At 51.9% G+C, this 61,631-nt stretch overlaps 12 non-coding genes across 12 annotated transcripts; all 12 read left to right on the top strand.

The window, feature by feature from the left end:
* The first annotated feature begins 6,647 nt into the window (after positions 1–6,647).
* Positions 6,648–6,721, top strand: trnat-ugu (transfer RNA threonine (anticodon UGU)). Its single transcript has one exon. It is a non-coding gene; the product is annotated as a tRNA-Thr (tRNA).
* An 811-nt stretch (positions 6,722–7,532) lies between these two features.
* trnat-ugu (transfer RNA threonine (anticodon UGU)) lies at positions 7,533–7,605 on the top strand. Its single transcript has one exon. It is a non-coding gene; the product is annotated as a tRNA-Thr (tRNA).
* Positions 7,606–9,177: 1,572 nt separating this feature from the next.
* trnat-ugu (transfer RNA threonine (anticodon UGU)) lies at positions 9,178–9,250 on the top strand. Its single transcript has one exon. It is a non-coding gene; the product is annotated as a tRNA-Thr (tRNA).
* Positions 9,251–13,509: 4,259 nt separating this feature from the next.
* trnat-ugu (transfer RNA threonine (anticodon UGU)) lies at positions 13,510–13,582 on the top strand. The gene has a single exon. It is a non-coding gene; the product is annotated as a tRNA-Thr (tRNA).
* Positions 13,583–17,660: 4,078 nt separating this feature from the next.
* Positions 17,661–17,733, top strand: trnat-ugu (transfer RNA threonine (anticodon UGU)). The gene has a single exon. It is a non-coding gene; the product is annotated as a tRNA-Thr (tRNA).
* A 2,936-nt stretch (positions 17,734–20,669) lies between these two features.
* On the top strand, positions 20,670–20,742 carry trnat-ugu (transfer RNA threonine (anticodon UGU)). Its single transcript has one exon. It is a non-coding gene; the product is annotated as a tRNA-Thr (tRNA).
* Positions 20,743–23,955: 3,213 nt separating this feature from the next.
* Positions 23,956–24,028, top strand: trnat-ugu (transfer RNA threonine (anticodon UGU)). The gene has a single exon. It is a non-coding gene; the product is annotated as a tRNA-Thr (tRNA).
* A 6,798-nt stretch (positions 24,029–30,826) lies between these two features.
* Positions 30,827–30,899, top strand: trnat-ggu (transfer RNA threonine (anticodon GGU)). Its single transcript has one exon. It is a non-coding gene; the product is annotated as a tRNA-Thr (tRNA).
* Positions 30,900–35,458: 4,559 nt separating this feature from the next.
* Positions 35,459–35,530, top strand: trnat-agu (transfer RNA threonine (anticodon AGU)). The gene has a single exon. It is a non-coding gene; the product is annotated as a tRNA-Thr (tRNA).
* A 7,692-nt stretch (positions 35,531–43,222) lies between these two features.
* trnat-agu (transfer RNA threonine (anticodon AGU)) lies at positions 43,223–43,295 on the top strand. Its single transcript has one exon. It is a non-coding gene; the product is annotated as a tRNA-Thr (tRNA).
* A 1,959-nt stretch (positions 43,296–45,254) lies between these two features.
* trnai-aau (transfer RNA isoleucine (anticodon AAU)) lies at positions 45,255–45,327 on the top strand. Its single transcript has one exon. It is a non-coding gene; the product is annotated as a tRNA-Ile (tRNA).
* Positions 45,328–59,230: 13,903 nt separating this feature from the next.
* On the top strand, positions 59,231–59,303 carry trnat-cgu (transfer RNA threonine (anticodon CGU)). The gene has a single exon. It is a non-coding gene; the product is annotated as a tRNA-Thr (tRNA).
* Positions 59,304–61,631: the final 2,328 nt, after the last annotated feature.

Here is a 61,631-nt window from a genome sequence, read left to right as displayed (position 1 = left end):
GTACCATATATGATGCGAGAGAAAGTGAAAATTGAGCTGGACAGGATGCAGTGAGAAGACATCATTGCGCCGGTAGAGTTCAATGAGTGGGCCAGCCCTATTGTTCTGGTTCTCAAAGGCGACGGCACGGTCAGAATTTGTGGGACTAGAAAGTAACGATTGACTGTTTTTTGCTACAGGACCAGTACCCGCTACCCAAGGCAGATGACCTATTTTGTGACTCTGGCTGGAGGAAAGAAGTTCACCAGGTTGGACCTGACCATGGCCTACATGACGCAGGAGCTGGTGGAATCTTCGAAAGGCCTCACCTGCATCAACACGCACAAAGGTCTGTTCATCTACAATAGGTGCCCGTTTGAGATTCGATCGGCCGCGGCAATTTTCCAAAGGAACATGGAAAGTGTGCTGCAGTTGGTTCCACGCATCGTGGTTTTCCAGGACGACGTACTGGTCACAGGTCGGGACACCATCGAACACTTGCAGAACATGAAAGAGGTTCTAAGTCGGCTAGATCATGTGGGACTCCGGTTGAAATGCGCAGTGTATTTTCCTGGCACCAGAGGTCGAGTTCTTAGGGAGAAGAATTACGGCAGATGGCATCAGACCAACCGACGCCAAGATGGAGGCCATCAAGAATGCGACAAGACCACAGAACATGACAGAGCTGCCGTCATTCTGGGGACTCCTCAACTATTTCGGTAATTTCCTACCTGGGTTAAGCACCTTGCTAGAACCTCTACATGTGCTATGCAAGGGAGATGACTGGGTATGGGGTAAATCACAAGAGGCTGCTTTTGAGAAAGCCAGAAATCTGTTATGTTCCAACAAACTGCTTGTCTTGTATAACCCATGTAAACGCTTAGTGCTAGCTTGCAATGCATCTTCATACGGGATCGGGTGTGTGTTACAACAAGCTAACAAATCGGGAACATTGCAACCGGTCGCCTATGCATCCAAGAGTTTGTCCAAGGCCAAAAGGGTCTATAGCATGATTGAACAAGAAGCTCTGGCATGCATTTATGGGGTGATAAAAATGCACCAGTATCTGTTTGGTCTCATGTTTGAGCTGGAAACTGACCATAAACCGCTCATATCGCTATTCTCAGAGAGCAAAGGGATTAATACCAATGCCTCTGCCCGCATCCAAACATGGGCACTCATGCAGGCTGCATACAACTATGTAATCCACCACAGACCAGGCAGAGAAATGCGCTGATGCTCTCAGTCAGCTACTATTGCCCACCACCGGGGTGGAAATGGCAAAGCCTGCAACTTGCTCTTGGTGATGGATGCATTTGAAAATGAAAAGTCACCCGTTACCGCCTGCCAGATCAGGACCTGGACCAGCCAGGATCCTTTACTGTCCCTTGTAAAAAACAGTGTCCTCCATGGGAGCTGGTCCAGCATCCCAGCGGAGATGCATGAAGAGATCAAGCCATTCCAGCGGTGCAACGACCAAATGTCCATACAGGCGGACTCTCTTTTGTGGGTTAATCGTGTGGTTTTGCCTAAGAAAGGCAGGGAAATGTTCATACACGACCTACACAGTACCCACCCAGGCATAGTAATGATGAAAGCTATAGCCAGATCCCATGTGTGGTGGCCCAGCATCGACGCAGACTTAGAGTCATGCATGCGCCAATGCAACACTTGCTCTCAACTGAGCAATACACCCAGAGAGGCACCGCTAAGTTTGTGGTCATGGCCCTCCAAACCATGGTCGAGGTCCACAATGACTTTGCAGGCCCGTTCCTCGGCAAAATGTTTTTGGTTGTTGTGGATGCTTAAAAATGGATTGAATCTGTAATATTGTCTGTAAGCACATCCACTGCCACCATTGAAAGCCTTCAAGCCATATTTGCCACACACAGTCTGCCCGATGTCCTTGTCAGCGACAATGGGTCATACATCACCAGTGCTGAATTCAAGGAATTCATGACCCGCAATGGGATCAAGCACTTCACATCTGCCCCGTTCAAGCCCACATCCAACGGTCAGGCAGAACGGGCAGTGCAGACCATCAAGCAAAGCTTGAAATGCTTATCGGATGGCTCCCTGCAGACCCGCCTGTCCCAAGTCCTGCTCAGCTACAGCACCAGACCCCCCTCACTCACGGGGGTTCCCCCAGCCAAACTGCTCATGAAAAGGGCGCTCAAAACAAGGCTCTCTCTTGTCCACCCTGATCTCCATGATCACATCGAGGACAGGTGGCATCAATGAAGCAGGTACCATGATCATGCAGACTTATCACGTGATATTGACGTCAATTACCCTGTATAAGTACGCAATTGTGGAAATGGTCCCAAATGGTTTGCTGGCACTGTCATAGCCAAAGCAGGGAGTCAGGTGTTTCAGGTCAAACTTGCCAATGGACTAATGTGCAGAAATCATTTGGACCAAACCAAACTGCGATTCACAAACAGCCTCGAGCAACCTGATGAGGACACCACCAACTTCGACCCTCCAACATATACACAAGCGACAACCGACATCACGGTTGACCACGAAACTGAACTCACCATCCCCAGCAGCCCGGCAAGGGCAGCTGTCCAGCAGCCCAGCGAAGAACCAACCAACTCACCCACAACTGCATTTGTACCGAGACGATCGACAAGTGAGTGAAAAGCCCCAAATCGTCTCACCCTGTAAATAAGAGTACTATTGACTTTGGGAGGGAGTGATGTCATGTATGCAACCCCAGGCAACCTGTATAATACTGCCACCAGAGGGCTTACCTGTTGGATCCCAGCATCCCTTGGGAGCACTGCATATAAGCAGGCCTCCCACACTGTACCAACACTTTGGAGTCTGAATAAAGGAGCTCAGGTCACACTTACTCATTGTCTACAGTACTCAGTTGCATTACTTTATTATGAGCATAACACCACCGATCTCTGAGCTCTCTTCCTGTTGATTCCCAGGGCAATCAATCACCACTCGCCAACATTATGCTGCCAGATTAAGTTGATGGGCTCAGAGGAGGTAATAAATTGAGGCCGTGAATCTGAGTTAAGAAATAAAATTAGAGAAGCATGAATAAATGAACGAGTAGAGGCAACATAAACTAAAGGGTACAATCCTAAAGGGGGTGCATGAACAGTGAGCGGGTTTACGCACACAAATCGCTGAAGGTGGCAGGACAGGTTGAGAAAGCAGTTAAAAAATTTACAGGATCCTGTGCATCACAGAGGCATGGCGTACAAAAGCAAGGAGGTTATGATGAACCTTTGTAAAACATTAGTTCAGCCTCAACTGGAGCATTGTGTCCAATTCTGGGCACCGCACATTAGGATGTGAAGGTCTTAGAGAGGGTGCAGAAAAGATTGACAAAAATGATTCATGAGATGAGGGACTTCAGTTACGTGGATACACTGGAGAAGCTGGGGTTGTTCTTCTTTGAGCAGAGTTGATAGAGGTGTTCCAAATCATGAGTGGTCCAGACAGATTAGATAGAGAGATACTGTTCCCGCTGGCAGAAGGGTTGAGAACCAGAGGAGACAGATTTATGGTGATTGGCAGAAGATCATCATCATCATAGGCAGTCCCTCGAATCGAGGATGACTTGCTTCCATGTTAAAAAGTTCACACGTGTTTCAATGAAGCACCTAAAATTCCAGGTCCAAACTAAATCTTGAAGGGTGGAAGATGCCTGTGCGTGGAATTTTTAACGTGTGGTGACCATTGCATGCCAGCCACCACAGCCTTGACAGAGCTAGGTCTTGGTCCAGTGGCAAGGATTAATCAAGACGACTGGAGACCAGCTCTGCTGCACGGACCTAGTGCGCACACAAATCGCAGTGTGGGCTGGTCCATGCTGCACCTGGGTCCTCACCTCTTCTAGGCCCTGAACTCGCGCCTCTCCTGGGCCCCGATCACGTCCCTCTACAATCTCTCGCCGCTCCTTCACCCCGACCTCGCCGCTCCTGCTGTACCTGCCCACGCTCCAATCACTGCCCTGGACCTTGGTGACGGCCCTTTTCACTGCCATTGCTCACCTGCTGCAGCACATTCTGCTCCCTGGAGTGGTACGCCGCCACGCTGCTACTTCCACTCCCCGGCTTGCTTCAATGGTGGTCGCAGGCCGGGGGCCACTCAGACTGCTGGTCTAGGCCACCACGCTGCTGCGTCCGCTCGCTGGCCTGCTCCGATGGTGCTCGCAGGCCGGGGGCCGCTCAGTCTGCTGGGCTAGGCTGCCATGCTTCTCTTTCTGCTCCCCGGCCTGCTCCAATGGTGGTCGCAGGCTAGGGTCCGCAAAGACTGCTGGGCCAGGCCGCCATGCTGCTCCTTCTGCTCCCTGGCCTGCTCCGATGGTGCACTCTTTGGTAGACTGCGGGTAAGACACACAAAGAAACTACACACAGGACAGTTGAACAGCTTCTCCCCAGTGTGAATTCGCTCGTGTACCAGTATGTGGAATGAACGAGACACACACACACACCCGAGTGAGAGTGTTCCAGTGCACTGCCTGTGAAAATAGGTTTAACCAATTACACAGCCTGAAAAAACATCACACCATTCACAGTGGGGAGAAACCGTACACATGTTCTGTGTGTGGATCAGGCTTCAACTGATCGTCCAACCTGGAGAGATACAAGGACACCCGCACCACGGAGAAACCGTGAAAATGTGGGGATTGTGGGAAGGGATTCAATTGCCCCTCTGCACTGGAAACTCATCGACGGCGTGACAATGGAGAGAGGCCGTTCAACTGCCCTGTGTATATGAAGGGATTCACTCGTTCATCCAATCTGCTGGTACATGAGCGAATTGGCAGAAGAGCCAAAGGTGATGTAAGAAAAATCTATTTTATGCAGCAAGTGGTTACGATTTGGAATGCACGGCCTGAAAAAGGTGGTGGAGGCAGACTCAATCACTGCTTTCAAAAGGGAGTTGTATAATTATCTGAAAGAAAACATTTGCAGGGCGGGGCAGTGGGACTAGCTGGGAGCCAGCAAGGGCTGGATGGGCTGAATGGCCTTCCGTGCAGTAACCATTCTCTGATTGTGTGAGCAGAACACATAAGTCTGGTCCCTGACTCAATCTAAAGCCTTCCTGATTGTGAGCAACTCTGTTAAACCTGCCCTGCACCTTCACTGCTCCAAGGAGAAACACCCCAGATGCTGCAGCCATCATCTTATTGAATGGTGGCAGGCTCGAGGGACCAAATGCCGACTCATCTCCTATTTCTGATGTTCTCATGTATTCATGTCACTGGTCCCCAGCCTGCACCTGATGGCCTCCCTGCAGTAAGATGGCCACCGCGCATGCTCCCTGCCCTGCAGCGGGACAATGGGAAGCATTGTGACGTCGAGGAAGCCCCGCCCCTGTCGCTCCCCGCGGCGGTCGGTCCCGTGCTGCCCAAAGATGGCGGCCGAATTCCCCGCAACCCCCGACAGTAACAAAGGCCCGTCCCCGCCCGAAGGTGTCCCGCAGCCGCCATCCGCCAACCAAATCTCGCCGCCCGCGCATGTCCGTGAGAATGTGAGTCCGTAGGGACGCCGGGCGCGCTCCTCCATCCTCCGCGACGGCGGCGGCGAAGCATCGTCCGTCCGCGGCCAATAGGCTGGCCCACGCCGGCGCACAACCCCTCTGTCCGCTCACCACTCCTTCCCCCTCTCTCCTTGCCTCTCTCACTCCATCCACTCTCTCCCTCCCTTCCACACACTCTCTCCCCTTCCTCCCTCTTTCCTCTCCCCCACTGTCTCTCCCCTTCCCCTCTCTCTTTCCCCCCTGTCTCCCCTTCCCCCTCTCTCTCACTCCTTCCCCTCCCTCTCACTCATTCAACTCTCTCTTTTCCCTTCCTGTCTCTTTCCTGCTCCTTCCTCTATCTTTCACAGAGCGGGTAGCTCCATAGCTCAGGGGTTAGAGCACTGGTCTTATCAACCATGGGTCGTGAGATCAAATCTCTCTGGGGTTTTGTCAAAATTAGTTTAGTATTTAAATACACTGTCAATTAACAAGGGGTTTAATTATGAATATTAAACAGCTCCGAGACCGAACCTTGAACAGAAGATTCTCCTTTCCCTTTCCCCGCACTACACATTCTGCCTCTTTTTACTCTCTCTCGCTTTCCCCGTTTCTCTTTATCACTCATTCCCCTCTCCCCTTCCCTACTCTCTCCCCTTCCCCACTCTCTCCCCTTCCCCACTCTCTCCCTTCCCCACTCTCTCCACTTCCCCTCTCTCTCCCCTTACCCACTCTCTCCCTTTCCCCTCTCTCTCCCCTTCCCCTCTCTCTCCCCTTCCCCACTCTCTCCCTTTCCCCTCTCTCTCCCCTTCCCCTCTCTCTCCCCTTCCCCACTCTCGCCCCTTCCCCTCTCTCTCCCCTTCCCCACTCTCTCCCCTTCCCCACTCTCTGCCCTGACCCTCTCTCTTCCTCACTGTCTCCCCATCCCCTTCCCCTCCCACTCTCTCCTCTCCCTCTCTCTCTCCCACTCCTTCCCCACTCTCTTCCCTTCCCCTCTCTCGCCCATTCCACACTCTCCCTCTCTCCATCTCCACCCTCACTTGCCCCACCTCCCTCTCTTCCCCACTCTCTCCCTTTTCCCTCCCTCTCTCTCGCCTTCCCCCTCTCTCTCAATCATTACACTCTCTCTTTTCCCTTCCACTCTCTTTCCTGCTCCTTTTCCTGTCTTTACCAGGGCTGGTGGCTCCATAGCTCAGGGGGTCAGAGCACTGGTTTTGTAAACCAGGAGTCGTGGGTTCAAATCTCACTGGGGCCGACTCAAAATTAGTGTCAGTATTTAAATACACTATCAATTAACAGGGGCTTTAATTATGAATATTAAACAGCTCCGAGACCGAACCTTGAACAGAAGATTCGCCTTTCCCTTTCCCCATCACTACACATTCTGCCTCTTTTTACTCTTTCCCGCTCTCTCGCTTTCCCCGTTTCTCTTTATCACTCATTCCCCTCTCCCCTTCCTCACTCTCTCCCCTTCCCCATTCTCTCCCTTCCCCACTCTCTCCCCTTCCCCTCTCTCTCCCCATCCCCACTCTCTCCCCTTCCCCATTCTCTCCCTCATTCCCCACTCTCTCCCTTTCCCCTCTCTCTCCCATTCCCCACTCTCTCCCCTTCCCCTCTCTCTCCCCTTCCCCACTCTCGCCCCTTCCCCTCTCTCTCCCCTTCCCCACTCGCTCCCTCATTCCCCACTCTCGCCCCTTCCCCTCTCTCTCCCCTTCACCACTCTCGCCCCTTCCCCTCTCTCTCCCCTTCCCCACTCTCTCCCCTTCCCCACTCTCTCCCCTGACCCTCTCTCTTCCTCACTGTCTCCCCATCCCCTTCCCCTCCCACTCTCTCCTCTCCCTCTCTCTCTCCCACTCCTTCCCCACTCTCTTCCCTTCCCCTCTCTCGCCCCTTCCACACTCTCCCTCTCTCCATCCCCTCCTCACTTGCCCCACCTCCCTCTCTTCCCCACTCTCTCCCTTCCCCCTCCCTCTCTCTCGCCTTCCCCCTCTCTCTCACTCCTTCCACTCTCTCTTTTCCCTTCCACTCTCTTTCCTGCTCCTTCCCCTGTCTTTCCTAGGGCGGGTGGCTCAATAGCTCAGGGGTCAGAGCACTGGTCTTGTAAACCAGGAGTCGTGGGTTCAAACCTCACTGGGGTCTACTCAAAATTAGTGTCAGTATTTAAATTCACAGTCAATTAACAGGGGCTTTAATAATAAATATTAAACATCTCTGAGACCGACCCTGGAACAACAGGCATGTCGTCTCTCTTACACGCTCTCCCCTTCCGAATCTCTCTATCCCTTCCCCATCACGACCTGTTCTACATCATTTTCCTCCTCTACATCATTTTTCTCCACTCTCCCTTTCCAACTATCTCGCTTTCCCCGTCTCTGACTCATTCCCCTCTCCCCCCGTCCCCATCCCTCGCCTCACCCTCTCTCACCCCTTCCTCTCTCTTGCTCTCTCCTTCCCTCTCTACTTTCATTCGCTCCCCACTCCTTCCCCTCTCTCTCCTTCCTCATCTATCTTACTTCTCTCCCCAACCCCTCTGTCCGCTAACCACTCCTTCCCCCTCTCTCCTTGCCTCTCTCACTCCATCCACTCTCTCCCTCCCTTCCACACACTCTCTCCCCTTCCTCCCTCTTTCCTCTCCCCCTCTGTCTCTCCCCTTCCCCTCTCTCTTCCCCCTTGTCTCCCCTTCCCCTCTCTCTCACTCCTTCCCCTCCCTCTCCCCTTCCCCCTCCCTCTCACTCATTCAACTCTCTCTTTTCCCTTCCTGTCTCTTTCCTGCTCCTTCCTCTATCTTTCACAGAGCAAGTAGCTCCATAGCTCAGGAGTTAGAGCACTGGTCTTATCAACCAGTGGTCGTGAGGTCAAATCTCTCTGGGGCTTTGTCAAAATTAGTTTAGTATTTAAATACACTGTCAATTAACAAGGGTTTTAATTATGAATATTAAACAGCTCCGAGACCGAAACTTGAACAGAAGATTCTCCTTTCCCTTTCCCCGTCAGTACACATTCTGCCTCTTTTTACTCTCTCTCGCTTTCCCCGTTTCTCTTTATCACTCATTCCCCTCTCCCCTTCCCCACTCTCTCCCCTTCCCCACTCTCTCCCATTCCCCACTCTCTCCCCTCCCCACTCTCTCCACTTCCCCTCTTTCTCCCCATCCACACTCTCTCCCCTTCCCCTCTCTCTCCCCTTACCCACTCTCTCCCTCATTCCCCACTCTCTCCCTTTCCCCTCTCTCTCCCCTTCCCCAATCTCGCCCCTTCCCCTCACTCTCCCCTTCCCCATTCTCTCCCTCATTCCCCACTCTCTCCCCTTCCCCTCTCTCTCCCCTTCCCCACTCTCGCCCCTTCCCCTCTCTCTCCCCTTCCCCACTCTCGCCCCTTCCCCTCTCTCTCCCCTTCCCCACTCTCTCCCCTTCCCCACTCTCTGCCCTGACCCTCTCTCTTCCTCACTGTCTCCCCATCCCCTTCCCCTCCCACTCTCTCCTCTCCCTCTCTCTCTCCCCCACTCCTTCCCCACTCTCTTCCCTTCCCCTCTCTCGCCCCTTCCACACTCTCCCTCTCTCCATCCCCTCCCTCACTTGCCCCACCTCCCTCTCTTCCCCACTCTCTCACTTTCCCCTCCCTCTCTCTCGCCTTCCCCCTCTCTCTCACTCCTTCCACTCTCTCTTTTCCCTTCCACTCTCTTTCCTGCTCCTTCCCGTCTTTTCCAGCGCAGGTGGCTCCGTAGCTCAGGGGTTAGAGCACTGGTCTTGTTAACCAGGAGTCGTGGGTTCAAACCTCACTGGGGTCTACTCAAAATTAGTGTCAGTGTTTAAATTCACAGTCAATTAATAGGGGCTTTAATTATAAATATTAAACATCTCTGAGACCGACCCTGGAACAACATGCATGTCGTCTCTCTGACACGCTCTCCCCTTCCAAAACTCTCTATCCCTTCCCCATCACGACCTGTTCTACATCATTTTCCTCCTCTACATCATTTTCCTCCTCTCTCCCTTTCCAACTATCTCGCTTTCCCCGTCTCTGACTCATTCCCCTCTCCCCCCGTCCCCATCCCTCGCCTCACCCTCTCTCACCCCTTCCCCTCTCTTGCTCTCCCCTTCCCTCTCTACTTTCATTCGCTCCCCACTCCTTCCCCTCTCTCTCCTTCCTCGTCGATCTTACTTCTCTCCCCAACCCGTCTGTCCACTAACCTCTCCTTCCCCCTCTCTCCTTGCCTCTCTCACTCCATCCACTCTCTCCCTCCCTTCCACACACTCTCTCCCCTTCCTCCCTCTTTCCTCTCTCCCTCTGTCTCTCCCCTTCCCCTCTCTCTTCCCCCCTGTCTCACCTTCCCCCTCTCTCTCACTCCTTCCACTCTCTCTTTTCCCTTCCACTCTCTTTCCTGCTCCTTCCCGTCTTTCCCAGCGCAGGTGGCTCCATAGCTCAGGGGTTAGAGCACTGGTCTTGTCAACCATGGGTCGTGAGATCAAATCTCTCTGGGGCTTTGTCAAAATTAGTTTAGTATTTAAATACACTGTCAATTAACAAGGGGTTTAATTATGAATATTAAACAGCTCCGAGACCGAACCTTGAACAGAAGATTCTCCTTTCCCTTTCCCCGTCACTACACATTCTGCCTCTTTTTACTCTCTCTCGCTTTCCCCATTTCTCTTTATCACTCATTTCCCTCTCCCCTTGCCCACTCTCTCCCTTCCCCACTCTCTCCACTTCCCCTCTCTCTCCCCATCCCCACTCTCTCCCTTTCCCCTCTCTCTCCCCTTCCCCACTCTCTCCCCTTCCCCTCTCTCTCCCCTTCCCCACTCTCGCCCCTTCCCCTCTCTCTCCCCTTCCCCACTCTTGCCCCTTCCCCTCTCTCTCCCCTTCCCCACTCTCTCCCCTTCTCCACTCTCTCCCCTGACCCTCTCTCTTCCTCACTGTCTCCCCATCCCCTTCCCCTCCCACTCTCTCCTCTCCCTCTCTCTCTCCCTTTCCCCTCCCTCTCTCTCGCCTCCCCCCTCTCTCTCACTCCTTCCACTCTCTCTTTTCCCTTCCACTCTCTTTCCTGCTCCTTCCCGTCTTTCCCAACGCAGGTGGCTTCATAGCTCAGGGGTTAGAGCACTGGTCTTGTCAACCCGGAGTCGTGTGTTCAAACCTCACTGGGGTCGACTCAAAATTAGTGTCAGTATTTAAATTCACAGTCAATTAACAGCGGCTTTAATTATAAATATCAAACATCTCTGAGACTGACCCTGGAATAACAGGCATGTCGTCTCTCTTACACGCTCTACCCTTCCAAATCTCTCTATCACGACCTGTTCGACATCATTTTCCTCCTCTGCATCATTTTCCTCCTCTCTCCCTTTCCAACTATCTCGCTTTCCCCGTCTCTGACGCATTCCCCTCTCCCCCCCGTCCCCATCCCTCGCCTCACCCTCTCTCACCCCTTCCCCTCTCTTGCTCTCCCCTTCCCTCTCTACTTTTATTCGCTACCCACTCCTTCCCCTCTCTCTCCTTCCGCATCTATCTTACTTCTCTCCCCAACCCCTCTGTCCGCTAACCACTCCTTTCCCCTCTCTCCTTGCCTCTCTCACTCCATCCACTCTCTCCCTCTATTCCACACACTCTCTCCCCTTCCTCCCTCTTTCCTCTCCCCCTCTGTCTCCCCTTCGCCTCTCTCTCACTCCTTCCCCTCCCTCTCCCCTTCCCCCTGCCTCTCACTCATTCAACGCTCTCTCTTTTCCCTTCCTGTCTCTTTCCTGCTCCTTCCTCTATCTTTCACAGAGCAGGTAGCTCCATAGCTCAGAGGTTAGAGCACTGGTCTTGTCAACCATGGGTCGTGAGATCAAGTCTCTCTGGGGCTTTGTCAAAATTAGTTTAGTATTTAAATACACTGTCAATTAACAAGGGGTTTAATTATGAATATTAAACAGCTCCGAGACCGAAACTTGAACAGAAGATTCTCCTTTCCCTTTCCCCGTCACGACACATTCTGCCTCTTTTTACTCTCTCTCGCTTTCCCCGTTTCTCTTTATCACTCCTTTCCCTCTCCCCTTCCCCACTCTCTCCCCTTCCCCACTCTCTCCCCTTCCCCACTCTCTCCCCTTCCCCACTTTCTCACTTCCCCACTCTCTCCCCTTCCCCTCTCTCTCCCCATCCCCACTCTCTCCCCTTCCCCTCTCTCTCCCCTTCCCCACTCTCTCCCTCATTCCCCACTCTCTCCCTTTCCCCTCTCTCTCCCCTTCCCCACTCTCTCTCCTTCCCCTCTCTCTCCCCTTCCCCACTCGCTCCCTCATTCACCACTCTCTTCCCTTCCCCACTCTCGCCCCTTCCCCTCTCTCTCTCCTTCCCCACTCACTTCCTCATTCCCCTCTCTCTCCCCTTCCCCACTCTCTCCCCTTCCCCACTCTCTCCCCTGACCCTCTCGCTTCCTCACTGTCTCCCCATCCCCTTCCCCTCCCACTCTCTCCTCTCCCTCTCTCTCTCCCACTCCTTACCCACTCTCTTCCCTTCCCCTCTCTCGCCCATTCCACACTCTCCCTCTCTCCATCTCCTCCCTCACTTGCCCCACCTCCCTCTCTCCCTCTCTCTCTCCGTTTCCCCTCCCTCTCTCTCGCCTTCCCCCTCTCTCTCACTCCTTCCACTCTCTCTTTTCCCTTCCACTCTCTTTCCTGCTCCTTCCCGTCTTTCCAACGCAGGTGGCTCCATAGCTCAGGGGTTAGAGCACTGGTCTTGTCAACCCGGAGTCGTGTGTTCAAACCTCACTGGGGTCTACTCAAAATTAGTGTCAGTTTTTAAATTCACAGTCAATTAACAGGGGCTTTAATTATAAATATCAAACATCTCTGAGACCGACCCTGGAACAATAGGCATGTCGTCTCTCTTGCACGCTCTCCCCTTCCAAATATCTCTATCCCTTCCCCATCACGACATGTTCGACATCATTTTCCTCCTCTACATCATTTTTCTCCTCTCTCCCTTTCCAACTATCTCGCTTTCCCCGTCTCTGACTCATTCCCCTCTCCCCCCGTCCCCATCCCTCACCTCACCCTCTCTCACACCTTCCCCTCTCTTGCTCTCCCCTTCCCTCTCTACTTTCATTCGCTCCCCACTCCTTCCCCTCTCTCTCCTTCCGCATCTATCTTACTTCTCTCCCCAACCCCTCTGTCCGCTAACCACTCCTTTCCCCTCTCTCCTTGCCTCTCTCACTCCATCCACTCTCTCCCTCTATTCCACACACTCTCTCCCCTTCCTCCCTCTTTCCTCTCCCCCTCTGTCTCTCCCCTTCCCCTCTCTCTTCCCCCCTGTCTCCCCTTCCCCTCTCTCTCACTCCTTCCCCTCCCTCTCCCCTTCCCCCTGCCTCTCACTCATTCAACGCTCTCTCTTTTCCCTTCCTGTCTCTTTCCTGCTCCTTCCTCTATCTTTCACAGAGCAGGTAGCTCCATAGCTCAGAGGTTAGAGCACTGGTCTTATCAACCATGGGTCGTGAGATCAAGTCTCTCTGGCGCTTTGTCAAAATTAGTTTAGTATTTAAATACACTGTCAATTAACAAGGGGTTTAATTATGAATATTAAACAGCTCCGAGACTGAACCTTGAACAGAAGATTCTCCTTTCCCTTTCCCCGCACTACACATTCTGCCTCTTTTTACTCTCTCTCGCTTTCCCCGTTTCTCTTTATCACTCATTCCCCTCTCCCCTTCCCTACTCTCTCCCCTTCCCCACTCTCTCCCCTTCCCCACTCTCTCCCTTCCCCACTCTCTCCACTTCCCCTCTCTCTCCCCTGACCCTCTCTCTTCCTCACTGTCTCCCCATCCCCTTCCCCTCCCACTCTCTCCTCTCCCTCTCTCTCTCCCACTCCTTACCCACTCTCTTCCCTTCCCCTCTCTCGCCCATTCCACACTCTCCCTCTCTCCATCCCCTCCCTCACTTGCCACACCTCCCTCTCTTCCCCACCTTCTCCCTTTCCCCTCCCTCTCTCTCGCCTTCCCCCTCTCTCTCACTCCTTCCACTCTCTCTTTTCCCTTCCACTCTCTTTCCTGCTCCTTCCCCTGTCTTTCCCAGGGCGGGTGGCTCCATAGCTCAGGGGTCAGAGCACTGGTCTTGTAAACCAGGAGTCGTGGGTTCAAACCTCACTGGGGTCCATTCAAAATTAGTTTCAGTATTTAAATTTACAGTCAATTAACAGGGGCTTTAATTATAAATAATAAACATCTCTGAGACCGACCCTGGAACAACAGGCATGTCGTCTCTCTTGCACGCTCTCCCCTTCCAAATCTCTCTCTCCCTTCCCTATCACGACCTGTTCTGCATTTTTTTCCTCCTCTCTCCCTTTCCAACTATCTCGCTTTCCCCGTCTCTGACTCATTCCCCTCTCCCCCCGTCCCCATCCCTCACCTCACCCTCTCTCACACCTTCCCCTCTCTTGCTCTCCCCTTCCCTCTCTACTTTCATTCGCTCCCCACTCCTTCCCCTCTCTCTCCTTCCGCATCTATCTTACTTCTCTCCCCAACCCCTCTGTCCGCTAACCACTCCTTTCCCCTCTCTCCTTGCCTCTCTCACTCCATCCACTCTCTCCCTCTATTCCACACACTCTCTCCCCTTCCTCCCTCTTTCCTCTCCCCCTCTGTCTCTCCCCTTCCCCTCTCTCTTCCCCCCTGTCTCCCCTTCCCCTCTCTCTCACTCCTTCCCCTCCCTCTCCCCTTCCCCCTGCCTCTCACTCATTCAACGCTCTCTCTTTTCCCTTCCTGTCTCTTTCCTGCTCCTTCCTCTATCTTTCACAGAGCAGGTAGCTCCATAGCTCAGAGGTTAGAGCACTGGTCTTATCAACCATGGGTCGTGAGATCAAGTCTCTCTGGGGCTTTGTCAAAATTAGTTTAGTATTTAAATACACTGTCAATTAACAAGGGGTTTAATTATGAATATTAAACAGCTCCGAGACCGAACCTTGAACAGAAGATTCTCCTTTCCCTTTCCCCGTCACGACACATTCTGCCTCTTTTTACTCTCTCTCGCTTTCCCCGTTTCTCTTTATCACTCCTTTCCCTCTCCCCTTCCCCACTCTCTCCCCTTCTCCACTCTCTCCCCTTCCCCACTCTCTCCCCTTCCCCACTTTCTCACTTCCCACTCTCTCCCCTTCCCCTCTCTCTCCCCATCCCCACTCTCTCCCCTTCCCCTCTCTCTCCCCTTCCCCACTCTCTCCCTCATTCCCCACTCTCTCCCTTTCCCCTCTCTCTCCCCTTCCCCACTCTCTCTCCTTCCCCTCTCTCTCCCCTTCCCCACTCGCTCCCTCATTCACCACTCTCTTCCCTTCCCCACTCTCGCCCCTTCCCCTCTCTCTCCCCTTCCCCACTCACTTCCTCATTCCCCTCTCTCTCCCCTTCCCTACTCTCTCCCCTTCCCCACTCTCTCCCCTGACCCTCTCTCTTCCTCACTGTCTCCCCATCCCCTTCCCCTCCCACTCTCTCCTCTCCCTCTCTCTCTCCCACTCCTTACCCACTCTCTTCCCTTCCCCTCTCTCGCCAATTCCACACTCTCCCTCTCTCCATCCCCTCCCTCACTTGCCCCACCTCCCTCTCTCCCTCTCTCTCTCCGTTTCCCCTCCCTCTCTCTCGCCTTCCCCCTCTCTCTCACTCCTTCCACTCTCTCTTTTCCCTTCCACTCTCTTTCCTGCTCCTTCCCGTCTTTCCCAACGCAGGTGGCTCCATAGCTCAGGGGTTAGAGCACTGGTCTTGTCAACCCGGAGTCGTGTGTTCAAACCTCACTGGGGTCTACTCAAAATAAGTGTCAGTTTTTAAATTCACAGTCAATTAACAGGGGCTTTAATAATAAATATCAAACATATCTGAGACCGACCCTGGAACAACAGGCATGTCGTCTCTCTTGCACGCTCTCCCCTTCCAAATCTCTCTATCCCTTCCCCATCACGACCTGTTCGACATCATTTTCCTCCTCTACATCATTTTCCTCCTCTCTCCCTTTCCAACTATCTCGCTTTCCCCGTCTCTGACTCATTCCCCTCTCCCCCCGTCCCCATCCCTCGCCTCACCCTCTTTCACCCCTTCCCCTCTCTTGCTCTCCCCTTCCCTCTCTACTTTCATTCGCTCCCCACTCCTTCCCCTCTCTCTCCTTCTTCATCTATCTTACTTCTCTCCCCAAACCCTCTGTCCGCTAACCACTCCTTTCCCCTCTCTCCTTGCCTCTCTCACTCCATCCACTCTCTCCCTCTATTCCACACACTCTCTCCCCTTCCTCCCTCTTTCCTCTCCCCCTCTGTCTCTCCCCTTCCCCTCTCTCTTCCCCCCTGTCTCCCCTTCCCCTCTCTCTCACTCCTTCCCCTCCCTCTCCCCTTCCCCCTGCCTCTCACTCATTCAACGCTCTCTCTTTTCCCTTCCTGTCTCTTTCCTGCTCCTTCCTCTATCTTTCACAGAGCAGGTAGCTCCATAGCTCAGAGGTTAGAGCACTGGTCTTATCAACCATGGGTCGTGAGATCAAGTCTCTCTGGGGCTTTGTCAAAATTAGTTTAGTATTTAAATACACTGTCAATTAACAAGGGGTTTAATTATGAATATTAAACAGCTCCGAGACCGAACCTTGAACAGAAGATTCTCCTTTCCCTTTCCCCGTCACTACACATTCTGCCTCTTTTTACTCTCTCTCGCTTTCCCCGTTTCTCTTTATCACTCCTTTCCCTCTCCCCTTCCCCACTCTCTCCCCTTCCCCACTCTCTCCCCTTCCCCACTCTCTCCCCTTCCCCACTCTCTCCCCTTCCCCACTTTCTCACTTCCCCACTCTCTCCCCTTCCCCTCTCTCTCCCCTTCCCCACTCTCTCCCCTTCCCCACTCTCTCCCCTTCCCCTCTCTCCCCTGCCCCTCTCTCTCCGCTTCCCCACTCTCTCCCCTTCCCCTCTCTCTCCCCTTCCCCACACTCTCCCCTTTCCCACTCTCTCCCCTTCTCCACTCTCTCCCATTCCCCACTCTCCCCTTCCCCTCTCTCTCCACTTCCCCACTCTCTCCCCTTCCCCTCTCTCTCTCCCCTTCCCCACTCTCTCCCTTTCCCCTCTCTCACCCCTTCCCCTCTCTTGCTCTCCCCTTCCCTCTCTACTTTCATTCGGTCCCCAATCCTTCCCCTCTCTCTCCTTCCTCGTCTATGTTACTTCTCTCCCCAACTCCTCAGTCCGCTAACCACTCCTTCCCCCTCTCTCCTTGCCTCTCTCACTCCATCCACTCTCTCCCTCCCTTCCACACACTCTCTCCCCTTCCTCCCTCTTTCCTCTCCCCCTCTGTCTCTCCCCTTCCCCTCTCTCTTCCCCCCTGTCTCCCCTTCCCCCTCTCTCTCACTCCTTCCCTTCTCTCTCCCCTTCCCCCTCTCTCTCACTCATTCAACTCTCTCTTTTCCCTTCCCGTCTCTTTCCTGCTCCTTCCCCTGTCTTTCCTGGAGCAGGTGGCTCCATAGCCCAGGGGTTAGAGCACTGGTCTCGTTAAACCAGGGATCGTGAGTTGAAGTCTCCCTTGTCAAAATTCGCTCAGTATTTATATACAATGTCAATTAACGAGGAGTTTAATTCTAAATATTAAACAGCTCCGAATCCAAACCTGCAACAAAAGACTCTTCTGTTCTCCTTTTGCCCCCTGACCCGTCCTTTACCCTTCTCTCTCTCTCCCGACCTTTCCCATCACTACACATTCTGCCTCTTTTTACTCTTCCCCTCCCTCTCCCATTCCCCACTCTCTCCCCTTGCCCACTCTCTCCCGTTCCCCTCTCTCTCACTCCTTCCCCACTCTCTCCCCTTCCCCACTCTCTCCCCTTCGCCTCTCTCTCTCCCTTCCCCACTCTCTCCCCTTCCCCACTCTCTCCCCTTCCCCTCGCTCACCCCTTCCCCTCTCTTGCTCTCCCCTTCCCTCTCTACTTTCATTCACTCCCCACTCCTTCGCCTCTCTCTCCTTCCTCGTCTATCTTACTTCTCTCACCAACCCCTCTGTCCGCTAACCACTCCTTCCCCCTCTCTCCTTGCCTCTCTCACTCCATCCACTCTCTCCCTCCCTTCCACACACTCTCTCCCCTTCCTCCCTCTTTCCTCTCTCCCTCTGTCTCTCCCCTTCCCCTCTCTCTTCCCCCCTCTTCCCCTCTCTCTCCCCTTCCCCCTCCCTCTCACTCATTCAACTCTCTCTTTTCCCTTCCTGTCTTTTTCCTGCTACTTCCTCTATCTTTCACAGCGCAGGTAGCTCCATAGCTCAGGGGTTAGAGCACTGGTCTTGTCAACCAGGGGTCGTGAGATCAAATCTCCCTGGGGCTTTGTCAAAATTAGCTCAGTGTTTAAATACACTGTCAATTAACAATGGGTTTAATTATAAATATTAAACAGCTCCGAGACCGAATCTTGAACAGAAGATCCTGCTTTACACATTCTGCCTCTTTTTACTCTTTCCCGCTCTCTCGCTTTCCCCATTTCTCTTTATCACTCATTCCCCTCTCCCCTTCCCCACTCTCTCCCCTTCCCCTCTCTCTACCCTTACCCACTCTCGCCCCTTCCCCTCTCTCTCCCCTTCCCCACTCTCTCCCTCATTCCCCACTCTCTCCTCTTCCCCACTCACTCCCCTTCCCCACTCTCGCCCCTTCCCCTCTCTCTCCCCTTCCCCACTCTCTCCCTCATTCCCCACTCTCTCCCCTTCCCCACTCTCTCCCCTTCCCCTCTCTCTCCCCTTCCCCTCTCTCTCCCCTTCCCCACTCTCTCCCCTCCCCCTCTCTCTCCCGTTCCCCTCTCTCTCCCGTTCCCCACTCTCTCCCCTTCCCCTCTCTCTCCCCTTCCCCACTCTCTCCCTTCCCCACTCTCTCCCCTTCCCCTCTCTCCCCTTCCCCTCTCTCTCCGCTTCCCCACTCTCTCCCCTTCCCCTCTCTCTCCCCTTCCCCACTCTCTCCCCTTTCCCACTCTCTCCCCTTCTCCACTCTCTCCCATTCCCCACTCTCCCCTTCCCCTCTCTCTCCACTTCCCCACTCTCTCCCCTTCCCCCTCTCTCTCACTCCTTCCCTTCTCTCTCCCCTTCCCCCTCTCTCTCACTGATTCAACTCTCTCTTTTCCCTTCCCGTCTCTTTCCTGCTCCTTCCCCTGTCTTTCCTAGAGCAGGTGGCTCCATAGCCCAGGGTTTAGAGCACTGGTCGCGTTAAACCAGGGATCGTGAGTTGAAGTCTCCTTTGTCAAAATTCGCTCAGTATTTATATACAATGTCAATTAACGAGGAGTTTAATTATAAATATTAAACAGCTCCGAGACCAAACCTGCAACAAAAGACTCTTCTGTTCTCCTTTTGCCCCCTGACCCGTCCTTTACCCTTCTCTCTCTCTCCCGACCTTCCCCATCACTACACATTCTGTCCATTTTTACTCTTCCCCTCCCTCTCCCATTCCCCACTCTCTCCCCTTGCCCACTCTCTCCCGTTCCCCTCTCTCTCACTCCTTCCCCAATCTCTACCCTTCCCCACTCTCTCCCGTTCCCCTCTCTCTCCCCTTCCCCACTCTCTCCCGTTCCCCACTCTCTCACTCCTTCCCCTCTCACACTCCTCCCCCGCTCTCTCCCCTTCCCCACTCTCTCCCGTTTCCCTCTCTCTCCCCTTCACCTCTCTCTCCTGTACCCATTTCCTCCGCTCTCTCTCCCCTTCCCCTCTCAGCCCTCCCTCTCTCTCTCATTCCTTCCCCATCTCTCCCCTTAACTTCTCTTGCCCCTTCCTTCCTCTCTCTCCCCTGCCCCTGCTAGTCTCCTCTTCCCCCTCTCTCTCACTTCTTCCCCACTCTCTCTCTCCCCTTCCCTCTCTCTCTCACTCCTTCCACTCTCTCTTTTCCCTTCCCCTCTCTTTCCTGCTCCTTCCAGTGTCTTTCCCAAAACCGGTGACTCCATAGCTCAGGGGTTAGAGCACTAGTCTTGCAAACCAAGGGTCGTGAGTTCAGAATTCGCGGGGGTTGACTCAAAATTCACTGTCAATTAGGAAAAGCTTCGATTATAAATATTAACAAGGGTTTTAATTATAAATATTAAACACCTCCAGGACCGACCCTGCAACAACAGGCTTTTGTCTCTCTTACACTTTCTATCCATCCAAATCTCTCTCTTCCTTTTCCCATTTGACATCTTTTTACCCTGCTCTCCCTTAACGCTATCTTGCTCTCCCCGTCTTTCACTCATTCCCCCCTCGCCACACCCTCTCTCCGCTCACTTTCAATCTTTTCCTGTCTCTCTCTCTCTCCCCTTCCCTCTCTCACTCCTTCCCCTCACTCTCTCCATCCCCTCCCCGCCCCTCCCATCCCCTTTCCCCTGTCTATCACTTCTTCCTAAATTCTACCCCACGTAAACTAGAGGTGATCTAAAACTCGGCTGCCCCCGTGTCCTAACTCGCACCGAGTCACGCTCACCCATCATCCCCTGTGCTCACTGCCCCGTGTCCTAACTCGCACCCAGTCCCGCTCACCCATCACCCCCTGTGCTCGCCGACCAACATTGGCTCCCGGTTAACCAACGCCTCGATTTCAAAATTCTCATCCTTGTTTACAAATCCCTCCTTGGCCCTCGCCCCTCCCTATCTCTGTAACTTCCACTAGCCCCTACACCCTCCCTATCTCGGTAACTTTCTCCAGCACTACACCCCTCCCTATCTCTGTAACCTCCACCAGCCCCAACACACCTCCCTATCTCTGTAACCTCCTCCAGGCCCTACACTCCTCCCTATCTCTGTAACCTTCTCCAGCCCGACACCCCTCCCTATCTCTGTAACCACATCCAGCCCCTGTACCCCTCCCTATCTCTGTACCCTCCTCCTGCCATTATACCCCTCCCTATCTCTGTAACCTCCCCCAGCCCCAACACCCCTCCCTATCTTTGTAATCTCCTCCTGCCCCAACACCCCTCCCTATCTCTGTAACCTTCTCCAGCCCTACACCCCTTCCTATCTCTGTAATCTCCCTTAGCCCCACAACCCCCCGAGATGTCTGCGCTCCTCTAATTCTGCCCTCCTGAGCATCCCTGATTATAATCGCTCCACCATCGGTGGCCGTGCCTTCTGTTGCTTGGGCCCCAAGCTCTGGAACTCCCTCCCTAAACCTCTCCGCCTCTCTACCTCTCTTTCCCCTCTCACTCCCCTTCCCCCCTCTCTCTCCCCTTCCCCCACTCTCTCACTCCTTCCACTCTCTCTTTTCCCTTCCCCTCTCTTTCCTACTCCTTCCCCTGTTTTTCCTAGAGCAGGTGGCTCCATAGCTCAGGGGTTCGAGCACTGGTCTTGTCAACCAGTGGTCGTGAGTTTGAATCTCATTGGAGCCAAATCAAAATTTGCTGAGTAGTTAAATTCACTGTCAATTAACAAGGGCTTTAATTATAAATATTAAACAGCTCTGAGATTGACCCTGGAATGACAGCTCCCCTCTCCTCTTCTCGTCCTGGTTTACTCTCTCTCCCATATTAAAAATCTCTCTTTCCCTTCCCCATCATGACTCATTCTACATCTTTTCTCACTCATTCTCCTTTCTTATCCTCTCTCCTTCCCGTCTCTCCCTCCTTCCCCTCCCCGTTCTCACCACCCCTCTCTCTCCTTCCCCTCCCTCTCTTTCCCCTTTCCCTCTCTCTCTTTCCCTTTCCTCGCTCTCCCCTTCCCCTTCCTCGCTCTCCTCTTCCCCTCTCGCTCTCTCTCCTCTCTCCCCTTCCCTCTCGACTTTTATTCTCTCCCCACTCCTTCCCCTCTCTCTCCCCTTCCCTCTCTACTTTCATTCTCTCCCCACTTCTTCCCCTTCTCTCCCCTTCCCCTTTCTCTTCTTCCCCCTCGAGAGACACACAGAGAGAAAGTGAGAGTCTGTGAGAGAGACAGAGAGAGTGAGAAAGTGTTGTTTGTGCAATAACTCAACAGATGGAATACTGTAAACTCCGAACAGGTACAAACCTGGCTCTACTTTATTAGGACCCAAAGTGATTACATTACAAGATGGCTGGCCTTTTATACCTGGGCCGCACACACGTGTGCACAGCCCAATGACCTCCAACAGTGGCCCCACCTGGTGGCTAGTAACCCCAAGCACACATACATGACAGAAAGAGAGAGACAGGGAGACTGAGAGATTGGGACAGAGTGTGACTGAGTTGCCTTGGGATGTTTTACTACGTGAAAGACCCGATATATCGATGTTGAGAGGCGAATATTGAAGAGACGGAGGCAGGAGTCTGAGGGATGAGACACAATCTGAGCGTTTCACTGACCCCTCCTTATTCTTCAAGCACACATCACTAACTGGGGAATGACCCACAGCCCAGCGCAGGTGGCTCCATAGCTCAGGGGTTGGAGCACTGGTCTAATAAATCAGGGGTCGTGGGTTCAAATCTCACTTGGGCCTGCTCAAACTTAACTCAGTATTTAAATTCACCGTCAATTAACAAGTGATTTAATTATGAATATTAAACAGCTCAGAGACCGACCCTGAAACAACAGGCTCCCTGCGTACCATTCCCCCTCTCTTACACTCTCTCCTCCCTTCCCATTATAACCCATTCAACATCTTTTTCCCAGTCTCTCACTCATTCCCCTCTCTCACCCTCTCCCCTACCCACTCTCTGTGTCTCTTCTCCCTTTCTTTTCAGATTCTCCGATAAAAATATACGAACATAAGAAATAGGAGCAGGAGTAGGCCATATGGCCCCTCGAGCCTGCTCCGCCATTTAATACGATCATGGCTGATCCGATCATGGACTCAGGTCCACTTCCCCGCCCGCCCCCTTATCCCCTTATCGTTTAAGAAACTGTCTATTTCTGTCTGAAATTTATTGAATGTCCCAGCTTCCACAGCTCTCTGAGGCAGTGAATTCCACAGATTTACAACCCTCTGAGAGAAGAAATTTCTTCTCATCTCAGTTTTGAATGGGCGGCCCCTTATTCTAAGACCAATGTCCCTAGTTCTATTCTCCCCCATCAGTGGAAACATCCTCTCTGCATCCACCTTGTCAAGCCCCCTCATAATCCTATACATTTCGATAAGATCACCTCTCATTCTTCTGAATTCCAATGAGTAGAGGCCCAACCTACTCAAACTTTCCTCAAAGTCAACCCCCTCATCCCCGGAATCAACCGAGTGAACCTTCTCTGAACTGTCTCCAAAGCAAGTATATCCTTTCGTAAATACGGAGACCAAAACTGCACGCAGTATTCCAGGTGTGGCCTCACCAATATCCTGTATAACTGAAGCAAGACTTCCCTGCTTTTATACTCCATGCCCTTTGCAATAAAGGCCAAGATTCCATTGGCCTTCCTGATCACTTGCTGTACCTGCGTACTATCCTTTTGCATTTCATGCACAATACCCCAAGGTCCCGCTGTGCTGCAGCACTTTGCAATCGTTCTCCATTTAAATAAAAACTTGCTCTTTGATTTTTTTGCTGTCAAAGTGCATGACCTCACACTTTCCAACATTATACTCCATCTGCCAAATTTTTGCCCACTCACCTAGCCTGTCTATGTCTTTTTGCAGATTTTTTGTGTCCTCCTCACACATTGGTTTTCCTCCCATCTTTGTATCGTCAGCAAACTTGGCTACGTTACACTCAGTCCCTTCTTCCAAGTCATTAATCTCGATTGTAAATAGTTGGTGTCCCAGCACTGATCCCTGCGGCACCCCACTAGTTACTGGTTGCTAACCAGAGAATGAACCTCTTGTGTTCCTAACACAGATGAGACTGCACACAGGGAGGTTAAAGTAACAGTGACCTCAGTCTTTATTAAGACACTCCAGAGTGAAGAACAGGCCTTAGGGGCCGGCTTATATACAGTGCTCCCAAGGGATGCTGGGATCCATTGGGACTTCAGGGGATGTGCTCCCTGGTGGTGGAAGATGGGAGTGCATGCTTTACAGATACACAACAGAACCATCTATTCTTCTGTCTCCCCTTCCCTCTCTCAGTCCTTCCCCTCTCTCTCCCATCCCCCTTAACTCTCTCTTCGTCCCCACTCTTTCCCCCTCCCCCTCTCTCTCTCCCCTTCCCCTCCCACATTACCATTCCCCTCGCTCACTCCCCTTCCCCTCTCGCTCTCTCTCTCCCCTTTCCTCTCGACTGTCATTCTCCCCCCACTCCTTCCCCTCTCTCTCCTTCCTCCTCTAGCTTGCCTCTCTCTCCCCTCTCCCTCTCTCCCCCTCTCTCCCCTTCCCCCTCTGCTTTTTCACTCTCCCCATCACTCTCCCTCTCCCCTTCCACTCTCTTCCCTCCCCTCCCTCCACTCTCTCTCTTTACCCTTTCTTTTCAGATTCTCCCCTTCTCCCTCTCTCTCCCCTTCCTTTCTCTCTCCCCTGCCTCCTCCCTCTCTCGTCTTCCCATCTCTCTCCCCTTCCCGTCTATCCACTCCCTCTCTCCTTCTCTGACACTCCCCTCTCTCTCACTCTGTCTCCCTCTCTCTCCCATCCCTCTCTTATCCCTTCCCCCTCTCTCTCACTCCTTCCACTCTCGCTTTTCCCTTCTCCTCTCTTTCCTGTTCCTTCCCCTGTAACTGCAAAAGCAGGTGGCTCCATAGCTCAGGGGTTAGAGCACTGGTCTTGTAAACCAGCGGTCATGTGTTCAAATCTCACTGGGGCCTACTGAAAGTTAAATCAATATTTAAATTAACAACGGTATTGAACAGTTTTGAGACTGACCCTGGAGCAACAATCTCCTTCTGTCTCCAGTAATATCACTATCCCTTCCTATTCTGCATCTTTTTCCCGCTATCGAGCTTTCCCCATCCCTCACAGGCTCCCCTCTCCCCCTCTCCCCCACCCTTTCACCATCTCTCTCTCTTTCCCCTCTCCCCTTCCCCGCTCTCTTTCCCCTTCACGTCTCTTTCCCACTCCTCCACTCTCGCATTCCCCTTCCCACCTCCCTCTAACCCTTCCCTTTTCTCGCTCTCCACTTCCCCTCTCTCCCCTTCTCTCTCACTTTCATTCACCGTGCACTCCTTCCCTCTCTCTCCTTCCTCCCCTATCTTCCCTCTCCCTCCCCTCCCCCTCATTCCCCTACCCCCTCTCTCCCCTTCCCCTCTGCCTTTTCACTCTCCCTTTCCCTCTCCCCTCCCCTCTCTCTCCTCCCCTACCTCCTCTGTCTCTCCCTTTTCCCTTTCTTTTCAGATTCTCCCCTTCTCCCTCTCTTTCCTGTTCCGATCTCTCCTCTCCCCCTCTCTCTCCTCTGCCCCTCTCTCTCTCCCCTTCCCTTCTCTCTCTTCCTCCATTTTTCCTCTTCTCCCTCGCTCTCAGTCCTTCCCCTCTCTCTCACTCCTTCCACTCTCTCTCCGCTTCCCCTCTCTCTCTGACTCCTTTCCCCTCTCTCTCCCTTCCTCCTCCCACTCATTCCTTCCCCTCTCTCTCTGACTCCTTCCCCCTCTCTCTCCCTTCCCCCACCCTCTCATTCCTTCCACTCTCTCTCTCACTCCTTCCCCCTATTTTTCCCTTTTTTTCCTCTTTCCCCTGCCACAGCCCTCCCTTCCCCCCCTCTCTCTGCTTCCCGCTCTCTACCTCCCTGTCTCCCTTCCCTCTCTGTCATCTTCCCTCTCTCACTCCTCCCCTCTCTTCCCCTCCCCCTCTCACTCCTTCCACTCTCTCCCTCCCTTCCACACTCTCTCTCCCCTTTCCCCCCTTTCTCCTCTCGCCTCTCTCCCTCCCTTCCACACTCTCTCTCTCTCTCTCCCCTTCCCCTCTCTCTCTCCTTCTGCTCCCTCTCTTTCCCCTTCCCTTCCTCTCTCACTCCTTCCACACTCTCTTTCCCCTTTCCCCCTCTCACTCCTTTCCCTCCCTCTCTTTCCCCTTCCCCCTCTCTCTCACTCCTTCCCCTCTCTGTCTCCTCTTCCCCCTCTCTCTCACTCCATCCCCCTCTCTCTCACTTCTTCCCTCTCTGTCTCCCCTTCCCCCTCTCTCTCACTCCTTCCCCTCTCTGTCTCCTCTTCCCCCTCTCTCTCACTCCTTCCTGCTCTCTCTCACTCCTTCTCTCGCTGTCTCCCCTTCCCCCTCTCTCTCTTTCCTTCCACGCTCTCTTTTCCCTTCCCCTCTCTTTCCTGCTCCTTCCCCTGTCTTTCCCAGAACAGGTCGCTCCAAAACTCATGAGTTAGAGCACTGGTCTAGTAAACCAGCGGTCGTGAGTTCAAATCTCACTGGGCCTACTGAACATCAGCTAATTTTTTTAATTCACCGTCTATTAACAAGGGCTTTAATTATAAATATTAACCAGCTCTGAGACCGACCCTGGATCAACAGGCTTACCTTGTCTCTCTTACACTCTCTCTCCCCTTCCAAATCTTTCTCTGCCCTCCCCATCACAGTTATGTTCAGAATAAATCCACAGGACTGTATCGTAAGCTGAAACTATTGTGACCTTGGTCTTTTTATTGAGACCCCAGAGTGGGAAAGCAGCATGGTAGATCACCTTATGTACCTGCTTGCCCCAGGGTGCACAAGTGACCCTTAGGCCTCCCACAGGTGTGCCCCCTAGTGGCAAGTCTTACATATTGGTGAGGTTTACGTGCATATATAACATCACTCCGCCCCCCAGCCCCATCCAAAGGCTTATGTACAAGTTATTTGCAAGTTGAGGTGATATGACGCCCTGTGTCCCCGGGTCGATCACCTGATTTGAATTCTTGGCATGGGTGAGTTGGTCGGAACGTTGCTGCCTGGCCGAGTGGCTGGTGTGATGGGACTGACGTGGCCAGTTCTTTTCACAATGGTGGCCTGCTTATCGATAGTTTTCAGTCTGGTCTGGTCCAAACGCTTTCTGCGTTTGCCCAGTATATGGTTTCACAACCAAACACTCCATTTTCATCACACACACACACACTCCATTCCCCTCTTTGGCTAACACAGTGCTCTCGGCCCATCTGGGGTCCCTGAATATTGTCGACGTCACTTACTCTGATGTGGCGTGGAGGGGGGGCGTACGATCGTGGTGCATTCTCTGCTGAAAGCATACAGAAGGCTCGGTCCTGAGCGATTCTGCCTGGTGACTGCGTAGCAACCCGGGACAGCCAGGGTCTGCAGGGAGTCTACCGTGACATGTGTGGTGCTCGGCTTTGTGGTTTGGGCTGCCCGCTGCGGACTATTATCACTGACCCTAAGGTCTGGCGAGCCCAGGATGGCCGATACGGCCCTGAGACTTTCAGTGGTAGCGGGAGGCCGTGTGGTCCCCGTGGATCCTGGGCCATAGTACAGAGGTTCCCACACCACCGACTGTGTGTAGCCTCCCTGCCTTTCTTTGCAACGTTGCAGGGTTTGCCCCACAGGGGGGGGCAATCTGATGGGATGAGCATTACGTCTTTGCGATGGATAAGCTGCATCACCCCCATCTGGCGGTTCGCCGTGAGCAGGCGGTAATGTGGGACCCTGGTTGGTCCAGGTCCTAAACTGAGGGGGCCGTTACGGTTGACTCATCGCTTTCTCGCACTTCCGTAACAACGAGCAGGTCTGTGGGCTGCGCCATTTCCACCCCGGTTGGTGGGCAAGGTTGGCCAACTGAGGGCATCAGCGCCGTTCTCAGTGCCTGGCCCGTGGCGGATCATGTTACAGAGCACAGACAGTGTAAGACATATTCGAAACAAAGCCTTGATAATGGTGCCTCTGCTCTCCCAAAACTGTGGGATGGGCAGCTTGTCTGACTCGGGCACATATTGGGATCCACGTTGGTGCGTCTCTTTTGCCCTGTGAACGCAGGCTACTGCCTTGGGTAACTTATAGGATACATGTACAACCGGTTGGGGCTTGCCCGCTATTTTGGCTTGGTGTACAACACTCCGGAACTTGTGTGGTAACACATCACTTGCTACGAACACTTTGTCAGATACATATACAACTGGTTGGGGCTCACCCGCTACTTTGGCTTGCTGTACAACACTCCCGACCTCGTGTGGTAACACATCACTTGCTACAAACACTTTGTCAGATACATATACAACTGCTTGGTGTTTGCCCTCTACTTTGGCTTGTTTTAACGTACCCCTGACCCCATATGATAGTACATCATTGGCCGCGAAAGAATGCTCACATGGGTTCCACAGTGCAAACAACTTATTGGAACGTAGTGGGTTCCTGGCCTTCTCAGCGGCCCTCCACTTTACCTTTGCCCCAAACCCAGTCGCCTTCCTTGCTGGGCAACACATGCCTCTGTTCCGTTGCGGCCACATCCCGTCGTCTGGACGCTCTCTCGACCCGTGGTCTGGACGCTTCTCTTGACTGCCACCATCTTCCTCCCCAGGGATTTCACCTCTGGCGTCGGGAAGACACATTCGGTTTCGGCCGGAGCCCCGCTCCGCTTGGTTGACCTGGAGCCTCTTCCGTCGCCGCGAAGAGGTTATCGGCTTCGGGTGGTGGGTACCCCCGTCTGTAACCGCTGCTCGGTTGATCTTCGCCTCCTCGTGGTCGCGACGAGCGGCCTGTGCCTCGGGGTTCTGCAAATGGATCTGCACTTCGACGCCTGGTTCAGCTGAAGGTGGGGGCTTGCTCAGCCTTTGAGCAAGGGGAGATGTTGCTCGCCAGAGAAGGTACACGGAGGTCTTCCCAGTTCCATCGAATCTTCCCCATCCACCTTCTACCAAGCAGCTTTGGCCCATCACCTGAAACAATCCACAGTGGTAAATCGTGCACTGCTCCCTCATGGGATACCCTTATGCCCGCACTGCCAATAACTGGTATCAGTTCCTTGGTGTAGGTGCGCAGCTTTGCCTGAATCGGGATCAGCTTGGGTCGTTGTGCTCTGTCGCCCCCCACAGCCTCTCGAATGCCTTCTGGCTCATTATTGATTGAATCGCCCCCGTGTCTAGTTCCATGGAGACTGGAGTGCCGTTAAGTTCAACTTTTAACATTATCGGAGGGCTTTTGGTGGTGAAGGTGTGTATCCCATCTACTTCCCCTTCAGCCTCAGGTTGAGTTGCCTCTCCTGCTCGTTCAGCGTGACCCTCTGCCACGTGGTGAGTCACAGATCGTTTGCACATTCGCTGGAGGTGCCCCATTGTTCCACAGCCCTTACACACACAGGGCTTGAATCGACATTGATGAGCTCGATGGCTGCCCCAGCAGCGCCAACATGGTGCTAATGGATACGCATTCATGCCCCACGGCGGACTCTGAGTCACTCTAGGCCTAGGTCTGGCCTCTGCGGTCATGTGGGCTCTGTCCTGTGCCGTTCTGCCTGCTGAATACATTATTTTATGCACAGTACTTGCCGGTGAGCTTCGATTCTGTGAGGGTATCTGTTTCGTGTTATCACTCGTGGATATGAAGGCTTGGGCTATCGCGATGGCCTTGCTCAGATAGAAACATAGAAACATAGAAAATAGGTGCAGGAGTAGGCCATTCGGCTCTTCGAACCTGCACCACCATTCAATAAGATCATGGCTGATCATTCACCTCAGTACCCCTTTCCTGCTTTCTCTCCATACCCCTTGATCCCTTTAGCCGTAAGGGCCGTAGCTAACTCCCTCTTGAATATATCCAATGAATTGGCCTCAACAATTCTCTGTGGTAGAGAATTCCACAGGTTAACAACTCTCTGAGTGAAGAAGTTTCTCCTCATCTCAGTCCTAAATGGCCGACCCCTTATCCTTAGACTGTGACCCCTGGTTCTGGACTTCCCCAACATCGGGAACATTCTTCCTGCATCTAACCTGTCCCATCCCGTCAGAATCTTATACGTTTCTATGAGATCTCCTCTCATCCTTCTAAACTCCAGTGTATAATTGTCCAGTTTATCCAGTCTCTCCTCATATATCATTCCAGCCAACCAGGGAATCAGTCTGGTGAACCTTCGCTGCATTCCCTCAATTGCAAGAACGTCCTTCCTCAGATTAGGAGATCAAAACTGAACACAATATTCCAGATGAGGCCTCACCAAGGCCCTGTACAATTGCAGTAAGACCTCCCTGCTCCTATAATCAAATCCCCTCGCTATGAAGGCCAACATGCTATTTGCCTTCTTCACCGCCCGCTGTACCTGCATGCCAACTTTCAATGACTGATGTACCATGACACCCAGGTCTCATTACACCTCCCCTATTCCTAATCTGTCACCATTCAGATAATGTTCTGTCTTCGTGTTTTTGCCCCCAAAGTGGATAACCTCACATTTATCCACAATATACTGCATCTGCCATGCATTTGCCCACTCACCTAACCTGTCCAAGTCACCCTGCAGCCTTTTAGCGTCCTCCTCACAGCTCACACTGCCACCCAGTTTAATGTCATCTGCAAACTTGGAGATATTACACTCAATTCCTGCATCCAAATCATTGATGTATATTGTAAATAGCTGGGGTCCCAGCACTGAGCCCTGCGGCACTCCACTAGTCATTGCCTCCCATTCCGAAAAGGACCCGTTTATCCCTGGATTCGGCAGACAGCAGCTTGCGAAGGATGACCTCGTGGCCGATTCCAAGCACGAAACCGTTCGTCAACATTTGCCGCAAAGATCCATCAAAAATCGTACTGCCTCGCAAGGAATCTTCTGGCCCTGGGAGCGACGGTGCTTGTAAAAGTGATACCTAGCCTTTAAGATGCTCTCCTTCGGCTTGAGGCGTTCCCACACCAGCGCACACAGCTCTGTGTAAGTCTTCTCCTCTGGTTTGACCAGTGCCAGCAGATTTTTGAGCAGGCCGTATATCGGAGACCCACATACGGTGAGGAGAATCGCCCTGGTCTTGATCGCCCTCTCTCAGCCTCGTCCTGTTCATTGGCGACGTAGTACCGGTCAGGATGCTCAACGAAGGCTTCCCAAATCATCACCCTCAACAAATCCCTCAACAATACCAACGGCAGCCATTACTGCATAAAGGTTCATGATCCGTTACTCGTCGCCAGTATGTGATGTTCAGAATAAATCCACAGGACTGTATTGAAAGCTCAAACTGTTGTGACCTTGTGCTCTTTATTCAGACTCCAGAGTGGGGAAGTAGCATGGTGAGTCACCTTATATACCTGCTTGTCCCAGGGTGCACAGGTGACCATTGGGTCTCCCACAGGTGTGCCCCCTAGTGGCAAGTCTTACATATTGGTGACGTTTACATGCATACACAACAATCATGACCCGTTCCACATCTTTTTATTCCTCACTCACTTTCCCGCTATTTCGCTTTCTCCGTCTCTCACTCATTCCCCTCTCCCCCTTTCCCCTCTCTCGCCTCACCCTCTTCCCGTCCCACTCTCTCCCCTTCCGACTCTGCCTTTCCACTCCCTCTCCCTCCTTCTCCGCTCCCTTTCTTCCCCTCCCTCCTCTCTCTATCTCTTTTCCCTTTCCTTTCAGATTCTCCCCTTCTCCCTTTCTCCCCATCCCCTTTCTCTCTCCCCTGCCTCCTCCCTCTTTCGACTTCCCATCTCTCTCCCCTCCCCCTCTCGCTCTGGGGAATGACACACAGCCCGGGGCAGGTGGCTCCATAGCTCAGGGGTTAGAGCACTGGTCTGGTAAAACAGGGGTCATGGGTTCAAATCTCAGTGGGGCCTACTCAAAATTAGCTCAGTACTTAAATTCACTGTCAATTAACAAGGGCTTTAATTATAAAGATTAAACAGCTCTGAGATTGACCCTGAAACAACAAGTTCCCCTCACGCCTTTCCCTGTCTCTCTGCTTTCCAGATCACGACTCGTTCTACATTTTTTTAACTCCTCTCTCACTTTCCCGCAATCTCACTTTCTCCATCTATCTCTCCCCTTCCCCTCTCTCTCCTTCCGCTCCCTCCCCTCACTCCTCTCTCTCCCTCTTTTGCCTTTCTTTTCAGATTCTCCCCTGCTCCCTCTCTCCCCTTCCTTTCTCTCTCCCCTGCCTCCTCCCTCTCTCGACTTCCCATCTCTCTCCCCTTTCCCTCTCTCTCCCCTTCCCCTCTCCTCCCTCCTCTCTCTCACTCTTTTGCCTTTCTTTTCAGATTCTCCCCTGCTCCCTCCCTCTCCCCTTCCTTTCTCTCTCCCCTGCCTCCTCCCTCTCTCGACTTCCCATCTCTCTCCCCTTTCACTCTCGCTCTCTCCCATTCCGCTCTCCCCCATTCCCCTCTGGCTGACTCCTTCCCCCTTTCTCTCCCATTCCCTCTCCCACTCATTCCCCTCTCTCCCTCCTTTTACAACTTCCAAGCACTAATCTCTCTCACAGTGCCGGCACAGACACGATTGGCTGAATGGCCCTCCTTGTGTGCTGTAAGATTCTGTCAATGTTCAGAGATGAATCACCAACAATGATTATTCGGGCCCCACCTCCATGTTAACAATAGTATGATGCAAAAAGGAGCAAGTGTCACAAGTGGCTCCATACCTCAGGGGTTCGAGCACTGGTCTTGTAAACCAGGGGTTGTGGGTTCAAATCTCATTGGGGTCAACTCAATCTTGGCTTCTGTTACTGAATTGACCGTCAATTGGCGACAGGCCGACACCATCAACAGGAACCGCTCACTCCGCACTTTACAATCTGCCCACAGCACTTTCACTTCCCACCCCCAGTCTGTATCCCACCTTTTCCACATCCAGTCTCAGAGACACAAATATATCATCGACTCATAGAAACTGACAGATGGGAAGGAAACCATTTCGGCCCATCGTGTCTGTGCCGGCCGACCAAGACCTATCTGCTGGGCAGGCCACATAGTCCGCATGCACCAGACACGAAACTCCCAAAGCAAGCACTCTACTTGGAACTCCTTCACGGCAAGCAAGCCAAAGGTGGGCAGAGGGAATGTTGCAGGAACACCCTCAAAGCCTCCCTGATAAAGTACGACACCTGGGAGTCCCTGGCCAAAGACCAGTCTGCCCTAAGTGGAGGAGGAAGTGCATCCGAGAGGACGCTGAGCACCTCGAGTCTCGTCGCCAAGCGCAGGCAGTGGAAGGATCGTGTGGCAAACCAGCCCCACCCTCCCCTTCCCTCAACGACTATCTGTCCCACATGTGACAGGGTCTGTGGTTCCTGTATTGGACTGTTCAGTCATCTCAGGGCTCATGTTGAGAGTGGAAGCAAGTCTTCCTCGATTCCGAGGGACTGCCTATGATGATGATCTAATCCCACTTTCCAGCTCTCGGTGGGTAGCCCTGTAGCTTACGGCACTTCAAGTGCACATCCAAGTACCTTTTAAACGTGGTGAGGGTTGCTGCCTCTACCACCCTTTCAGGCAGTGAGTTCCAGACCCCCACCATCCTCTGGGTGAAGGAATGGAGGTCTCCCCTCAGCCTCCTCTATTCCAAAGAAAACAACCCCAGCCCATCCAATCTTTCCTCGTCACTAAAATTCTCCAGTCCCGCCAACATCCTGGTAAATCTCTGCACCCTCTCCAGTGCAATCACATCCTTCCTGTGATATCCTGACATTTCCCAGTTCCTGCCTTCGCTGGTTTTAGTCTCAAGATGCGGCAATGGACACAAGATGATCCAGTTGGGATTTTCCACAAATAATGAATCCCACGACCACATCTGTTTGACCCTCGGAGGGCATTCTGTAAATTCACCAAATTTATTAAATGCATACCTTACCCCCGCCCTGTGGTTACGTTCGAACTGTATACAACACTGGTTAGGCCACAGCTGGAGTACTGCGTGCAGTTCTGGTCACCACATTACAGGAAGGATGTGATTGCACTGGAGAGGATGCAGAGGAGATTTACTAGGATGTTGCCAGGACTGGAAAATTTTAGCTATGAGGAAAGATTGGATAGGCTGGGGTTGTTTTCCTGGGAACAGAGGAGGCTGAGGGGAGATTTAATTGAGGTGTATAAAATTATGAGAGGCCTGGATACAGTGGATAGGAAGGACCTATTTCCCCTTAGCAGAGGGGTCAACAACCGGTGGGCATAGATTTAAAGTAATTGGGGGGAGGTTTAGAGGGGATTTGAGGGGAAATGTCTTCACCCAGAAGGTGGGGGGGGGTCTGGAACTCACTCCCTGAAAGGGTGGTAGAGGCAGAAACCCTCACCACATTTAAAAACTACTTGGATGTGCACTTGAAGTTCCGTAACCTACAGGGCTACGGACCGAGAGCTGGAAAGTGGGATTAGGCTGGGTAGCTCTTGGTCGGCCGGCGCGGACACGATGGGCCGAAATGGCCTCCTTCCGTGCTGTAAATGTTTATGATTCTCTGATTCTCTCTCTCACTCCTTCCCACATTCTACCCGACATAAACTAGAGGTGATCCAAAACTCGGCTGCTCCATGTCCTAACTCGCACCGAGTCCCACTCACCCATCACCCCCTGTGCTCACTGCCCCGTGTCCTAACTCGCACCGAGTCCCACTCACCCATCACCCCCTGTGCTCACTGCCCCGTGTCCTAACTCGCACCGAGTCCCGCTCACCTATCACCCACTGTGCTCGCTGTCCCATGTCCTAACTCGCACCGAGTCCCGCTCACCCATCACCCCCTGTGCTCACTGCCCCGTGTCCTAACTCGCACCAAGTCCTGCTCACCCATCACCCTCTGTGCTCACTGCCCCGTGTCCTAACTCGCACCGAGTCCCGCTCACCTATCACCCACTGTGCTTGCTGTCCCGTGTCCTAACTCGCAACGAGTCCCGCTCACCCATCACCCCCTGTGCTCGCTGACCCGTGTCCTAACTCGCACCGAGTCCTGCTCACCCCTCACCCCCTGTGCTCGCCGACCGACATTGACTCCTGGTTGAGCAACGACTCGATTTCAAAATTCTCATCCTTGTTTTCAAATCCCTCCATGGCCCCTCACTATCTCTGTAACCTCTTCCAGCCACTACAACCCTCCCTATCTCTGTAACCCCCTTCAGCCCCTACACTGCTCACTATCTCTGTAACCTCATCCAGCCCCTACACCCCTCCCTATCTCTGTAACCTCTTCCTGCACCTATAGCCCTCCCTATCTCTGTAAGCTTCTCCAGCCCCTACACCCCTCCCTATCTCTGTAACCTCCCCAAGCCACTACATCCCTCCCTATCTCTGTAACCTCCCCAAGCCCCTACACCCCTCCCTATCTCTGTAACCTCCTCCAGCCCCTACACCCCCCCTATCTCTGTAATCTCTTCCAGCCCCACAACCCCCTGAGATGTCTGCACTCCTCTAATTCTGCCCTCTGACCATCCCTGATTATAATCGCTCCACCATCGCTGGCCGGGCCTTCTGTTGCTCTGGGCCCCAAGCTCTGGAACTCCCTCCCTAAACCTCTCCGCCTCTCTACCTCTCTTTCCTCCTTCAAGACACTCCGTAAAACCGCCCCCCCACCTGCACTAATTTTTATCGCATAATCCTCCTGTGGAGCACCTTGGGACGTTTCACTACGTTAAAGGCGCTGTATAAATATACATTATTGTTGTTGTTCCCTCTGTCTCTCCTCTTCCCCGTCTCTCTCTCACTCCTTCCCCTCACTCTCCCCTTCGCTCTCTCTCACTCATTCGCCTCACTCTCCCCTTCCATCTCTCTCTCACTCCTTCCCGTCACTCTCCCCTTCCCTCTCTCTCATTCCTTCCCCTCACTCTCCCCTTCCCTCTCTCTCACTCCTTCCCCTCATCTCCCCTTCCCTCTCTCGTCCTCTAATAGAGCCCCACCTAGTGGACTATCGATGTAATAACTACTACTGATATGCTCCTCCTTCTCTCCTTCTCTCTCTCTCTCTCTCTCTCCCCTTCCCCCTCTCACTCACTCCTTCCCTCTCCCTGTCCCTTTCCCCCGCTTTCTCTCCTCCCCATTCTCCGCTCCTCTCTCTCCACTCACTCCTCAATCTCTCTCCTCCCTCTCTCTCTCTCTCCTTTCCCTTCTGACTTTCTCCTTGCCCCTCTCTAACTCCTTCCGGCTCGAGAGATAGTGAGCGACAGAGAGAAAGTGATAGAGAGACAGAGAGAGTGAGACAGAGAGACAGAGAGACAGAGAGATTGGGCCAGAGTGTGACTGAGTTGCCTTGGGATGTTTTATCACGTGAAAGACACGATATATCGATGTTGAGAGGCGAATATTGAAGAGATGGAGGCAGGAGTCTGGGGGATGAGACACAATCTGAGCGTTTCACTGACCCCTGCGCATTCTTCAAACACACAGCACTAACTGGGGAATGACCCACAGCCTCGGGCAGGTGGCTCCATAGCTCAGGGGTTAGAGCACTGGTCTAGTAAACCAAGAGCGTGGGTTCAAATCTCACTGGGGTCCATTCTAAATTAGCTCAGTATTTAAAGTCACTGTCAATTAACAAGGGCTTTAATAATAAATATTAAACTGCACTGAGACCAACCCTGAAACAACAAGTTCTTTTCTCGTCTCAGTTGCACCATCTCTCCATCTGCCTTTGTCTTTTTACCCCTCTCTCCCTTTTCCGCTATCTCACTGTGATATATTTACAGAGCACAAGCACACACAGCTTCCAACATGGCAGGCAGCACTCTCGGAAGCCTCCGGAAATCTGCCTGGTTCTGTTTATTAGTAACTATGCAGTTGCAGTACGCAATACGTCCACATCCACAGTGTGGCGCTACAAACATTACAAGCTTACAGACATTACACTTCTCCCTCCTTAATGAAGAAGTTATTATAACAAACATCATACATAACTTTCATGTTTATACATAACACAGGATATAAACTTATTATTTTTCCCATATTTACAAATTTAACTTTACCACTTGTTTTCCATTTCGAAGAGGATCCCTTCACTCTCGAACAGGACCTTCCAAACATGGTGTCGATTTCACACTCATTCGAGGCTCATCCTGAGGAACGTTTTCCTCCACGGAATTTCCTTGATTTTCATTTGAACTCACTCTAACGTCAGGCTCTTTGTTTTCCTGACTCGGACTCAGACTTTCATTCTGATTCTCTCCGGGATTTGTTTCCAGTCCATTGGATTTAGGATTTGCTACTGGTGTATCAAAACTATCTGATGAGTCAGAAATAATTGAATCATTCCCACCTTCAACTCCTTCAATGTCTGTAGGTAAAATATGATCAATATGGACAAACCTAACCTGTCCATTATCAAACATCTTTACCAAATATGTGCGAGGACCACATATCTTCACCACTCTTCCTGGTAATCACTTTAACCATTTATGGTGATGGTTCTTCACTCTCACCATCTGGTTTAATTTCACATTTCTCTCTTTTACTCTACCTCTATCATGATTCTCTTTCTGTTTTAATTGTGTCTCTTCGACGGACTGTGCCAAATTTGGCTTTAACAACGAGAATCTGGTTCATGGCTGTCATTGGAGAAACAACTCTGCTGGTGTTCTACCAGTAGTTGTGTGAGGAGTATTTCGATATGTAATCAAAAAATTTGCCAATTTCTGATCCAATGACAACTGTCGTTTCCTTGGATTTGGATCTAACATTTGTTTTATGAAGGCACGTTTTACAATTTTTACAGTGCGCTCTGCTGCACCATTCGAAGCAGGGTGGTGTGGTGGAACCTTGGTATGTTTTACACCATTTTTGCTCGTGAATTGTGCAAATTCTTCTGAACGAAATTGTGGTCCATTATCTGAAACAATTTCTTCAGCGAAGCCAAATGAAGAAAATAATTTTCGTAAAATGTCCACTGTTTTACTTGTTGTTATTTTCCACATTGGAAACACCTCAGCCCACTTCGAATGGCTATCAATCACAATGAACAATTGTTGTCCTTCTAACTCAGCAAAATCAATATTGCAGCCTTTGCCACACCTTGGGAGTGGGTGCATTTCAAATTGCATCCAATTTTTCCATGGTTGGATGTAAGCCATCTTTGTCTACTCTGTACCCTAAGTACTCAACTAAGTCTTTGAATAACTCACACTTAAGAGCAGACACTCGCACTCTGTGCTTCTCTAGCTGTTTGAGGACTTCATTCAATGTTTTAGTAATGAGTCTAGTAAGAAGGAGGAACTGAGGGAAATCCTTATTAGTCGGGAAATTGTGTTGGGGAAATTTATGGGATTGAAGGCCGATAAATCCGCAGGGCCTGATGGAGTGCATCCCAGAGTACTTAAGGAGGTGGCCTTGGAAATAGCGAATGCATTGACAGTCATTTTCCAACATTCCATAGACTCTGGATCAGTTCCTATGGACTGGAGTGTAGCCAATGTAACCGCACTTTTTAAAAAAGGAGGGAGAGAGAAAACAGGGAATTATAGATCTGTCAGCCTGACATCGGTAGTGGGTAAAATGATGGAATCAATTATTAAGGATGTCATAGCAGCGCATTTGGAAAGAGGTGACATGATAGGTCCAAGTCAGCATGGATTTGTGAAATGGAAAGCATGCTTGACAAATCTTCTGGAATTTTTTGAGGATGTTTCCAGTAGAGTGGACAAGGGAGAACCAGTTGATGTGGTGTATTTGGACTTTCAGAAGACTTTCGACAAGGTCCCACACAAGAGATTAATGTGCAATGTTAAAGCACATGGGATTGGGGTAGTGTGCTGACGTGGATTGAGAACTGGTTGGCAGACAGGAAGCAAAGAGTAGGAGTAAATGGGTACTTTTCAGAATGGCAGGCAGTGACTAGTGGGGTACCGCAAGGTTCTGTGCTGGGGCCCCAGCTGTTTACATTGTACATTAATGATTTAGACGAGAGAATTAAATGTAGTATCTCCAAATTTGCGGATGACACTAAGTTGGGTGGCAGTATGACCTGCGAGGAGGATGCTATGAGGCTGCAGAGTGACTTGGATAGGTTAGGTGAGTGGGCAAATGCATGGCAGATGAAGAATAATGTGGAGAAATGTGAGGTTATTGAGGCCAATTCACTAAATATATTCAAAAAGGAGTTAGATGTAGTCCTTACTACTAGAGGGAATCAAGGGGTACGGCGAGAAATCAGGAATGGGGTACTGTAGTTGCATGTTCAGTCATGAACTCATTGAATGGCGGTGCAGGCTCGAAGGGCCGAATGGCCGGCTCCTGCACCTATTTTCTATCTTTCTATGTTTCTGTATTATTATGAATTTGCCTATTTGATGCTGAAATTAGTATGTCATCCAAATAACATACTACCCCTTCAATACCTTGCAAAACCTGGTTCATTACCCCTTGGAATATGACAGGGGCGGAAGACACTCCAAACGGTAACCTATTAAATTGATATGGGCCGAGATGAGTATTTATAGTCAAACATGACTTGGACTCCTCATCTAGTTCAAGCTGTAAGTAGGCATTCGTCAGATCCAGTTTTGAGAAGATCTGACCACCTGTCAGTGTTGTGAACAAATCTTCTATATTCGGCAATGTATTGGGGACATTACCCTCTAGAACCTGGTTTACGGTTACCTTATAATCACCACACAATCTTACCTTACCATCAGACTTAGGTACAACAACAATGGGTGTAGCCCAATATACATCAATCTATCTTACAAATAATGTTCTCAGTCTCTAGCCTTTTGAGTTCTTGCTCAACTTTCTCCTTGAGTGCATATGGTACGGAACGTGGCTTGTAATTAAACTGATCTAGCGTCCTTCTGTACCCTGACACTCGAAGCCTTGGATCGGACTGCCCATTTCACAGAACACCTTCGGATACTGCTTGATAACCTCATCCGTTGATGAAAATCTTGCTTCCACACAGAAAATCTCACTCCAATCCGGCTTCAGTGAGCTCAACCAATTTCTTCCGAGTAAAGCAGGCTTGTCTCCTTTCACTACTATTAGAGGCAAGTTCTGAAATTGATCTTTATATTTCACCGGTACGGTGATACGACCTACCACAGGAATTTTCTCTCCCGAGTAGCCTCGCAGCTCTATCTTGGATTTCTCCAGTTGGAAATTGTCGAGGTACAGTGACTCCGGTACTACACTCACGGATGCACCTGTGTCAATTTCCATTGGTATCTTGAATCCCGTAACATCTATGTGGCTTTTGATGCTTCCCGAATCGCTGTCCGTTAACCTCGTGCTCCTGATGACATGTAACTCTAACATCTCCTCGTCCTGTTGTTGTTCTTCCATGCTATGTAGTCTTTTGGGATTTCTATCATAGCTTTGAACGCTGGACTCATAGCTTTAAAAACTGGTTTGCCCTTCAGTCGGCATGCCTTTGCAAGATGCCCAGTCTTTTGCAGAAGAACCACTCTGCCTTCACGTATGGACAACTTTGAGCAATGTGTTGTCCCAGGCACCTATAGCACGACTTCGACACTCTGTTAGAATTTGCAGTTTCTGAGACTTTGGGCCCCAACCGTCTTTTACCTTAATCGTGCAGGTGATTTACCTCGGTTGACTGACGACCGTAATTATTATTTAATTCTCGGGAATATTGTTCAGCCATGCCCATCGACCTCGCTGTCTGACAAGCAATCTCAAAAGTCAAGTCATCTGTCGTCAATAACTTCCTTCTGATCGCATCATTTTTCACCCCACAAACAAAACGATCCTGTAATGCGCGGTTTTGAAAGTTTCCATAATTACAGTGCATCGATAGCTTTTTTAATGCTACGATGTAATCACTGATATTTTCATCAGCCTTTTGATTCCGAATCCCGAAATGATAGCTTTCAGCAATTTCTAACGGTTTGGGGTTATAGTGCTGCTCCAGTTTCGTTAAAATCTCTTTAAGCGTTGTGTCCTTTGGCTCGTCAGCCACAAGCAGATTTACAAGGGTTTTGTATAATGTCGGACCTGCCTCTGATAAGAAGATCGCTTTCTTACGTTCCAACACAGCCCGGTTCTGGACTGCATTGTCTGGAACTTCGATTATGTTATTTGCAGTGAAATACATTTGTAGCTGATCCACATACGCTTTAAAACGTTCCCGGTCGTTTCTATATTCTCCTAAATGTCCGATTACACCAGCCATTTTAATCTCTAGCTGTTCACACCGTGTGCTGTATTTTACCTCGGATTATTGCAGCTTTTTCCAAAGACAGAACCTTCCAAAGTCACTCTGTCGGCTGGCTGAATCCTTCACCAACAAAATTTAAGCTTCAAATCATCCGAAAAATCCCATCTCGCCGCCAAATGTGATATATTCACACGCAGCTTCCTAACATGGCAGGCAGCTCTGTCGGAAATCTCCGGAAATCTGCCTGGTTCTGTTTATTATTAACTCTGCAGTTGCATTACACAATACGTCCACATCCACAGTGTGGAGCTACAAACATTACAAGCTTACAGACATTACACTCACTTTTCCCGTCTCTCACTCATTCCCCTCTCCCCCCTTCCCCCTCCCTCTCCTCACACTCTTCCCTTCTTCTGTCTATTTTCATTCACTCCCCACTCCTCCCCTCTCTCTCCTTCCTCCTCTATCTTCCCTCTTTCTCCCCTTCCCCTTTCGTTACCCCTTCCCCTCTCACTCCCCCCTTTCCGCTCTCCTGCTCCCCCTCTCTTTTCCTCTCTCCTCTCTCTCACCCCTTCCCCTCTTGCTCACCTTCCCCTCCCTCTCTCTCCCTCCCTGTCTCCCTTTCCCCGTCTCTCACTCCTTCCCCACTCTCTCCCCTACCCAGTATCTCCCCCCTCTCTACCCTTACCCCACTCTCTTACTCCTTCCCCACTCTCTCCCCTACCCAGCCTCTCCCCACTCTCTCCCCTTCCCCCACTCTCTTACTCCTTCCCCTTTCGCTCTCCCCCTCCCACTCCTTTCCCTCCCACACTCTCTCTGTGTCCATCCCTTCCCTCTCTTTCCCCACCTCCCTCTCTTCCTCGCTGCCTCCCCTCCACCCTCTCTCCCCTTCCCCATCCCTCTCTCCCCCTTCCCCCTCTCTCTACCCCCTCTCTCTCTCATCCCTTCCCCGCCTCTCACCTACCCTCTCTCTCTTCCCTTCCCCCTCTCTCTCACTCTCTCTCCCCTTCCGACACTCTCTCTCCCCTCACCTGTCTCCACTTTTTTGGCCCCCTCCCACCTCCCTTTCTCTCCTTCCCTCGCTCTCGCTCTCCCCTTTCCCATCAGACTCTCCCCCTCCCCCTCTGGCCCATTCCCCCCTCTCTCCCTTTCTCCCTCCCTCCCCACTCTCTCCCCTCCGCACTCGCTCCTTCCCCCTCTCTCTCACTCATTCGCCACTCTCTTCCCCTCCCCTCCCTCCCTCTCTTTCCCATCTCCACCTCTCTCTCCCATTCCCCTCTCTCTTCCTCCCTGTCCCCAGGGGTTGTGAGTTCAAATCTCACTGGGGCCTACTCAAAATTAGCTCAGCATTTAAATTCACCGTCAATTAACAGGGGCTTTAATTATAAATATTAAACAGCTCTGAGACTGACGCTGGAACAACAGGCTCCCCTCACACCCTTCCCCCTCGCCTCTTCTCGTCTCTTTTACACTCTCTCTCCCCTTCCAAATCTCTCTCTCCCTTCCCCATCACGACCCGTTCTACATCTTTTTACCCCTCTCTCCCTTTCCCACTATCTCGCTTTCCCCGCCTCTCACTCATTCCCTTCTCCCCCTTCCCCCTCCCACCCCTCACCCTCTCTCCTTCCCCCTTTCTCCTTCCCCTCTCTACTTTCATTCTTTCCTCACTCCTTCCCTCTCTCTCCCCTTCGCCTCTCTCTCTCCCCTTCCCCTCTCTTTTCCCCTTCCCCTCTCGCTCCCCCTTCCTGCTCTCCCCCTCCTCCTCTCTTTTCCTCTCTCCTCTCTCTCACTCCTTCCCCTCCCTCTCTCTCCCAAAGCCCTCTCTCTTCCTCCGTCCAGTCTCTCTTTTCCCTTCCCCTATCTTTCCTGCTTCTTCCCCTGTCTTTAACCGAACAGGTGGCTCCATAGCTCAGGGGTTAGAGCACTGGTCCAGTAAACCATCGGTCGTGAATTCAAATCTCACTGGGGCCTAATTTATTATTTAAATACCCGTCACTCATTCCTCCCACTCTCTTCGCCCTTTTCCCTCCCTCCTGTCTCTTTCTTTTCCATTTCCTTTCAGGTTCTCTCCCTCTCTCTCCCCTCCCCCTCTCTCTCTCACTCCTTCCCCCTCTCTCCCCTTAGCATCTCTTTCCGCTTCCTCCCTCTCTCTCCCATTCCCCCTCTCTCACTCCTTCCCCTTTCTCTCCCCTTCCGCTCTCTACCATTACCCTCTTTCCCACTTCAACCCCTCTCTCTCCACCCCCTTCCACACTCTCTCTCTTCATCCTTTCCCTCTCTTCCTCGCTGTCTCCCCTTCCCTCTATCCCCACTCTCTCCCGTGCCCCTCTCCCTCTCCCCTTCCCTTGCTATCTCTCCCCTTCTCTCTCTCTCTCCCCTTCCCCCTCTCTCTCACTCCTTTCACTCTCTCTTTTCCCTTCCCCTCTCTTTCCTGTTCCTTCCCGGTCTTTACCAGAGTTGGTGGCTTCATAGCTCAACGGTTAGAGCTCTGGTATTACAAACCAGGAGTTGTGAGTTCAGATCTCACTGGGGCCTGCTCAGTATTAAATTCACTGTCAATTAACAAGGGCTTTAATTATAAATATAAACCGCTCCGAGACTGACCCTGGAACAACTGGCTCTCTTCTCGTCTCTCGAGCACTCTCTCCCTCCCTTCCTGTTCTACATCTTTTTTCCCCGTCTTTCACTCATTCCCCTCGCCTTCCTTCCCCATCCCTCGCCTCACCCTCTCTCCTTCCCCTCTCGCTCCCCTTCCCTCTCTACTTTCATTCGCTCCCTCTCCTTCCTCGTCGATCTTACTTCTCTCCCCAGCCCTTCTGTCCACTAACCACTCCTTCACCCTCTCTCCCCTTCCCTCTCTCACTCCATCCTCTCTCTCCCTCTCTTCCACACACTCTCTCCCCTTACCCCCTCTTTCCTTTACCCCTCTGTCTCTCCCTTCCCCTCTCTCTTCCTCCCTGTCTCCCCTTCCCGCTCTCTCTCACTCCTTCCCCTCTCTCTTTCCCCTTCACCCTCTCTCCCTCCTTCCACTCTCTCTTTTCCCTTCCCCTCTCTTTCCTGCTCCTTCTCCTGTCGTTTTCGATACAGGTGGCTCCATAGCTCAGGGGTTAGAGCACTGGTCTAGTAAACCAGGGGTTGTGAGTTCAAGTCTCACTGGGGCCTACTCAAAATTAGCTCAGTATTTAAATTCGCTGTCAATTAACAAGTGCTTTGATTATAAATATTAAACAGCTCCGAGACCAACCCTGCAACAACAGGCTACCCTCACACCCAGCTGTGCAGTGTATTGGTGAAGCCGCACCTGGAGTACTGCGTGTAGTTTTGGTCACCTTCCTTAAGGAAGGATATACTAGCTTTGGACGGGGTACAGAGACGATTCACTTGGTTGATTCCGGAGATGAGGGGGTTACCTTATGATGATAGATTGAGTAGTCTGGGTCTTTACTTGTTGGAGTTCGGAAGGATGAGGTGTGATCTCATAGAAACATTTGAAATAATAAAATGGAGAGACAGGATAGAGGCAGAGAGGTTGTTTCAACTGGTCGGGGAGACTAGAACTCGGGGGCACAGCCTCAAATTATGGGGGAGCCAATTTAAAACCGAGTTGAGAAGGAATTTCTTCTCCCAGAGTGTTGTGAATCTGTGGAATTCTCTGCCCAAGGAAGCAGTTGAGGCTAGCTCATTCAATGCATCCAAGTCACAGATAGATAGATTTTTAACCAATAAGGGAATTAAGGGTTACGGGGAGCGGGCGGGTAAGTGGAGCTGAGACAACGGCCAGATCAGCCATGATCTTACTGAATGGCGGAGCAGGCTCGAGGGGCAAGATGGCCTGCTCCTGTTCCTAATTCTTATGTTCTTATGTTCCCCCTCTCCTCTTCTCGTCTCTCTTGCACTCTCTCTCCCCTTCCAAATCTCACTCTCCCTTCCCCATCACATCCCGTTCTACAGCTTTTTACCCCTCTCTTCCTTTCCCACTCTCTCGCTTTCCCCATCTGTCACTCATTCCCTTCTCTCTCCTTCCCCCTCCCTTGCCTCACCCTCTCTCTCCCCTCCCCCTCTCTCTCTCACTCCTTCCCCCTCTCTCCCCTTAGCATCTCTTTCCGCTTCCTCCCTCTCTCTCCCATTCCCCGTCTCTCTCACTCCTTCCCCTTTCTCTCCCCTTCCGCTCTCTCCCATTACCCTCTTTCCCACTTCAACCCCTCTCTCTCCACCCCCTTCCACACTCTCTATCTTCATCCCCTCCCTCTCTTTCCCTCTCTTCCTCGCTGTCTCCCCTTCCCTCTATCCCCACTCTCTCCCGTGCCCCTCTCCCTCTCCCCTTCCCTTGCTATCTCTCCCCTTCCCTCTCTCTCCCCTTACCCCTCTCTCTCACTCCTTTCACTCTCTCTTTTCCCTTCCCCTCTCTTTCCTGCTCCTTCCCGGTCTTTCCCAGAGTTGGTGGCTTCATAGCTCAAGGGTTATAGCTCTGGTGTTACAAACCAGGAGTTGTGAGTTCAGATCTCACTGGGGCCTGCTCAGTATTAAATTCACTGTCAATTAACAAGCGTTTTAATTATAAATATTAAACAGCTCCGAGACTGACCCTGGAACAACTGGCTCTCTTCTCGTCTCTCGAGCACTCTCTCTCTCCCTTCCACACACTCTGTCCCCTTCCTGTTCTACATCTTTTTACCCCTATCTCGCTTTCCCCATCTTTCACTCATTCCCCTCGCCCTCCTTCCCCATCCCTCGCCTCACCCTCTTTCATTCCCCTCTCGCTCCCCTTCCCTCTCTACTTTCATTCGCTCCCCACTCCTTCCCCTCACTCTCCTTCCTCGTCGATCTTACTTCTCTCCCCAACCCTTCTGTCCACTAACCACTCCTTCACCCTCTCTCCCCTTCCCTCTCTCTCTCCATCCCCTCTCTCTCTCTCTTCCACACACTCTCTCCCCTTACCCCCTCTTTCCTTTCCCCCTCTGTCTCTCCCCTTCCCCTCTCTCTTCCTCCCTGTCTCCCCTTCCCGCTCTCTCTCACTCCTTCCCCTCTCTCTTTCCCCTTCACCCTCTCTCCCTCCTTCCACTCTCTCTTTTCCCTTCCCCTCTCTTTCCTGTTCCTTCTCCTGTCGTTCCCAATGCAGGTGGCTCCATAGCTCAGGGGTTAGAGCACTGGTCTAATAAACCAGGGGTTGTGAGTTCAAGTCTCACTGGGGCCGACTCAAAATTAGCTCAGTATTGAAATTCACTGTCAATTAACAAGTGCTTTAATTATAAATATTAAACAGCTCCGAGACCAACCCTGCAACAACAGGCTCTCCTCACACCCAGCTGTGCAGTGTATTGGTGAGGCCGCACCTGGAGCACTGCGTGTAGTTTTGGTCACCTTCCTTAAGGAAGGATATCCTAGCTTTGGACGGGGTACAGAGACGATTCACTTGGTTGACTCCGGAGATGAGGGGGTTACCTTATGATGATAGATTGAGTAGTCTGGGTCTTTACTTGTTGGAGTTCGGAAGGATGAGGTGTGATCTCATAGAAACATTTGAAATAATGAAATGGAGAGACAGGATAGAGGCAGAGAGGTTGTTTCCACTGGTCGGGGAGACTAGAACTCGGGGGCACAGCCTCAAATTACGGGGGAGCCAATTTAAAACCGAGTTGAGAAGGAATTTCTTCTCCCGGAGTGTTGTGAATCTGTGGAATTCTCTGCCCAAGGAAGCAGTTGAGGCTAGCTCATTCAATGCATTCAAGTCACAGATAGATAGATTTTTAACCAATCAGGGAATTAAGGGTTACGGGGAGCGGGCGGGTCAGTGGAGCTGAGATAACGGCCAGATCAGCCATGATCTTATTGAATGGCGGAGCAGGCTCGAGGGGCTCGATGGCCTGCTCCTGTTCCTAATTCTTATGTTCTTATGTTCCACCTCTCCTCTTCTCGTCTCTCTTGTACTCTCTCTCCCCTTCCAAATCTCACTCTCCCTTCCCCATCACGTCCCGTTCTACAGCTTTTTACCCCTCTCTTCCTTTCCCACTCTCTCGCTTTCCCCGCCTCTCACTCATTCCCTTCTCTCTCCTTCCCCCTCCCTTGCCTCACCCTCTCTTTCCCCTTCCCCTCTCATTTCATTCGCTGCCCACTACTTCCCCTCTCTCTCCTTCCTCCTCTATCTTACTTCTCTCCCCAACCCCTCTGTCTGTTAATCACTCATTCCCCCTCTCTCCCCTTCCCTCTCTCACTCCATCCACTATCTCCCTCCCTTCCACACGCTCTCTCCCCTTACCCCCTCTCTTCCTCCCTGTCTCCCCTTCCCCCTCTCTCTCACTCCTTCCAGTCTGTCTTTTCCCTTCCCCTCTCTTTCCTGCTCCTTCCCCTGTCTTTCCCAAAGCAGGTGGCTTCATAGTTCAGGGGTTAGAGCACTGGTCTAGTAAACCAGTGGTCGTGGGTTCAAATCTCAATGGGATTAGCTCAGTATTTAAATTCAAGGTCAATTAATAAAGACTTTAATTATAAATATTAAACCAACCCTGGAACAACAGGCATTCCTGTTCTTGTCTCTCGCTCTCCAATCGCCTCCTTTTCCCTTCTCTCTCTCTCCCGACATTCCCCATCACTACACATTCTGCCTCTTTTTACTCGTTCCCGCTCTCTCGCTTTCCCCGCTACTTTTCTCACTCATTCCCCTCTCTCTTCCCTTCCCCACTCTCTCACCTTCCCCACTCTCTCCCCTTCCCCTCTCTCTCCACTTCCCCACTCTCTCTCCCCTTCCTCACTCTCTCCCCTTCCCCACTCTCTCCCCTTCCTCACTCTCTCCTCTTCCCCACTCTCTCACCTTCCCCACTCTCTTCCCTTCCTCACTCTCTCCCCTTCCCCTCTCTCTCCCCTTCCCCACTCTCTCTCCACTTCCCCACTCTCTCCCCTTCCCCACTCTCTCCCCTTCCTCACTCTCTCCCCGTCCCCACTCTCTCCCCTTCCCCTCTCTCTCCCCTTCCCCACTCTCTGCCCTTCCCCTCTCTCTCCCCTTCCCCGCTCTCTCCCCTTCCCCACTCTCTCCCCTTCCTCTCTCTCTCCCCTTCCCCTCTCTCTCCCCTTCCCCAAACTCTCCCGTTCCCCTCCCACTCTTTCCCCTTCCCCCTCTCGCACACATCTTCCTCTCTCTCACCTGTTCCCTCTCTCTCCTCTACGCATTTTCTCCTCTCTCCCTCGCTCCTTCGCCCTCTCTCTCTCCTTCCCCTCTCTCCTTCCCCTATCTCACCCCTTCCCCCTGTCTCTCTCCCCTTCCACCTTCTCTCCCCTTCACACTTCACTCTCTCCCCTTTCCCCTCTCTCTCTGCTTCCCCTCCCTCTCCCCTTCTCTCTCTGTCTCTCCACTTTCCCCCTCTCTCCCCTTCCACTGTCGCTCAAGCCTTCTCCTCTCCTTTTTAATTTTCTCCCCCACTCTCTCCTTCCCCTCCCCTGTCTCCACTCTTCTCACCCCCTCCCACCTCCCTTTCTTCCTTCCCTCGCTCTCGCTCTCCCCTTTCCCAACAGACTCTCCCCTCCCCCTCTTGCCCATTCCCCCCTCTCTCCCCTTCTCCCTCTATACCCACTCTCTCCCCCTCTCTCCTCTACCCCCCTCTCTCTCCCCTTCCCCTCCCTCTCTCCTCTTCCCCCTCTCTCACTCCTTCCACTCTCTCATTTCCCTACCCCTCTCTTTCCTGCTCCTTCCCCTGTGTAAAGTCCTGTCCCCTCAGTACAGACTCACACGAGGCACATACTGAAGTCAAGGTCACTCAGGACCTGCACCTTTATTACACAGCTCTCGAATGCCACACTTGCCTGAGACCTGTCCTTATATACCAGTCTGGGACAGGTATCCAGTATCTCCTGCAAGTGCACCCCTGGTGGTAAGGTAAGCTTGTGGTTACAGGTCATCTCTGGTTAAAGTCATGTATAGCATGGTAAGATACAGTTATGTACAGTAGTGTGAGATACATGACATCACCCTCCCCCAAGGTCTTATTGTCTTTATAGATTCAGTCTCTCAGGTGGTCTACGCTCTCGCGTGGAGTGTCTTAGTTGTGGTTCAGTTGCTTGCCTTGGTGCCTGTTGTTCTTTCGGTGTGATTGCTGGTATCTCGCCTGGGCTGTCTGTTGGGATTGCCCTTTCCTCAGGTTGTTGCCTCTGCCTGTCCATCAGGTGTGATGTGAGTTCCACATTGTAGTCTGCCTCTGGTTCTGCAGTGTTGTTGGTAAATCTACTTTTGACTTGGTCTACTTGCCTCCGGCAGGTTTGGCCATTGTCCATTTGTACTACCAGTAGCCTGTTTCCTTCCTTACCTGTAACTGTCCCTGCAAGCCATTTGGGACCCCTGCCATAGTTTAGCACACACACTTTGTCCCCTATCTCATTCCATCTCCCCCTCGAATTTCTGTCATGGTACTCAGTCAGCTTACGGCGCTTTGCCTCAACGATTTCGTGCATGTCTGGAGGATTAATGAGAGCCTTGTTTTTACAGTCCTTTTCATCAACAGTTGCGCGGGGGGGGGGGGATCTCAGTCAATGAGTGCGGACGAGATCTGTATGCCAGCAGCAGTCGCGACAGGCGACCCTGCAGCGTGGGACCTTCGATTTTAAGCATGCCTTGTTTAATGATTTGCACTGCTCTCTCCGCCTGGCCGTTGGAGGCCGGCTTGAACGGTGCCGTCTTGACATGATTATGCCGTGGTCAATTATAAAGTCTTGGAATTCTACGCTGGTGAAGCATGGACCATTGTCACTGACGAATATGTCAGGAATTCCGTGCGTTGCAAACATGATTGCGAGGCTCTTCACAGTGGTGGAGTTTGTGCTCGAGTTTAAAATGGTGCATTCGATCCACTTTGGAAATGCATCTACAACTACGAGGAACATTTTGCCCATGAATGGGCCCACAAAATCTACGTGCACCCGCGACCATGCTTTAGTAGGCCAGGGGCTCAGTGGAGCCTCCCTGGGGGCATTGCTGAGTTGGGCACAAATGGTGTACCTTCGGACGCAGAGCTCCAAGTCCGCGTCAATACCAGGCCACCAGACGTGGGATCTGGCTATGGTCTTCAAGAGAATGATCCCCGGGTGCTCGCTGTGGAGCTCCCGGACAAATGCCTCTCTGCCTCGCAGAGGCATGACTACTCGGCTGCCCCACATCAGGCAGTCTGCTTGTAGTGATAGCTCATGCATGCGCCTGTGAAAGGGTTTTAATTCCTCGGGGCAGACATCGTGAGCCTCTGCCCAGTCACCAGTTAGGACACATCTTTTTACTAAGGACAACGTGGGGTCGCTGGCTGTCCAGGCTCTGATTTGGCGAGCCGTCATGGGCGAACCTGTGGACTCAAAGGCATTGATTGCCATGACTATCTCACAGTCCTGTTCATCAGACCTTTCCGTGGTCGCCAGGGGTAGCCTGCTGTGCGCGTCGGCACAGTTGTCTGTGCCTTGCCTGTGCCTTATGGTATAGTCGTAGGACGCCAGCGTGAGTGCCCACCGTTGAATTCACGCCGAGGCTTTGGCATTTATTGCCTTTCTCTCGGATAGGAGGGACGTGAGGGGCTTGTGGTCGGTTTCTAATGCGAACTTGGCCCCGAAAAGATATTGGTGCATCTTTTTGACACCATACACACACGCGAGCGCCTCTTTCTCCACCATTCCGTACCCGCGCTCTGCCCGCAAAAGTGACCTGGAGGCATAAGCTCTGGGTTGTAATTTACCCGCACTATTGACATGTTGCAAAACGCATCCGACCCCATACGCTGACGCATCGCATGTGAGAACTAGCTTTTTACCTGGATCAAAGAAAGCCAAAACACTGTTGGAACACAGAAGGTTGTGTGCCTTATTGAAGGCGCGTTCCTGGGCGTCCCCCCAAACCAATCGCACCCCTTCCTGAGCAGCACGTGGAGAGGTTCCAGCAGTGTGCTTAAGTTCTGCATAAAGTTACCAAAGTAATTGAGTAGCCCAAGAAAGGCGTGCAGTTCTGAGACATTCCAGGGCCTGGGTGCCAGGCGAATTGCTTCTGTTTTGGACTCTGTTGGGCGGATTCCATCAGCGGCAATCCTTCTGCCCAAAAATTCAACCTCGGGCGCAAGAAACAGACACTTGGATTTCTTGACTCGTAGGCCTACCCGATCCAATCGACTTCGTACTTCCTCCAAATTACGGAGATGGGAGTCAGTGTCCCTGCCCATGATAACTTTGTCGTCTTGAAATACAACCGTCCCCGGGATGGACTTGAGCAGACTCTCCATGTTGCGCTGGAATATGGCAGCTGCCGACCTGATACCGAATGGGCATCGATTGTACATGAAAAGGCCTCGATGTGTGTTGATGGTGGTGAGTAGCTTGGACACCTCGATCAATTCTTGCGTCATATACGCAGATGTGAGGTCTAATTTTGAGAAAAGTTTTCCTCCAGCTAATGTGGCAAATAAGTCCTCTACTCTGGGCAGCGGGTATTGGTCCTGTAGGGAGACTCTGTTTATGTTAGATTTGTCGACCCCACAGATTAGTACGGATCCATCAGGCTTCATGATGGTGACGATGGGACTTGCCCAGTCGCTAAATTCCACAGGTGATATAATGCCTCCCGCAGAAACCTGTCTAGTTCGTGTTCAATCTTTTCCCTCATCACATAGGGATTGACCGGTCTAGCATTCTGTCTGCTGTTAGATTTTGACTTTAGTCCCTTTGAAGGTGCCCACACCTGGCTGAAAGAGGTGTTCAAATCGACTTAGAACTGTTGAGTAGGAGGTCCGTTCCTCTGACGACATGGCGTGAATATCACCCCATTTCCAGTTTAGTTTTGCCAGCCAGCTTCTCCCCAGCAGTGCTGGGAGATCTCCGGGCACAATTCACAGGGGAAGTCGGTTCACTGTCCCTTTGTGTGTGACTGAGAGCATGGCGCTGCCCGAGGACTGGTACGATTTCTTTGGTATAGGTCCTTAGTTTGGTGTCGGCCCTTGTGAGTTTTGGTCTGTCTCTTTTGTGCGGCCACAGCTGTTCAAATTGTTGAGCGCTCATGAGAGATTGACTCACTCCTGTAACCAGCTCCATGTTGACGGGTATCCCGTTGAGTAGGACCCTCATCATTATTGGAGGCGCCTTGTTGTAGGATCAGTGGCTATTGATCGTGTTGACCCGCTGTACCTCGGCGTCCCGGGTACTGTCCCCACCGTCTTCTGGTCCACTTTCCGACCCTTCCGATTCGTATACCAGCCAAGCTGCCGTTTTTCTGCACATGCGGGCCAGATGTTCTGCATAGTTGCAGTTTCTGCAAACAGCATGCTGAAATTGACACCCCCTTGATGAGTGCCTTCCCCCACATCTCCAGCACAAACCGCTTCCATTGTTTCCAAAGGATGAGCTGCGTCTGGCTGATCTCTCTTGAGCTCCTCTCAGTCTGTAGTTGATTGCTCGCATTGTGGGTTGATGAGGTGTGACCGGCCGTTCATGTGTTCCTTGATGGCTTCTGGCGCTACTGCCTGCTGCTGAGGGCCTGCTCTCCTGCCTTTATCTGTGTGTGGGGGTACCGGATTGTTTCACGCTGTGAACCCCTTGTTCCGATGTTTCGTTAGTTGTCGTACCTGCAGTGTAGATCAACCTCGTTTCTTCTTCTCCTGCCAAGTATGTCTGTGCAACCAGTGCTGCTGCCTCTAAGGTCAAGTTCTTGGTCTCTATGAGCTTTCGGAATATGCCTGCGTGGCCTATTCCTTCAATAAAAAAGTCTCTCAGTACTTCTCTCCTTAGTTCATCGGAGAAATCACATAAGCTAGCCAACCTCCGAAGTTCCGCCACGAAGTTGGGTATGCTCTGGCCTACACAGCGTCTGTTGTTGTAGAACCTGTGTCTGGCCATGTGTGGGCTGCTCGCTGGCTTCAGGTGGTCTCTTACCAGTGTGCTCAACTCTTCAGACGACTTGCTTGCTGGTTTCTCGGGTGCCAGCAGGTCCTTCATTAAAGCGTATGTTTTCGAGCCACAGCTGGTCAAGAGACGGGCTCTTCTCTTGTCTGCCGTATCATCGTCGAACCAGTCTTTGCTTACAAAGCTTTGCTGGGAGTCTTTCTATAACGTCCTCCCAATTGTCTCCCGCATTGTATTTCTCATCTGAGCCGTTGGTCGCCATTCTGTGGATTCTGTAATCCCGTAACTCATCGCCACTGTAAAGTCCTGTCCCCGCACTACAGATTCACACGAGGCACATACTGAAGTCAAGGTCACTCAGGACCTGCACCTTTATTACACAGCTCTCGAATGCCACACTTGCCTGAGACCTGTCCTTATATACCTGTCTAGGACAAGTATCCAGTGTCTCCTGCAAGTGCACCCCTGGTGGTAAGGTAAGCTTGTGGTTACAGGTCATTTCTGGTTACAGTCATGTATAGCATGGTAAGCTACAGTTATGTACAGTAGTGTGAGATACATAACAACCCTTCAGGAGTTACAACATTGGTCTTGTAAACCAAAGGTTGTGAGTTCAAATCTCACGGGTGTCTAGTTTATTATTTAAATACCCGTCTTTCATTCCTCCCTCCTGTCTCTCTTTTCCCTTTCCTTTCAGGTTCTCACACCGTCTCTCCCTTTCTCCTCTCTGCCCTCGCTTTCTCTCTCTCTCTCTCCTTCCCCTTCCGCTCTCTCCCCTCGCCCTCTATCCCACGCCTTCCACACTCTCTCTCTCCATCCCCTTCCTCTCCTTCTCCACCTCCTTCTTTTCCTCGCTGTCTCCCCTTCCCTCTCTCTCACTCCTTCCACCCTCTCTTTTCCCTTCCCCTCTCTTTCCTGCTCTTTCCCCTGTGCTTCCCAGAATAGGTGGCTCCATAGCTCCGGGATTAGAGCACTGGTCTTGTAAACCAGGAGTCGTGGTTTCAAATCTCACTGGGGCCAAATCAAAATTAGCTCAGTATTTAAATTGACCATCAATTAGCGAGGGCTTTAATTATAAATATTAAACAGCTCCAAGACCGACCATAGAACAACAGGCTCTCCTCACACCCTTCCCCCTCTCGTCTTCTTGTCTCTCGTGCACTCTCTCTCTCCCTGACCCATTCGACATCTTTTTCCCCGTCCCTCACTCATTTCCCTCTCCCCCCCCTTCCCCCTTCCCCCTCCCTTGCCTCACCCTCTCTCCTTTCATTCTTTCCTCACTCTTTCCCTCTCTCTCCCCTTCCCCCACTCTCTCCCCTTCCCCCTCTCTTTTCTCACTCCCATCTTCCCACTCTCCCGCTTTCCCTCTCTTTTCCTCTCTCCTCTCTCTCACTCCTTCCCCTCTTGCTCCCCTTCCCCTCCCTCTCTCACCCATACCCCTCTCTCTTCCTCCCTGACTCACCTTCCCTCTCTCCCTCCTTCCACTCTCCCTGTCTCCCTTCCCCTCTCTTTCCTGCTCATTCCCCTGTCATCTTTACAGCAAGTAGCTCCATAGCTCAGGATTTAGAGCACTGGTCTTGTAAACCAGCGGTCGTGCGTTCAAATCTCACTGGCGCCTACTCAAAATTAGTTTAGTATTTCAATAGGCATCAGCTTTTTCCCTTTCCTTTCAGACTCTCCCCTTCCCCTCTTTTTCCCTCTCCTTGCCCTCCCTCCCCACACCCCTCCACTCTCTCTCTCCCCATCATAAAAGGTTTATAAAACAACATCACTTTGTTCACAGTACTTGTAGCAGCACTTGTGTGCTGAGAGATTTGCTTAGTATTGTCGCTGGTGGCAATAAACGCCTGGGCTATCGCTATGGCCTCACTCAAGGTTGGGGTCTCTACAGTCAAACGTTTGCGAAGTACAGTTTCGTGGTCAATGCCAAGTACAAAGAAGTCCTTGAGCATGTGCTCCAAATGTCCTTCAAAATTTGCAATGTCCTGCAAGGCCCCTTAGCTCGGTGACATAGCTTGCCACTTCCTGGCCTTCAGACCTCTTGTACGTGTAGAACCGATAACTCGCCATCAGAACGCTTTCCTTCGGGTTCCCATGCTCCCGATCCAGTGTGCACAACTCATCGTACGATTTCTCTGTGGGTTTCGCTGGAGCAAGCAGATTTTTAATGAGGCCATATGTTGGTGCCCTGCAAACGGTGAGGAGAATCGCCCTTCGTTTGGCAGCGTTCGTTTCTCCTTCCATCTCGTTGGCCACGAAGTATTGGTCGAGTCGCTCCACGAAGGTTTCCCAATCATCTCCCTCTGAAAATTTCTCCAGGATGCCCACTGTTCTCTGCATCGTTGGGTTCGTCATCTGTATCTCGTCGCCAGTTGTTGTATATGAATAAAGAGTCTGACCAGATACTGCGGGCTCAAAGCAGAGTGTGACCATAGTCTTTTATTACAGGTCTCCAGAGTGCCTCTCCAGCCTGTTAGGCATCCTTAAGTACAGGTGCTCCCAAGGGATTGTGGGATCCCTTGGGACTCCAGGGAATGTGCCCTCTGGTGGTTACACAAGGTATTTATAGGTTTACATATAAATGACCCATTCTACATCTTTTTACCCCTCTCTCCCTTTCCCACCATCTTGCTTTCCCCGTCTCTCACTCAGTCCCCTCTCTCACTCTCTCCCGTCTCCCTCGCCTCACCCTCTCACCTTCCCCCTCTCCCTCTCTCCCCTACCCACTCTCTCCATCCTCTCTCCCCTTCTCTCTCTCTCCTCCCCCTTTCTCTCCCCATCCCCCTGTCTCTCTTTCCCCTCCCTCTCTCTCGTCTTCCCCCTCTCTCTCACGCCTTCCACTCTCTCTTTTCCCTTCCCCTCTCTTTCCTGCTCCTTCCCCTGATTTTCTAAAAGCAGGTGGCTCCATAGCTCAGGGATTAGAGCGCTGGTCTAGTAAACCAGCGGGTCGAGCGATCAAATCTTACTGGGGCCTACTCAAAATTAGCTCAGTATTTAAGTTCACTGTCAATTAACGAAGGATTTAATTTTAAATATTAAACAGCTCTGAGACCGACCCGGGAACAAAAGTCTGTGCTGTTCCTCTTTCCCCCTCTCTAACTTTCCCCTCTACTTTTCTCACTCTCCCCTTCCCCCTCTCCCTCCCCTTCCACTGTCGTTCATGCATTCTCCTCTCCCTTTTCATTTTCTCCCAACACACTCCCTCCCCTCCCCTGTCTCCACTCTTCTCGGCCCCCTCCCTCCTCCCTTTGTCTCTTTACCTCGCTCTCGCTCTCCCCTTTCCCCTCAGACTCTCCCCCTCCCCCTTTGGCCCATTCCCCCCTCTCTCACTTTCTCCCTGCCCCCCCTTGCTCCAATTCCCCCCTCTCTCCCCTTCCTGCTCTTAAACACGCGTTACCCTCTCTCTCACTCCTACCCCTCTCTCCCATTCGCCACTCTCTCACTCCTTCGCCGCTCTCTCACTCCTTCGCCACTCTCTCACTGTCCCCCTTCCTCCCTCTCTTTCCCCTCTCCGCCTCTCGCTCTCCCCCTGCCCTCTCTCTTCCTTCCTGTCCCCAGGGATTGTGAGTTCAAATCTCACTGGGGCCTACTCAAAATTAGTTCAGTATTTAAATTCACTGTCAATTAACAAGGGTTTTAATTATAAATATTAAACAGCTCCGAGACCGACCCTGGAACAACAGGCTCCCCTCACACCCTTTCCCCTCTCCTCTTCTCGTCTCTCTCACACTCTCTCTCCCCTTCCAAATCGCTCTCTCCCTTCCCCATCATGACCCGTTCGACATCTTTTTACCCCTCTCTTCCTTTCCCACTATTTCGCTTTCCTTGTCTCTCACTCATTCCCCTCTCCCCCCTTCCCCATCCCTCACCTCACCCTCTCTCCTTCCCCCTTTCTCCTTCCCTTCTCTACTTTCATTCTTTCCTCACTCCTTCCCTCTCTCTGCCCCGCCCCCTCTCTTTTCCTCTCTCCTCACTCTTACTCCTTCTGCTCTTGCTCCCCTTTCCGTCCCTCTCTCTCCCATACCCGTCTCTCTTCCTCCTGTCTCACCTTCCCTCTCTCACTCCATCCGCTCTCTCCCCTTCCCCCTCTCTCACTCGTTCCACTCTCTCTTTTCCCTTCCCCCTCTCTTTTCTGTTCTATCCCCTGTCTTGCCCAGAACAGGTTGCTCCATAGCTCAGGGGTTAGAGCACTGATCTTGTCATCCAGTGTCTGTGGGTTCAAATCTCACTCGGGCCAATTTAGTATTTAAATACCTGTGTGTTATTCCTCCCACCCTTTCAGATTCTCACTCCTTCCCCCTTCCCCTCCTCTCTATTCTCTTTCCTTTCAGATTTTTCCTCTCCCCTTCCACCCTATATTTCCCTCTTTCCTACTCCTTCCCTTCTCTCTCTCCCTCCTACATTCTACATTCTTCCCTGTCTCCCCTTCCCCCTCTCTCCACTCCCCTTCTGCTCCCTCTTCTTTCTCACTCCTTCCCCCTTTCTTCCCTTAACCTCTCTTTGCCCGTCCCTCTCTCTCACCCCGTCCCTCTATCTTTCTCCTAATCTATCCTTCCCTCACTCCTTCAACACTCTCTCCCGTTTCTCCACCTCTCTCTCCCCTTCCCCTCTCTCTCTCACCTTCCACCCTCACTCTCCCCTTCCCCTCTCTCTGCCTCCCTGTCTCCCTTCCCCTCACTTTCCTGCTCCTTCCCCTGTTTTCCTTACAGCAGGTAGCTCCATAGCTCAGGCGTTAAAGCACTGGTCTCGTAAACCAAGCGTCGTGAGTTCAAATATCACTGGGGCCTACTCAAAGTTAGTATTTAAATATGCATTTCTGCCTCTGCCTTTTCACTTTCGCTCTCCCTCCTCACTCTCACTTTTCCCTTTCCTTTCGGAATCTCTCATTCTCCCTCTCTTTCTCTCTCCCATTCCCTTCTTTTTCCCTCTCCTTGCCCCCCTCCCCACAGCCCTCCACTCTCTCTCTCGCTCTCCCCTTCATAAAAGATTTATAAATCAACATCACTTTGTTCACAGTACTTGTAGCAGCACTTGTGTGCTGAGAGATTTGCTTAGTATTGTCACTGGTGGCAATAAACGCCTGGGCTATCGCTATGGCCTCACTCAAGGTTGGGGTCTCTACAGTCAAAAGTTTGCGAAGTATAGTTTCGTGGCCAATGCCAAGTACAAAGAAGTCTTTGAGCATGTGCTCCAAATGTCCTTCAAAATTTGCAATGTCCTGCAAGGCCCCTTAGCTTGGTGATATAACTTGCCACTTCCTGACCTTCAGACCTCTTGTACGTGTAGAACCGGTACCTCGCCATCAGAACACTTTTCTTCGGGTTCCCATGCTCCCGGACCAGTGTGCACAACTCATCGTACGATTTCTCTGTGGGTTTCGCTGGAGCAAGCAGGTTTTTCATGAGGCGATATGTTGGTGCTCTGCAAACGGTGAGGAGAATCGCCCTTCGTTTGGCAGCGTTCATTTCTCCTTCTATTTCGTTGGCCACGAAGTATTGGTCGAGTCGCTCCACAAAGGTTTCCCAATCATCTCCCTCCAAAAATTTCTCCAGGATGCCCACTGTTCTCTGCATCGTTGGGTTCGTCATCTGTATCTCGTCACCAGTTGTTATGTATGAATAAAGAGCCTGACCAGATATTGCGGGCTCAAAGCAAAGTATGACCTTAGTCTTTTATTGCAGGTCTCCAGACTGCCTCTCCAGCCTGTGAGGCCTCCTTAAGTACAGGTGCTCCGAAGGGATTGTGGGAGCCCTTGGAACTCCAGGGAATGAGCCCTCTGGTGGTTACACAAGGTATTTACAGGTTTACATATATAACACCGATCATGAACCGTTCTATATCGTTTTATCCCTCTCTCCCTTTCCCACCATCTTGCTTTCCCCGTCTCTCACTCATTCCCTCTCTCACTCTCTTCCGTCACCCTCGCCTCACCCTCTCACCTTCCCCCCTCTCCCTCTCTTCCCTACCCACTCTCTCCACCCTCTCTCCCCTTCTCTCTCTCCCCTCCCTCTTTATCTCCCCATCCCCCTGTCTCTCTTTCCCCTTCCTCTCTCTCTCTCTCCTTCCACCTCTCTTTCCCCTTCCCCCTCTCTCTCACTCCTTCCACTCTCTCTTTTCCCTTCCCCTCTCTTTCCTGCTCCTTCCCGTATCTTCACCAGCAAAAGTGGCTCCATAGCTTAGGGGTTAAAGCCCTGGATTTATAAACTAGGTGTTGTGAGTTCAAATTGCACTGGGGCCGATTCAAAAATTGTTTAAATTCATTTTCAATTAACAAGGGCTTTAATTGTAAATATTAAACAACTCTGAGACTGACCCAAGATCAAACGGCTTTCCTGTTCTTGTCTATCGTCCCCTGACCCACCCTTTCCCTCTCTCCTTACTTTCCCCATCACTACACACTCTGACTCTTTTTACTCCTTCCCGCTCTCTCATTTTCCCCGCTACTTTTCTCACTCATTCCACTCTCTCCCCTTCCCCACTCTTTCCCCTTCCCCACTCTCTCCCCTTCCCCTCTCTCTCCCCTTCCCCACTCTCTCCCCTTCCCCACTCTCTCCCCTTCCCCTCGCTCTCCCCTTCCCCATTCTCTCCCCTTCCCCATTCTGTTCCCTTCCGCACTCTCTCCCCTTAACCACTCTCTCCCCTTCCCCACTCTCTCCCCTTCCCCTCTCTCTCCCCTTCCCCACTCTCTCCCCTTCCCCACTCTCTCCCCTTCCCTCTCTCCCCTCTCTCCCCTTCCCCACTCTCTCCCCTTCCCTCTCTCCCCTCTCTCCCCTTCCCCACTCTCTCCCCTTCCAAATCTCTCTCTCCCGTTCTACATCTTTTTACCCCTCTCTCCCTTTCCCACTATCTCCCTTTCCCCGTCTCTCACTCATTCCCCTCTTCCTCTTTCCCCTCCCTCGCCTCACCCTCTCTCGTTCCCCTTTCTCCTTCCCCTCTCTACTTTCATTCATTCCTCACTCCTTCCCTCTCTTTCCCCTTCCCCTCTCTTTTCTCCTTCCCCTCTTACTCCCGTCTTCCCGCTCTCCCCCTCCCCCTCTCTTTTCCTCTCTCCTCTCTCTTACTCTTTCCCCTCTTGCTCCCTTTCCCCTCCCTCTCTCTCCCATACCCCTCTCTCTTCCTCCCTGTCTCACCTTCCCTCTCTCACTCCATCCGCTCACTCTCCCCTTCCCCTCTCTCTTACACTCCTTCCACTCTCTCTTTTTCCTTCCCCTCTCTTTCCTGCTCCTTCCCCTATTTGTTTCTAAACAGGCGGCTCCATAGCTGAGAGGTTAGAGCACTGGTCTCGTAAACCAGGGGTCGTGAGTTCAAATTTCACTGGGGCCTACTCAAATTTAGCTCAGTATGTCAATTAACAAGGGCTTTAATTATAAATATCAAACAGCTCCGTGAGCGACCCTGGATCAACAGGCTCTCGTCTCGATTGCACTTTCTCTCAATCAAAATCTCTCTCCGCCTTCCACTTTCTACATCTTTTTACCCCTCTCTCCCTTTCCCGCTATCGCTTTCCCCATCACTCACTCATTCCTCTCTCTCCCCTCACCCTCTTCCCTTCCCCTCTCCACTATCATTCTTTACTCACTCCTTCCCCTCTCTCTCCTTCCTCCTCTATCTTGCCCCTCACTCCATCTCTCTTTTCCTCTCTCCTCTCTCTCACTCCTTCCCCTCCTCCGCCCCTTCTCCTCCCACTCTCTCTTTTCCCTTCCCCCTCTCTCTCCCTCATTCCCCTTTCTCTCCCCTTACGCTCTCTCCCCTCCCTCTCTCTCCCACTCCTTCCCCTCTCTCTCCCTCCATTCCACACTCTCTCTCTATCCCCTCCCTCTCTTTCCCCACATCCTTCTCTTCCTCGCTGTCTTCCCTTCCGTCTCTCTCACTCCATCCCCACTCTCTCCCCTTCCCCTCTCTCTCACTCGTTCCTCCTGTCCCCTCTCTCTCACTTCTTCTACTCTCTCACCCCTTCCCCTCCCTTCTCTCTCTCTCCTTCCACTCTCTCACCCCTTCCCCCTCTCTCTCACTCCTTCCATTCTCTCTTTTCCCTTCCTCTCTCTTTTCTGCTCCTTCCCCTATCTTTCTGAAAGTGGCTCCATAGCTCAGGGATTAGAGCACTGGTCTTTTGAACCCGTGGGCATGGGTTCAAATCTTACTAGGGCCGACTCAAAATTAGCTCAGTATTTAAATTTGCTGTTAATTAACAAAGGATTTAATTATAAATATGAAACAGCTCTCAGACCGACTCTGGAACAACAGGCTCATCTCTCTTGCACTCTATCTCCCTTCCCCATCACAACCCGTTCTAAATCTTTTTCCCGCTATCTCACTTTCCCTGTCTCTCCCTCATTCCCCTCTCCCCCTTCCCCCTCCCTCACCACACCCTCTTTCTCATTCCCCCTCTCTCCCCTTACTCTCTATCCTTCCCCCCTCTCTCCCTTCCCCTCACACTCCCCTTCCCTTCTCTCTACCCGGCTCCTTCTCTCTCCCCTTCCCTCGCTCACTCTCCCCGTCTTCCCCTCATTCCCCTCTCCCCGCCTTCTCCCTCCCTCCCCTCTCTCTTCCCTTCCCCACTCTCTCCCCTTCCCCTGCCTCTTGTTCCCCTTTCCCCCTCTCGCTCACTCCTTCCACTCTCTCTCTTTCCCCTTTTCCCTTTTCCCTCCCTCCTGTCTTTCTCTTTTCCCTTTCCTTTCAGGATTTCCCCCTCTCTCTCCCCTCCCCTTCTCACTCCTTCCCCCTCTAACCTCTCTCTCCCCTTCCCCTCTCTCTTTCTCCCAGTCTCCCCTTCCTCCCTTCTCTCCCACTCCTTCCCTTCTCTCTCCCCACCCTTCCACACACTTTATCTCTCTCCATCCCCTCCCTCTCTTTCCCCACCTCACTCTTTTCCTCGCTGTCTCCCCTTCCCTCTCTCTCATTCTATCCCCTTCCCCCCTCTGCCCTCCCCCTCTCTCTCTCACTCCTTCCCCCTCTCTCCTCTTAACCTCTCTCTCCCCTTCCCCTTTCTCTTTCTCCCAGTCTCCCCTTCCTTTCTTCTCTCTCACTCATTCCCCACTCTCTCCCCACCCACTCTCTCCCCTCCCCCTCTCTCCCACTCCTTCCCCTCTCTCCCCACCCTTCCACATTCTCTCTCTCTCCATCCCCTCCCCCTCTTTCCCCGCCTCCCTCTCTTCCTCGCTGCCTCCCCTTCCCCTCTCTCTCACCCCTTTCACTCTCTCTTCTCCCTTCCCCTCCCTTTCCTGCTCCTTCCCCTATCTTTCTCAAAGCAGTTGGCTCCATAGCTCAGGGGTTAGAGCACTGGTCGAGTAAACCAGAGGTTGTGGGATCAAATCCCCCTGGGGCATACTCGAAATTCACTGTAAATTAACAAGGGCTTTAATTATAAATATCGAACAGCTCTGAGACTGACCCTTTAACAACTCTCTGCTCTCCTCTTCTCATCTCTGTTACACTTTCTCTCCATCCAAATATCTCTCTCCCTTTCCCACTATCTCACTCTCCTTCCTTGTCGATCTTATTCTCTCCCCAACCCCTCTGTCTGCTAACCACTCCTTCCACCTCTCTCACTCCATCCACGCTCACTCTCCCCTTCCCCTGCATCTCTCTCTTTCCCCTTTTCCCTTTTCCCTCCCTCCTGTCGTTCTCTTTTCCCTTTCCTTTCAGGTTTTC

The sequence above is a fragment of the Pristiophorus japonicus genome, unplaced genomic scaffold (genome assembly GCF_044704955.1).
Source record: "Pristiophorus japonicus isolate sPriJap1 unplaced genomic scaffold, sPriJap1.hap1 HAP1_SCAFFOLD_468, whole genome shotgun sequence".
Taxonomy (NCBI): domain Eukaryota; kingdom Metazoa; phylum Chordata; class Chondrichthyes; family Pristiophoridae; genus Pristiophorus; species Pristiophorus japonicus.
Note: the sequence above shows the minus strand (reverse complement) of the source record. Positions and strands in the feature narration are given on the sequence as shown.